The sequence below is a fragment of the Hydra vulgaris genome, chromosome 11, assembly GCF_038396675.1.
Source record: "Hydra vulgaris chromosome 11, alternate assembly HydraT2T_AEP".
Classification (NCBI taxonomy): domain Eukaryota; kingdom Metazoa; phylum Cnidaria; class Hydrozoa; order Anthoathecata; family Hydridae; genus Hydra; species Hydra vulgaris.
In genome coordinates this window covers 8,562,991-8,628,330 of record NC_088930.1, presented here as the reverse complement: position 1 = coordinate 8,628,330, position 65,340 = coordinate 8,562,991, and the positions used below count along the sequence as shown (strand labels likewise).

Genomic DNA, 65,340 nt, shown 5'->3' with positions numbered 1-65,340 from the left:
TGTATATTTCTTCAGAACTTCAGGCTGTTTTTTTAAACTTTGTATATTTCTTTCGATCTTCAGACTATTTTTTTAAATTTTGCATATTTCTTCAGAAAACAAGATTTTACTAAAGAGTTTTATTTTCAAAAATGATCCTCAAATATATTACTAGAAAAAAAGTTATCAAAACAAGTTTATCGATTTGTTTCTATTTTCTATTATTCGCATTTATATTTTAATTATTTATTTCACATTTATACTTTTATTGTTTTATTGGTATTTTTTCATCTTTTATAATTATTAAAACTGTTTTTTGCTAATTTTTATTTTTAATTCTCTTGCCAAAGTTATAACTATTTTTTTTCAGTTTACAATTTATTTTATAATTTATTTATGTTATAAATATATATTATGTATATATTTATAACATTATATATATATATATATATATATATATATATATATATATATATATATATATATATATATATATATATATATATATATATATATATACATATATATATATATATATATATATATATATATATAATATATATATATAATATAATATAATTATATATATATTATATATATATATATATATATATATATATATATATATATATATATATATATATATATACATATATATATATATATATATATATATATATATATAATATATATATATAATATAATATAATTATATATATATTATATATATATATATATATATATATATATATAATATAAAAGTGCTGCATTTTTTCAATTTAGAGAAATAACTATGTAACTGTTTAGAGACAAAGTTCTTCAAGTTTTATTCATCACAAAGTTCATTATTTGTACACAAAAATTAATAAATTAATCAAAAGTATTAAAAAAAGTGGATTTCCTACTGGACAAAACAAGTGCAACTCGACAAAATGTTGACCAAGCTGTATTTCGCTATCAATATTTCGTGGCGAATCCTTTGTTGTCGATCACAGCCTTGCATCTTCGAGGCATAGATTCGATCAGGTGATCAATGAAACTTTGTGGAATCGCTGCCCAGGCCTTTTGGATTTGTTCCAACAGTTGATCCTTATTACGAACACCTTCACGATTAATTCTGCGGTTGACAATCTCCCACAGGTTCTCGATAGGGTTGAGATCCGGAGATTGAGGCGGCCAATCCATCACCGATAGGTGGTTGTCTTGAAACCGCTGCTTGACTACTTTTGCAGTATGTTTTGGATGGTTGTATTGCTGAAAAACCCATTTTATTGGCATATTCCATTCAGCATGAGGTAACATAACATCTTTCAGGATATTTTTATACATGAAACGGGCCATTATTCCATCGTTTCGATGTATTGGACCTAGACCGTTAGCAGAAAAATACCCCCAGACCATTACATTGCCTCCACCATGCTTCACGGTCTTATGGCAGTAACGTAAATCGAGGCGTTTTCCGGCCGGTCGACGTACACGGCAAATGCCATCGCTCCCAATGATGTTGAACTTCGATCACTGAACAGGATAGTTCGCCATTTCTGCACATTCCAGTCAATATGAGATGTAGCAAACAGGAGTCTTTTCTTCTGGTTTTTTAGTGAAATCAGCGGTTTCTTTGCAGGGCGTCGAGAAAACAATCCGGCTTCAACAGCACGTCGTCTGATTGTTCAGTCCGATACAGGCAGCTCTAATTGCTTTTGTATCTCAACTGATGATATCCAGGAATCCTTCTTGATGGATCTAACGATCATAGAATCCTCTTTAGAAGTGGTGGAACGCGGTCTTCCACCTTTGTTATCTGCTGCCAACTTCCCCGTAGAACGATATTTGGAATATAGTCTTGATACGGTCCATTTTTTCACGAGATATTTATCACAAATACTTTTTTTGTGACATTCCACTTACGTAATCGCCAATAATTTTCTTTCTTAGTTCCAATCTAAAACTGTCAGGAGCCATTTTTGCACTTGAAGTCATAAAAATAATAAATATAAATAATCACGCTTCTCAAGGCTTACCGTCTTACATTTACCTTGTGATGATACAATAATGCTCTGTGGAACACAACGTCTTGGTTGGATGTGGACTGTATTGATGTAATGAAACACTTGATGTATTTACTTCTTGTATTGATGTTCTTTGAAAAAACACTTTGATAAAACTCACTTCGATAAACTGTCTTGATAATACTGACTGATTGACTTCCATATACTGACTGAATTTCATGTCGATTTACATGTCTCTTATATAGTAAAATGAACCTGTGTGAACCTGTTCTGGAAGATTCTAGATGCATCTTTTTGATGCTTCTGGAAGCTTCTGGATGTTTGTGAATGTTTCTGGATATTTCTGGATGCTACTGGATGCTTCTTCTGGAAACTTCTCGAAGCTTCTGCATGCTTTTGGAAACTTCTAGATACTTCCTTTAATTATTAAAAAACTTCCGTGACGTTGACACGGAAGTTTTTTAATAATTAAAGGAAGTATCCAGAAGTTGGACTTGTTTTGTCCGCTGCAAAATGGCACTTGTCACCGAAATTCTGCCTGTGTGCTGTCACCTGTCAGCTGATTGCTCATGTCATGGCATGCTATGACTCAAGAATCCTGAACTGTTTGCTGTGGTAGTTTAGTTCGTTTCGTTTTTAAGACATGTAAAATTAGGAACACTTTTTAGCATGGTTCGATGTTGGTTGCAAATGTTTTGTCCAATATTGTATATATATATATATATATATATATATATATATATATATATATATATATATATATATATATATATATATATATATATATATATATATATATATATATATATATATATATATATATATATATGTGAAGGGGTCAGGGGATGTCAGTTTTTCGCAAACTGAGAAAACTCAAAATCCATTTTCAAAGTCTTCCTTTTCACCCTTAATCTTACAAGAAGAAGTTTGATCTTGATTTTTATTTTTTTATTGACCTTAGAATGAATGAAAAAAATATAATGTTTTTAAATAGTTACAAAAACTGTTTGTTTGCTATTAAATTTTGCAACCTGTCTCTAAATATGACGATATGACGTTCCCTGTTTTTGATTTGCACAACACATTTCTTTAAAACTGGGGTTACCTTTGAGCGATTTAAGCGCTAATATCCTTTCACTAACCAATATTATCTTTTTTTTTTCAAGTTACTTTTTATTCCATCGATTGTAACTCCAATGGAAGTGAGACAAAGAAGACCTAGAATACGAAGTGAAGAGAAAGATTTACACTGCTATTCTTAGGCTAAAAAACATTTTTATATTTATTTTCTGAAAATTTAAATTATTTTAATTTTATTATAAATTACAAATAAAAATCCAATATATGCTCATTGGTTTATGGTGGTATATAATACCAAAACTAACTTTTTGCACTAACTTGCCAATAAATAAGTTTGTGTATACTCTGAAAATATTTTGAAAAAAAAATTACATGCTTTATGAAAATGTATAACTACTTACCAGTTGTTTGTATAACTACTTACCAGGACTTTCTGTATTCTTTCAAGTCTAGATTTGCTTATGTTAAATATAGAAAGAAACGCTTTATAACAAATTTGAATTTTTACAAGGGAGTCTCTTGCTATTAATAAATGATATTGATAAGAATAGCAGTGTAAATCTTTCTCTTCACTTCGTATTCTAGGTCTTCTTTGTCTCACTTCCATTGGAGTTACAATCGATGTCAAAAAAGCATCCTGTTGGTCTTTACATGACATTTCATTGAACTTGTCCAAAATTGTTTGTCTATCTTGCAAACTAATAACTTCAAAACACTTCAAACGAATGCAGTTACAAGACTCGCCCATTATATGACTTGAAAGTTTCAATTTTTTTTTACTATCTCGTTTTCTGCCATTTACTTGTTTTTTTCTAGGTTTTTTTGTGATTTCAGGTTGTGCGTCTGCCATTATTTTTTTGGCCGTATTTATCCTTTTCAAAACAAAAAATATCGGACATTCCTGGTTTTACGGTAGCAACAGCAATACATTCCCTGTTTTTACGTAGCAGGGGTATTCTTTAATCCCCAAATTGGCCCCTTAGTTTTTATTTTTTTGCTTCAAATTCAATATAGAATGTAGGCTATGATTTGTATAACATGTTAATAAAAAAATCTCAAAATTTTCAAAAACTGACATCCCCTGTTTTTGCCCTGACCCCTTCATATATATATATATATATATATATATATATATATATATATATATATATATATATATATATATATATATATATATATATATATATATATATATATATATATATATATATATATATATATATATATATATATATATATATATATATATATATATATATATATATATATATATATATATATAGAAGGTAACATAATGCAAAGTTACAACATCAACTGAAGATTTAACAAATACATTTTACATACATTTTTAGTAGAATTCTAGAATGTTGTTCATAGAGAGAATGAATTTTTTTAATTTAGTTTTAGGAAAAAATAGGAAGAGTAATAGAAAGATCAAAATTTGGTAATACTACTTATTTCCAAAGATAGAATGGCACAATATGCAATACAAAATTGATTGAGCTTTGTTCTACAAAAAAGTTCATTTAAAAAGCTATTATTTCTTAATATGTATTTATTTATTGGTTTTAAAGAAAAAAGGTCGTTAAAAACAGATGAAGATAAATCATTTTTCCATACAAAAGCAAAACATAAAACATTAAATATGTTAAGTTTATAAACATCTAGTACCTTCATATAATCAAAAAAAAACTTTGAATGTGAAAAGCGATCCACATAATTAACTACGCGGATTGCATGTTTCTGAAGGCGATAAATATGTTGTAATTTACTTTTCTCCGTACTTCCTAAGGCAGTGATTGCATCTATATTATGATTGCAATTTATATAATTGTTTGTAAATGAATAATAGAGTAGGGTTAAGTTTTTTTTGTTTAGATAATTTCGGGCTTTGTATGAAATGGCAATATTTTTTAAATTTTGGTGCTTACAATGTAAGATCATGCAAGCCTTACATCATGTAAGCCTTACATGATCCATATGTAAGCCTTATGTAAGATCCATATGTAAGACCCTTATGTAGGGTTGCCAGACGTCCCAGTTTTCTGGGATTGTCCCGGTTTTGAGATCATTGTCCCGTGTCCCGAAAGAGGTCTTCGGGACGCTCAATCGTCCCGGTTTTTTTGCGTTGCAATATTGCAAAAAAAATTATAATTATCTATCACACTTTTTCGAATTTTCGAAATCGAATTAGCTTTGCCTTTCTTGTTCGATGGGTTTTAATATAAAAATTTTCCTGTTGGGTAGTTTGTTATTGTTATAAATGACAGATGGTTAAGTTTTGTTTTTGTTTAATTTAATCTGTGGCCGTCGTGGGAAAATTACTTTTTTATTTACAATATTTAAAGCTATTAAAAAACTCACATATTTAAAAATATGTGAGTTTATTTTTTTATATAGTTACCAAATGCCAAAAAGAAAGTGTAAATTTCTACAAAAATATACAGAGCAATTTCCTTTTGTTAAAAAAGGCAAATTTGACACAGAAGCGTTTTGCAAGCATTGTAATTCGAATTTTAGTATCAGTCATGGTGGTTTGTCTGATATTAAAGATCATATCAATAGCCAGAAACACAAATCTGCAGTTGCATCTTCAAGCATGTGTAAAAAACCTTTGACAACATTTTTTGTAAAACGTGATAGTACCGATGAAGACAAGGTAATTGCTAACGAATTATGTTTTGCATATCATGTTGTAAAACATCACCAGTCTTTTAATTCAACGGATTGTGTTAACAAATTAATACCCAAGCTATTTAGTGATTCAAAATTAGCTGCAAAGTATTCAGCTGGTAGAACTAAAATAACAAAATTAATTACAAAAGTTCTTGCCCACCATACATTAGAAATAATTTTGAATGAATTATCAATGTGTTCATTTTATAGTAATAGTACGGATGCCAGTAACCACAAAGCGGAAAAAATGTTCCCACTAGTTGTTCAATATTTTAATAAAAATGGAATTAATGTGAAGCTTTTAAAATTGGAGAATTTAAATGGTGAAACTTCAGAAATTATTTCAAATTTTTGTATCCAAATTTTGAAGGATCACAAAGTGGATTTAAAAAAATGTGTAGCATTTTGTGATGACAATGCTAATGTCAATTTTGGTGGTGTAGCAAGATTAGGAAGAAACAATGTTTTCACAAAATTAAAGGACCAATTAGAAAATCCAGAATGGGAGAAAGTATTAGAAACCTTTAACTACCTAAAAAAAAAAATATATAATTTTAAATGATACGTTCCTATTCAGCCAAATTCAAACCGTTTCAACCATAATGTCAAAAGAAAAAAATAGAGAAGGAAATGAATGGGCGCAGAAATTAACCTCCGAAAAATGGAGTTTTATTTTGTCCAAAATGGAAGCTGAATTTGCAGAACAATGTATCGATACTTTTAAAATATGTGAATATTTATTTTGTATTCCTGGCCATAATGCGAATGTGGAGCGCATATTTTCCCTAATGGAAATTCAATGGTCGGATGAAAGAAATCGGTTACTACCGGAGACTGTAGAAGCAATATTAAAATGCGTCGTTAATTTTACATTTAATTGTTACGAAATGCATGAATACATATTAAAAAAATACAAATTTGTTAAAGGAGGCAAGATCAAGCCGTAAATATGATTAGGAGTATTTTAATAATGTATTTCCACGCTTTTGTATTAAAAATACTTAGTTCCTTTATTTTTGTGTTATTAATTTTAAGTTTTTTTAATTTTATTGACGTTTTTCAATTAATATTATATTATATAATATTAAAAACTTAATATATAATTTATATATTAAGTTTTTTTGTTACAATGAATTTTTTATGTTTTTGAATAAATTTTTATTTTCTTAAAAAAATTTTTATTGTCCCGGTTTGTCTTGGTGAAAATCTGGCAACCCTACCTTATGTATTGACTCATATGTAAGACCCATGTTAGCTTTACATGATCAATATATTTTCTCCAAGTAATATTTTCATCAAGATAAACACCAAAGACTTTTATTAACAGTATCTCTTTTTATTATAGTTTCATCAATATAAATTTGAGGCATATTATTTGGTAAAAAACGTTTTTTTCCACAGTAGTGAAAAATAATCCATTTTGTTTTGATAATCTTTAAAGTCAATTTATTAGCTTTGAACCTTTTAGAAATGTGATTGAGTTCTTTGTATGTAGTTGAAAAGAGTTTATAAATATCAAAATGGGATAAGAAAAATTAATATCATCGGCAAACATTAGGCCGGGTGAATAAAAATAAGCTATTGCTTTCACTAAGTAAGTGGTCAGCTTTACGTGAATTAAAACTTAAAGAATTTTGGTTAAGCTTTTTATTCTCGTTAAGGTAAGCAATTACTGTGTAAATTGCTTGACTTGTGAATAAAAATTTGAGCAAAACTGCTCAAGTTTTTATTTACGTAAAGATGACCAATAACTGAGTAAAAAAAATTGCTCATTTTAATTCACCCGGCCAATTGTTTTTCAATTCGGAAGCTTTGTTTAAATCGTTTACATAGATTAAAAATAGTAGTTGTCTGAAAATAAAACATCATTAGAAAAAATTTTGAAGTCTTCATTTTTCAGCCAGATTTTTAGCAATCGTGTGTTTTTATATGACGTATGCAACCAGCTAAAAGAAAATTAAAAAATATAGTATATTTTGAGATGTTGCAGTTTCAACAATGAAAAATGGCTGATTAAAATACTGATATTCCGTGTAGTGCTACATGGAAACCAATTATCCGTTTAAAAAACTTTTACCAGGTTGCATTAACCAAACTGTTGTTTTTTAAATATTACTCAATTTTATTTTAATTACTTCATTAGAATCTGAGATTTTTTGGACGATGCAAAATGCATATTTTGTATATCCGCCATTTTATGTGGTTGCGACGACGACATAACTACCAGTAATTTTACAATTCTACATTTCGTTTAGTATAGTCAATTTTATATTAGCTCGAACTTATTTTTATACAAATGATTAATTTTTAAATCACGGTTAAAATTCTATTTTAAAAATTAGCAGATCTTTTATAAGTGATGTTTCAACCAATTTATATGGAAATACTTTCTGTGGAAAAATTTATTTCATTTTCCCAGATATATATGCATTAATGGAAAGGTCCTAAAATTGATTTTTGATCGTTGAAGTTTTATTCGAAAAATTTGGAAGTAGGACTAAAATATGAGAAAATATTTAAATGTACTTATATGATTTTAAAAGCACGCATACAAGTAAGCGCAATAAAAACAACACAATATAAAAACTACTTTTAAATTTTTCATTGCACTTTATATACATAAAACTTATCTACACTAAATATAAAAATATGTACAATATTTACACTTTTAGTTTTTCCTTTTTTTTCACAGAAATCCTTTAACAAATTAACGGTAGCACCTGCTGAAGTATAAAACTGTATAATTGTAGAAAACTTAAAAAAATTCTTACTAATTTAATAAGGTTATTCTAGTTTTTGAAAAAATAACAAAAATAAACGCAAACAAACGCAAGCTGGAAGAAAATACGTCTTTTTTAAAAAAAAACAAATTAAAAAAACTAGTACAAAAACACCTATAATGAAATTCCCTGTATAAATAATATCTATTTTGACCTGTTTAAGAGCTACCTGTTAAAAATAATTGAAATTATGGCTAATAAAATGAAATGCCAATATTTTCTACTTATCAGAACAGCTGAATTTGTTTCCGCGCTCCAAGTTGCGCTTTTTATTCTAGAAGATTTAAGCACTGACAAGAAATAGTTTGATGTTATCTTTGGATTTTTTTCGTTTATATATTTGTTAAATCTTTGAGCTTCAAACGTACAGATGTGAAGCAATCGCTGCGAAACTTCAGTGGATGAAAACATAACAAGTATATCTCCTTCAACTGTGAGATGACCATGTAAGTTGCAAGCACTCTGTATTTTAAATACTTGTTAAGTTTTTGTTCATTTTAAAGCACAGCAAGAAAGCAAATAAGACTTTTAAGATAAGCAAATAAGACATTTAAAGCCATTTTAACTTTAAACATTAATTAAAATACTTTAACTTACTGCTTTAAGTAACAGCCGCAAGTTAGTAATGATTTCGACAACTGTTATAGCATTATAGCGAATATAATTCCGATGTAGAATGACTTCTGGTTGACTGTACAACAAACGTAAAAATGAACCTATGAAAGATTCAAAATCATGTTGTAACTAATTACGAAAATAAGATAAAAATCTAAAATAAATATTTAATAATTCTAAAAAATGCTACATTTTAAACTTAAATATTAAAAAAGCAAAATAACTCACCACAAAATGAGCAACAAGATCCAACAATCATAACTGTGGTACAACTTGAATGGATTTTTGGACAGATAACATTTTGGCAGCGATCTTGAGATGCTTAAATAAAATTTATTTTAGTTAAGGGGTTATTATTTTGAAAATTATTAGGAAAAAAATTTCAATTTTTTTTTCTACAAGTTTTTAATTAAAAAGCAAATAAGTATTGTTCAATTGATAAAAACTATAAATAAAGAAACCTACTAGAAGTAAGTCTCCTTAGGGTCAAAAACAAATTATTTAATCTTTTAAATATTGCAAAGAATTTTTTAACTCTGATGCATATAACTATCCTCTAATTTGTCTCTAATATACTCTAGATAGATAGAACCCAATATCTTTCAATAATTAATATAGTTTTGCCTATCCCATTAGGCATAATAATGATAACCGATTAAGCATAATGTCATTTCTAGCATATATTGCATATATAATATGTAGAGTATCTGAAGTATGTGATACAAAAAATATATATATAAATATATAAATTATAGTTTTAAAATTACCTCGAACATCAACAGGTAAACAACTTCCAAAATAATCGATAGTTGTTCCTGCTAAGTTCATTTCACATTGATTTTTATAAGTAACACCATCACGACCACAAACATATTCAATCTGAAATATATATATATATATATATATATATATATATATATATATATATATATATATATATATATATATTTTAAATTTAAATAATACTTTGAAATCTAAAAGTCAAACAGCATTGGTAAATCCTTACACTTTTTTGACATAGTTCCATTTCTTCAAAAAATGTTCCTGTAGCATTTGTAAGACAGCTATATTGAGGACAAGGAGGTCCTACAGTTAAACAAGTATTTCTTTTTACAACACAAACTAAATCTGGTGAACATGGGTTTGGATCACATGGATCATTTGCCTGACAATCACCAACATGCAAAGGATCGTTATTGCATCGACATCTGAAAGCAATTTTACAATCAAATAATAAAAAAATTGAAAAAACTCATTAAACCATGATAAATATGTAAAGAAATCTTTTCTCATTAAACTTTTAATTCAAATTTTGTAATTTTTATATTGATTATTTTAGCAGTTTTGAAATAAACTCTACTGAAAAATGACATATATAACAAGAAACTTCAAAATTATTTTCAAAGTGGTTGCATTTTTTTGCCAAGTTTTTATTATCAAGAAATGCTTTTATTTTAAATGTTACATCAAAGAAATTTTTGAAAATGAAGTAATCATTTACAGAAAATAATTTCAACATTGGCATGAAGGATTATAATAATAAATAATTATTTTCTAAAACAATCGATTGGATTAGCTAAAAATAAAAATAACTACTGTTGTTATTATTATAATCCGATCTTCATCAGATTAAATAAATTAATTAAATCTTTACCTTGCATAACAAGAATTTGGATAAGTCATTCCATTTTGAGCACAAACAGGATTATAAACCGAATCACAATCGCAAATGAATTCTTAAAAAATATACAAAGTTTGTATGTATGTATGTATCCATATATATATATATATATATATATATATATATATATATATATATATATATATATATATATATATATATATATATATATATATATATATATATATATATATATATATATATATATATATATATATATATATTATGTATATATATATATATATGTATATATATATATATATATATATATATATATATATATATATATATATATATATATATATATATATATATATATATATATATATATATATATATACACCCACCCACACTCAGACAAAAATAAAACAAAACAAGAATTACCTGACAAACCATGATGTCTTCTTGGACGTACTAAAAATGAGATAAACGGTTAATATCAATAAACGATATATTAGTTTATTACCATTGATGACACCATATTGAAATGGCTATCTGCAGGAGTTTAGTACACATATTGACGGAGGGTTTGGGCTTGTCAGGTAGTGACTATGTACGAAGATCACAAAAGATATAGATATATAATGTTAAAACAAGAGTAACTTCACTATATGAAACACTTTTGCAAATGTAATATTTAAAACCTTGCATTAAGCTTAATACAAGAGTATAAAATCACTTTTGTCTCAAGAATTCAGAAAGAAAATTATATTTTGCTTACTTTATTTTATAAAAAATTCCTAAAAAGAAGTCTTGTGTAAACATAAAACTTGTTTAATTTAACAAAACAGTTAAGTTAAGTTAAATTCAATTTAAAAAGTTAAGATTGTAAATATTAACTTACATCGCTTAGTTTTAACTAAAATGGTGGTTTCTGTTTTGTACAATGAATGGAAAGTTTTAAAGTCATTTCAGTTATTTAAAGAATAGAATGTTTACTGTTTTTACAATCTGTATGAAATTAACATAGAATGTAAAAATAGTTCGCAACACATTTTAATTTCAAATGGGTTGTGAACTATTTATATTTCACAAATGTGAGCACTTTTTTTGCATAGTTGGAGCGTATAAAAAGTTGTACCCTGTTTATTTATTTTGAAAAAAAAAACCTGAAGTTTACATCTTCCTACTTTAAGAAAAAGAATTGTCTTTTTACTGCCTTAGATGCACTGATTTACTTAAATGATTACATAAACGCTTAATGTAAGTATCTCTAACATAGATGGCAATTGCGTGACATTTCCCCCAGCATTTGTCAAAACTTAGGACTATAACAAAATTTCAATCTTTCATTAAAACTACATTTATTTATAAAGCAAATAAGGACCAGGATAACAGGTCACAGGGAGCTAGGTATATCAAATAAGTTAACTCTATCTATTAGACTTTTCTTGCAACAACTTTTCTACCATAAACTATCAATGAAAAATGATAAACGATAATTTTCATTTACTTGACTAGATAATTTATTTACTAGACGAGAAGGAAACATTGTAATAGCAGAGCAAATCAAGACTAGTTCCCTTCCTACTGAGGTACTACTTATATGTTGAGTAGACAGAGCCAGAATTTGAACCTGCAATCCCTTATTTGACATAAATCTCTTAAATTAGATATCTGTTAATAAATAAAGAGATGTAGACCAACACTCATTTTTAAAAAAATGACTTGTCCCGCCCTGGGATAGTTAAAAAATAGTTTGCAAATGTAACTTCAGGGGTTCCTCTAGGTTTAATCCTTGGCCCTATACTCTTTTTAATTTACATTAAGAATCTTCCAGATATTCTCACATCTAAGGTGGCATTGTTCACTAATAATACTACAATTTATTCTTGTCATGATAAGAAGCCAACACTTTTTGATTGCTCGGAGGGGGCATTTGAGCTTGAAAAGAATCTCACTTTTGCTACAGCATGGGACTCACAGTGGCTGGTGAACTTTAATTCAGGTAAAACTCAACTTTTTCAGTTAAATGTAATCGCAATAATTAAGATCTTCCAATATTTATGAATGGTAATGTACTTGATGAGTCATCTACCCTTCATTTTCTAGAATTAACTCTTACTTCTGATCTTTCTTGGATGCCATATATCAAATCCATAGCAAAATTAGCATCTGCTAAGGTTGCATCTCTTTATCGAACTCAACATTTTCTCTATAAATCTCAAATCTGGCCTTGTATGGAAACTGTTGCCATATTTGGGGCAGATCTTATAATGATGCCCTTTCTCTTTTAGACAAGGTACAAAAATGCATTGTAAACATAGTTGGTCCTGGTCTTGCAGCCAACCTCAAAACCATTATCACATAGTCGTAATATTGCTTCTTTTACTCTTTTCTACAAATACTATAATAGGCACTGCTTTAAAGAGCTAGTGTTTCTTGTGCCATCTATTAAAATTCATTCTTGTGTTACTTGTCATTCAATTAAGTCTCATCCTTTTTCTGTGACTGTTTCTAAATGCTCCAAAAGCTCTTACTCGTCTAGTTTTTTTCCTCGAACATCAGTACTTTGGAATTTGCTTCTTTCATCTTGCTTTCCTGATTCATAAAATTTTCAATCTTTTAAGTTTTTCAATCTTTTAAGTCTGTCAATCGTTATCTTGCTCTATACACTTCATCTTTTCACTTTCAGTAACTTCCAAATCTAATAGTGGTTGCTTGCAGCCATGTAGGAAGCGAAGTTGTTTAAAAAAAAGTCATTTTTATATAAAAATTTAGACAATTAAACAATGTGATATCACCAAAATAATACACTATTAAAAAAGTCATTATTGCTAATTGAAAGGATGGAATATTTATACACGCACATATAAAAACTACATATTTTTTATAATAAACCAATTGCAGTTTAACAACTTGTATAATTGGTACTTTGTATATGTTAAAATTTAAACACAGCACTTTAATTTTCACAGCACCTTAATTTTCGCTTTAATTTTAAAATTTAAACACAGTACTCTAATTTTCCTTAATTTTAATTCATCAAGCACTCTTTTAAAGATATATGCAAACATAAAATAACTATATATACATATATATATATGTATATATATATATATATATATATATATATATATATATATATATATACATATATATAAATATATACATATATGTAAATATTTATATATATCTATATATATATATAATATATATATATATATATATATATATATATAATATATATATATATATATACACATATATAAAAATATTGATATATATCTATATATATAGTGTATATATATATATATATATATATATATATATATATATATATATATATATATATATATATATATATATATATATATATATATATATATTTATTTATTTTTATGGTGCCACTATATGTGAATAATAACCTGGGAAAAAAAATTGAAAATAAATAATTTTAAATAATAAATAATATATATATATATATATATATATATATATATATATATATATATATATATATATACATAGACATTTTTATTGTTTATAAATTAACAATCTATCTTAATAATTTTTAACTGTAACACTAAAAAAAATACATACAATTTCCTAATAGCATAGAATCTAAACAACGACGATTTGTACAAATTACATCACCATCACTGCAGATGCAATCATTACATTCATCTGTAAACGTTTCACCGCTTACTAAAGTATAAAAAAAAACATTTTTACAAGAACTAAATAACTTACTTGGGTTGCTACAACTAAACATGATAAGACACAATAGTGAACATTAGTGACTATTAGTGGCATTAGTGAATTTAAGATCAATTTAAAACCAAGTCATATTTGTTTTGATGTTTGTTCTGATTATTTAATTAAAGTCTAGATCAAATTTTTTATGTTTTTTAAGTAACAACTTTATAAAATAATTTTATGATAGGGATTCCTAAAGATTGCAACAGATTTATGCAATAAATCCAACCTCGTATAGCAAAAATATAAAAAAGATTGGGCCATAAGTTTATAAAATGATTAACAGCTAAGACACACCATAACCTTAATTATTTAAACAACCAATTCAAGCAAATCAACCAAAAATCTTATAGGTACTCCTAATTAATGTAAGTAATGCAGATCACTATAACTACTACATAATACGTTGCAGGTATTCACTCACCTGCTATACTTCTGCAATACTGATTCACTTCTTGTGAATCAGTATAACAGAATCAGAATATTTTTTGTTGATTCACTTCTTGAATCAACAAAAAATAATGTGATATTATTTTTTTAAATGACTCCTGCAATAAAGGAACCAAATACCAAAGATGCTTCTAACTTGAAAACAATAATGGCTATCACCATACCTCTGACTTAAGCATTAACCAACAACTTTTAATTTTCTTGCTTGCAGTGCATCTTGGTGCAGTGTTTAAAGCATCTGAAAATTCATCACTATAACTGTAACTCTACTTAGTTACAGTTTGGGCAATTCAAACTATTAAATAAAACAACATTGACAGACTATTTGCCTCTAAAACTAAAAAAAAATTCCTGTGCTAAAGTAAATAAAAAAGACAACAATAAAAAAAAAAAGCAAACCTCTCCATGTTCATTAAAACAATAAAATTGCCAGATAATTACTAATTATTAGCATAAACAAAAGAAAAAAAAAAAAAATACAAGAGCAATTGGATGCTATTTCAGACAAAATATTTCATTTTTTTGTTCTTCTAATTTAATGAAACATTACATACAACACCCATATAACTACTATAAGATGGTTCAAACTGTTTTAAACAGTTTTTTGAGGTTTTACATAGGAAAGAAGCAATAAAAAAGATAAAATAAAAGCTTTTGATGTAGAAATAAGAGAATATTAATATATTTAGGTAAAGTCAATAATTAGCCAATGTCAAAAAGTAGCTAAGAAAAACCTCTACTAGGAGGCCATCTCCTCCAGAAAGTAGATCTTTAAGACAAATTAAACTTTGTATAACACACATCAATAAAATTTAGATATTAAGCTATATAATGCTTTTTAACTACACTTTGATGTCTGTTTAATTGATTATATAATTCATAAAAGTCTAATATTCACTTCAATATTTTATTACAAATTTTCAAGACACAAAAATATTTTTACAATGATAAATTTCTCAAAACCTTTGGATATTACTTACACCATGTTCTGTTATTTACTCTGCATGATCTTTTTAAGTTACATCCAAACTCCTTACAGTTGCCAAAATAAGCAAGTTTTGATGTTTTAGACAATCCAGCAAGACATTCACATACTTGATAGCATTCTTTATCATCATTTTCAACAGTTAGCTAATTAAAATTAAGCTATGTATAATTCAAAGAATATTTATAAACAGAAAAAGTACTAAAATACATTGTAATTAACTTTTTTCTTTTGAAAATACCTTAGCTAAATGGCCAACAGGAATAAGAAGTTTGCTTTCATCGCCAACTGCACAACCTGAGTAAAAAAAGCTAATAGAAGATTATTGTAGATTCCAATTATAAATTCTATGTTTTATTTAAAAATGCAGTGTTGGAAAAAATAAATAAATATAATATTTGATAAATAAAAAATAATATATATAAAAATATTATAAAAACACCTTGAACACAGGAATAGAGTTTGCAAGGAATATTGGATTGATGATCATTACATTGTTGATTGATGAGACACACCTCACCTAAGCCACAAGGATTTCCATGACAGGGCATCTCAACTAAAATTTAAATAAGCAGATAAAATGATAAAATATATGATAAAAAAATCTAAACTTAACACTTTATAAATTGGTTTATAAGAATTTTAAACATAAAATCCCCACAAAAAATCCTCACCAGGATCGCGTGCAGAAATAGATACAGGATTCTTGCTGTTCAAATTAGGGGTATCTACATACGAGTGCACAGATAAGCAGTTTGATTGATTTCCATTTGGTAACATAGCAGCACACACTTTTTGCACATCTAGATTAGGACTGCTCTGCTCAAAATTTAGACATGTGCTTAACATATCTTCACAATCAGCTCTACACAAAATAAAATTCTGAATTTTACTAATACTAATTTGTTGCAGTAAACTGACCAACTACCAAACTAAATTATAAATAAGCTGAGTAAACAAAATTAATAAATTATTTATAGTTTGGCATTTCCTTGTGTGATTGAGAACTAATTATTTATAATTTCAATCATTTCATTGTTTGAATCTACTAAAAGCAGCATATCATTTTTGGGAATCTCATTTATTTTAAAATGTTAAAATGTTTATCACTGGTATAAAGTATTTTAATATTTTAAAGTATTTAATTAATAAATATAAAAATAAAAGTTATAAATTTAAAAAATATTATATAATTAAAAAATTTTATAAAAACATAATTGCAAACATTTTTAAAAATGACTATACCTGCAAACTTGTATTTGAGAGACTTGATAATCACATGGTCTAACTGCAAGCAAGCAAGCCAATGCCTTGAAAAAAACAACGTATATATATACATATATATACATACATACATATACATATATATACATACATTTTTTTGCCAAAATAAAAGCTCATCATACCTAGATATTATCTGCCCAAACCCTTAATTATTGTAGGTATTGAAGCCCCCCACAAATAGGGTTTCAATATGATACTGTTGATGCTTTATGCAAATTAAGTATATATATATAACGTCTGTTCACAAAAAATCCGGAATGAAAAATTGTTCTTAATTGAATACAAAATTAATCAATTTTTGACAAAAATTTTAACTAAAATGAGTGACTGGACATTGTTAACTATTTTATAACCGAAAGTGGTCCTAAATCAGCGGCTTTTCGAACTTTAGTTTTGACTGAATCAATTAGGTTGAAAAAGTAGTCGGGATCAAACTCTTTCAACTTTAATCGAATTCTATTCTTAAGGTGGTCAAGATTTCTCGCAGTAAATCCATTTCCATAAACTTTTGCTTTTAAATGTGCCCGAAAATTTTCAATTGGCCTTAACTGCGGTACATTTGGGGGGTTATCTTTAGCGTCGACAAAGTTAATACCTAAAGTGTTGTAAGTTTCTAATGTGTGTTTTGCATAATGACATCTCGCTCCGTCAGGCCAAAATAAAATTTTTATGTTTTGATGCTTGGAATTTATAAATGGAAGAAGTCTTTTTGTAATACATTTTTTAGAATAAGTTTTTGCATCCAGTGCACAGTTTTTTACAGCAAAATAAGGCGATGAATGACCAAAACAACTGATTGCAATCCATACAAGAACTTTCTTGTCAAACTTTTTTTTGAAGTTGAACTTAATGTTAGGATCAGTTTGAGAACTATCCTTTGTATAGTAGCCAGAGTTTTGTGAACAATTTGCACCATTTACACAGAAATAAGATTCATCGTCCATGATGATTTCAAACTCATTTGATGGCTTGAAAAAAGTTTTTGAAAGTTTTAATAAGTTTTTCTTTTGTTTAATTTCTTGCTTTTCTGTTGTTTTTGGTGCATTTTTTCTTTTGGTATACTTTAGTCCATGCATACTTAATAATCTATTTACGTATGAAACGCTTATCTTATATTTTAGTGCCAATTTTCTTTTCGAAATCCCGATTCTCTCCTCTGCTCTTGCAATCATGGACTCTCTCTTTTCTGGTATAATTTTAAAAGGTTTTCTGCCGCAACCGATTTTTCTATTCATTGGCAAATTATTTTCAGACCTTTTAACTATGTCATAAATTGTAGATTTAGTGATTCTCATTTTCTTAAAATGATCCACTGTAAATTTCTTTCCACTGTTTATGTTTTGTTTATAAAAATTTCCAATCACATTTCTAACATCGTTCTCTTTTAGATGCTCCATGTTTGTTTGAATTAATTATTTAAACTCAATTTTGCCACAAAATGAAACTGTTGTTGTTGACCAATTAAATTTAAAAATTTCGAATCGAAAATTCGAAATTTAGAACAATTTGTGTACATTTGAAATCAGTCCGGATTTTTTGTGAACAGACGTTATATATATTTATATATATATGTATATATATATATATATATATATATATATATATATATATATATATATATATATATATACATACAACACGTAGATGCTGTCCGAAAGTTTTTTTCCATATTTTGTTGACAAAAAGTAAAAATTAAAATCCAAGACCGGAATTATTTTTTTTTATTTATTGAGAGACTGCCTGCCCCAACCAAAGCCTCAGTCGATGTAGCAACACTCCCTTGCGGGTCAGGCTAAAAGATAGTAGATGTAGCAGCACTCCCTTACGGGTCAGGCTATTTGTCAGTCGATGTAGCAGCACTCTCTTGCGAGTCAGGCTTTTTGGCAGTCGATGTAGCAGCACTCCCTTGCGAGTCAGGCTATAAGATAGTCGATGTAGCAACACTCCGCGCATGATTTACAGTAAAAAAAATAAAAATAAAAACATTTATTAAAAAAAATAAAAATAAAAACATTGTTTATATTGTTAAAAACATTCAGAATGTTTTTAAAACATTCTGGTCAATTAAATTTGCGTTTTTGTGGTTTTTTTAAAAAACGATTTATTTGTAATTAAATTAATGGTTTTTACTTTCGTCCAACACGCAAATGTTGGACGAAAGTCAAAAGTAATTAAAAGTGACGTATGTGTTGGCGTAAGAATCACTTTTTTCCTTCCGCTCTTCCCAAAGACAACAAACTATTGATCTATATATATATATATATATATATATATATATATATATATATATATATATATATATATATATATATATATATATATATATATATTTAAACAACTTTAATATTTCCAAAAAATGCATACTATGCCTACAAGAAAAATTTGAAATAATTACACATGCAAATATAGAATGCTTATTAAACAAAAGATCGGAATTAATTTCTAAATGTAGGCACGAAAATAAGTTTCTCCTAGAAAACTATAAAAATAAATGAGTTCAAATAATATTTACATTAATTACCCTTTTTAAAAAAACATTTAAAAAAATAGCATAATTAATTATTTCTAAAGAATTCTTTTTATAATAGTGTCAGCAAATTCCACAAATGTGTGAAAATTTACAATAGTTAAGACATTTGCAACTTCCTGTAATTTAATTTTTGGTATAAATTGAAGTTTTATTAATTTGATCATCCATTTCTGATGAATCTTTGTTGATGAAACACAGTGTTAAATGGAAATAATTTTTGTTAAGTGATTTTCTACTAATATATATATATATATATATATATATATATATATATATATATATATATATATATATATATATATATATATATATATATATATATAAATATATATATATATGTATATATATATATATGTATATATATATATATATACCTATCTAATTTTTTTTTTCAACAAATTGTTTCTCCAGTAAGTTCATCAGGATGCTTTCTGATGCCTTAAACTAAGAGCCTTTACTAATTTATATATGTATATATACATATATATATATATATACATATATATATATATATATATATATATATATATATATATATATATATATATATATATATATATATGTATATGTATATGTATATGTATATGTATATATATATATATATATATATATATATATATGTATGTATATGTATATGTATATGTATATGTATATGTATATATATATATATATATATATATATATATATATATATATATATATATGTATATGTATATGTATATATATATATATATATATATATATATATATATATATGTATGTATATGTATATGTATATGTATATATATATATATATATATATATATATATATATATATATATATATATATATATATATATATATATATATATATATATATATATAATATATGTATATGTATATGTATATGTATATGTATATATATATATATATATATATATATATATATATATATATATATATATATATATATATATATATATATATATATATAAATTAGTAAAGGCACTTAGTTTAAGGCATCAGAAAGCTTCCTGATGAACCTACTAGAGAAACAATTTGTTGAAAAGAAATTAGATAAGTGTTTTTACTAATTTATTATTGCTCTGTTCTTTAAAAACATTAAGCACTCCATTTGCAGAATACACTAACACAATTTCTTTCTGTTTATCCTGTCTTTCCTCTCCTTTCTCTCTCTCTCTCTCTCTCTCTCTCTCTCTCTCTCTCTCTCTCTCTCTCTCTCTCTCTCTCTCTCTCTCTCTCTCTCTCTCTCTCCAGGCCTGTGGAGTCGGAGTTGGAGTCGCGACATTTTTTTTGCAACTCTGACTCCAATAGTAAAACTTCTCGGTATTGCACATACAGGTACAAAATATTCAATTAACCTTATTTTCATATTAAACCTTCAAAGAATTTTTCATAAATTTGGCAAAAAAATTTTTTTGGAATTTTTGTGTAATATATTTTAAAGACTTCAATCAATGAAAAAAAGCGTTAACTCTGACTCCAATCAATGAAATTTTCAGAGTTGCACTCTGAAAATTTCATTGATTGGAGTCGGAGTTGGGACTTTTTTTACGACTCCACACCTCTGGTTACAACTGGTTTAGCCATAGGCCCAACAGAGTATATGTACATATATGGTTTTGGTTTGCATAGTTGTGTAAAAACAACAAAATTTAATTAGTTTTTCCAAATATTTTAATGATTTTTACATTATCTATACTTGACTTAGTCAACTTTTAACACAAAGAGTTGCTTTTTTTACCATAAAGAGGATACATAAGTGTTAAATATAGGGTATACACACATAAAGTTTATACATTAAATTTTTTGATAACTAATGTGGATATTAATATATATCAATTACTTTATGTATATCTTTTACTGTGTACTAAAGAGAACATGAAACATCAGCCTTATGATACTAAAACAGGTTTCAAGAATATGTCTAACAAAGAATTGGGCAAGCAGTATCTACCTATAAATGGCAACCTATGGGTATATTAGTATGATTTCCTCAGTGACATTTTATACAGTCCTAAGCTAATGGTACAGGTGGAATGAATTATAGTTATATTTATTATTAGAATTAAGGTCAGGTGGAATAGATTAAAAAACCTTTTTATATTTTGCATTAGGTTTATATTCAAAAAGTGAATACTATCTGATCTAGAATACAAATTGAATTGAATACAGTATACAGAATATAGAATAGAATAATAGAGTTAAACGTTGAATATTGACAATAAACATACTTGTTTAATAAACTTTATAAAATATTTTTTTGATAAACCCTTAAACTTTGTTCAAAATGTTCATCAACTACTAAAACTACTTAATATTTATCTGGACTTGGTTCTAGACATAGCTCTCCCAAAACTGTGTAAACCCTACTCCAAATTTTCACACAGATAATGTTTATTGTATATATATACACACGATTATTATTGTATGAATTACACACAAACAATGTTTATTGTATAAATAATGTTTATTGTATAAATAATGTTTATTGTATAAATATAAAAATACCTTAAAAAGTTCTGGCTGACAAGTATTTATATCTTTAAAAACAAGGCTATAATCAAATATATAGACCACACCAACTGACCAGAAAGTTAGTAACTTTCTAGCTGAGCTATCTCCATAGCTGTTACACCGGCGAAAAAGATCCAGTTGTCTAAAATATGAAATTGATATCAAATTATAAAAATTAAAAAGATTTGTGAAAGGAAAAAAAATAGTACCAACACATTAAGATAAATAAAACATAATAAGATATAACAAAACTAAACAAAATATAACAAGATAAAAAAGAATCCAAACAAACCTGTTGTTCATGTTAGTGCAAAACTGCATTTCAGGTTTGCAACCTAACTCACATGATTCTAATACTACAGAAAAAATGCAATTAAAAATTTAAAATGCAAATAATAATTCTAGAAATTATATACAGAACGTTAGCTTTAAATGATTTTACTTAATCCTACATTTAAATAATAAATCAAAACCACTTACCATCAGACATACATTTTGAGAGTTCAGCCTATAACATAAAAGCCGATAAATGCAAATATTGTCATTTGATTACCAAAATAAAACAAAGCAATTTTGAATTTAAAAAACTGAAAAAAAGCACAAATTAAGAAAAAGAAAATCTGGCAAATTAAACTTTGCATACAAAAAAATATATATAGCAGAAACCTACTAAATGGTTTATTAGAAAAAAATAATTTATTACTTCTTTAGGATTCTGGATACATTCAAGATACATAGTATCCCACAGTCCCATTAATGCTGGACTGTTGATAGCCTGTAATACAACTCAATTTGAATTAGAAATTAATCAAGCTATTTTAAATAATTTATTTAAAAACAAATATATATTTTTAAAATTAATATAATTTTGTTAGTTTGTACCTTTTCACACCAGTTTCTACATCTTAAACTCTTTCCTCTGGAGCAACAAGGCTTTTGAAACTGAACAAGACCTGCAGAGATACTTTTAGTATTAAAAAACAAATCTTACTTTATAATTATATCTTGTTAATATAAAAATAATTCATACAAAATCTTATTGAGGTCCAAGTTACCTCTATTTGGCATAACGTCATCATTTTCTAAAATTTCCAAATCGTTGTTTTGATTTAACGTTGGAGCTATACAAAAATATCAAAATAAAAGTGATTACAAATGGATTTTAAAGTAATTTTATTTTTATTATATTTATTTGTATGTATTTATTTTTAATCTAAAATTAAAAAAAAAAATTCAGATCGGTAAAACTTACTAGAAATTGGTAAACTTTGAATAACACAACCATAAAAAGGCGACTAAATAAATTTTAAACTTTTAAATTAGTGTCTGAAACCTATCAAGATTGCAAGAAAAATTAATTAAAATTAATTGATCTTCATAATAATTTGAATTAAAAAATTATTACTGATATTATATAATAATATTGCCAATAAATTAATTTTATATTATATACCAATTAATAATTAATTTTATATAATATATCAATTAATAATTATTTATATTATATATTAATATTGCATATTAAATACTAAAATAAAGATTTATAATAATAAAATAAATAACATGATATTATTGAAAAGTTATTATTAAACTTACTTCTACATTAAATGGACCACAATGGGTAGACAAGGTACCAAACATAACATTAATATCATAATATTGACCAACTGCCTAAACATTTAACAAATTATTATAAATTTATTATTATTATAGCAGATTTATTCCACCCTTTTAAATACTAGTATCGTTATTGACTTATACTAAAGTCACTAAAAGTCAACCAGTCGAAAGTCGAAATTAGTCAATTTTGAAAAAATAAATAGTCAATTTAATTGACTAAGGAATTCCTACTAATCAACTAAAATTTGATTTAGTCAATTAATAATCTTAACATCCTTATATCATTTCATTAGATTTAACTTTTTCAATTTTCAATTTTTGTTTGTTTATTTCAGAACAATATCATTATAACTATTTTTACAACTAGTTTTTTGTTTACTTTCTTAAAGTTTTATCTTATTTATAGCATCATAGCAATGTTAAACTAAATTAAACTATAGGTTATATGTTTCATTAATTTATTGTTTGTTTGTTTATTGTATGCTGCTGATTTTCATAAATACTTTTACAACTATTCTTTGCTAACTCAGGGTCCCAGGGCAAAATTTAACTGTGAAGCTTGATAATCTAAATCTCATCTATACAATTACATTTTAAATGTAATTGTATAGACTTTTTGATATTTAGCAAGAACTTAGGGGAGTCCCTAACTCATTTGGGCCTGGGGGGAAATTATCCTGTTGCTGAAGCAGCCCTTCTTTCATATTGTTTTGTTTCATTATTATTTAAATATAATATTAAAAAAAAGCTTATAAAAATTACTTTATAATTTTTATTAGAATATATTTCAGAAAAAAAAATTGATTCCTATATTTTGACTTAATCACCTTTTAGTCAATTTAGTTAATTTCAATAATGTATTAATTTTAATTGACTTTTGAAAATATAAAGTCAATTTAGCCAACAATGGAAATATTTCCACTGTTGACTAAATTTGTATCAACACTATTAAATACCCATGTTTTGTATAAAATTATAACAATTATAACTTGTCTTTCATCAACAAAGACTCATCAGAAAATCAGATTTTCTGATGAATCTTTGTTGATGAAACACAGTGTAAAATGAAAAAAAAATTTTGTTAAGTGATTTTCTACTAATATATAATTGCTCTGTTCTTTTAAGAACATTGAGCACTTTATTGTGTAGAATACATTTAATATATATATATTATATATATACATATATATATATATATTATATATACATATACATATATATAATATATATATATATATGTATATATATGTATATATATATATATATATATATATATATATATATATATATATATATATATATATATATATAATATTGTTTAAACTTACCTTAAAATTTAAATGTTTTCTAAAGTTTTTGAGTGCGAAAAAAAATAAAGTACCAGAAAGTAAAATTGTGCGGCGCAATGGTATCTTTTTTGTATGGTTAAATCATATATTTATATATGATATATATATATATATATATATATATATATATATATATATATATATATATATATATATATATATATATATATATATATATATATATATATATATATATATATATATATATATATATATATATATATATATATATATATATTTAAACAACTTTATTTTTAAAGTATTCTACACAATAGAGTGCTCAATGTTCTTAAAAGAACAGAGCAATTATATATTAGTAGAAAATCACTTAACAAAAATTTTTTCCATTTATATATATATATATATATATATATATATATATATATATATATATATATATATATATATATATATATATATATATATATATATATATATATATATATATATATATATATATAATATATATAATATATATAATAGGTGTATGCATATGAAACCGCTGTTTAAAATAAGACAAGTTAATTTTCTTTTTAAGACAAAATTAATGTATGGATGATTATGTGTGTGAAACTACGTTCAATTTGCTTTAAATATCATAGTTTTTAATTTGATTTTATTCATATCTAGATAATTTTATACATCTTTCAAAATGAACAACTTTGTGCCTTCAAATATGCATTTGCGGGAAGTATTACTTCACTATTTTATTTTAAAGAAAACTGCTGCAGAAAGTCATCGTTTGCTTGTAGAAGCTTATTCTGACCATGCTTTATCTGAAACAACTTGCAGAGATTGGTTTAGAAGATTTAAAAGTGGCGATTTCGATCTTGACAACAAGGAACGTGGTAAACCTCCAAAAAAATTTGAAGATTCAGAATTGCAAAGTTTATTGGACGAAGACGATGCTCAATCCCAAGAACAATTAGCAGAAGAGTTGAATGTTGATCAGGCAACAATTTCAAGACGTTTACAAGCTCTCGGTAAAATAAGAAAGGAAGGAAAATGGGTTCCACATGAACTGAAAGAACGTGATATTGAAAGGCGTTTAGTGACATGCGAAATGTTATTGAATCGTTTTGAAAGAAAGTCTTTTTTGCATCGAATAGTGACTGGAGATGAAAAATGGATTTATTTTGACAATCCAGTCCGCACAACACATTATGTTGACCCAGGCGCACCTGTAAAATCAACACCAAAGAGGAATATTCATGGAAATAAGGCTTTGCTGTCTATTTGGTGGGATCAGATTGGTGTGGTATACTATGAGTTGCTAAAACCTAAAGAAACAATTGATGGGCCACTTTACAGACTCCAATTATTCCGTTTAAGAAAAGCATTAGAAGAAAAACGACCCGAATATGCTGAGAGACACGACAAAATAATTCTCCAACATGACAATGCTCGTCCTCATGTTTGTAAAGTTGTTCAAACAGCGTTGAAAACTATCGGATGGGAAGTCTTATGCCACCCGCCGTATTCACCAGACCTTGCTCCATCAGATTACTATTTATTCCGATCAATGTCACATGGCTTGGCAGATCAGCACTTCTCGAATTATGAAGAGGTCAAAAAATGGCTCGATGATTGGATAGCTTCTAAATCTGAGAAATTCTATTGGGATGGAATTCATAAGTTACCAAAAAATTGGCAAAAAGTAGTAGAAAATAATGGAAATTACATTCAAAGAAATATAAATAAAACATCTCCAAAACAAACGTTCTAATTCAAAGAAAAAACAGCGGTTTTCATATGCATACACCTATTATATATATATATATATATATATATATATATATATATATATATATATATATATATATATTACATACATATATATATATATATATATATATATATATATATATATATATATATATATACATATATATATATACATACATGCATACATATATATATATGTATATATATATATATATATATATATATATATACATATATATATATATATACATATATATATATACATATATATATATATACATATATATATATATATATATATATATACATATATATATATATACATATATATATATATATATACATATATATATATATATATACATATATATATATATATATATATATATATATATATATATATATATATATGTATATATATATATACACACACACACACATATATATGTATATATATGTATATATATATATATATGTATATATATATATATATATATATGTATATATATATATATATATATATATATATATATATAATATATATATATATATATATATATATATATATATATATATATATATACAGTCTTGGCCATAAGTTTGGAACCGATGAATTTTTTTCTCATAGGAACGTTTTCTATGACGCGTACAGCATTTAACTGCTGCAGCATCGTGTTTATGCAGCATCAGTCGCATAGTTAAATGCCTTCGCGACTTCTTAATCGTTGCAAAACGTGAATCGTGTAACTTTACACCGCAGCAGAGCATCGTGAACAATATGACCCTCATTAAGCTGCATTATACACTGTTCAATGCCTAAACTATCGTTCCCTTGAACTAATGTTTACCTGAACTAATATTCGGTTGAACTAATGTTGAAATATACTTACTTATATTAACAAACTATACATTATATTTTAATCAATTAATTAGCTGATTTACATATATATTAACTGCATATCAGTGCGAAAGGTAAGGCTTAACTTCTTATAAGTATAAAATTAATTAATTTATCCTTTTATTGTTATATAAGAAGTAAAAATATGCAAATAAATCGCTTTATTTGTATAAATGTTTGCAAATTATCATTCAATAATATATACTATTCATAAAAATAGATCTATTAATTTATAATTATTTATATTATTAGCAGTAAGTATTCTACATTAACATGTACAGTGCGTAAAATGACTAGAAGTATTGAATTGTCGAAGGAGAAAAGGGCACAGATGATGATCCTACACCAGCAGAATTATTCTCACAGTAAAATAGCTGGTATACTGCACATATCTAAGTCTGCTGTCACCAAAGGCATTGCAAGAGCAAAGCAGTTGGGCACTCTGGAATCCAGAAAGAGGTCTGGACGACCTCGCATAACTTCTGCCACAACGGATCGGGTGATACATCGGCTTGCTGCTGCAAATCCAACATGGTCATCTCTCCAGATAGCAGTAAATTCATCACTTCCTGCCAGTACAAGAACAATCAGAAGACGCCTTTTGAAGGAATTCAAGCTGCCATCATGTCGTCCAGCAAAGAAAGCCATGTTAAGTAAAAAGAATATCCGTGACCGCTTGACATTCTGTCGCAAGTACAAAGACTGGACTGCACAAGACTGGAAAAAAACTATGTTTTCAGATGAGTCAACTTTTTCTCAGTTTGCCTCATATATCAGACATGTCAGGAGACCTGCAAAACAAAGATACAACATCAGGTATGTTGTTCCCACTGTGAAGCAGGCGCCTACCGTTATGGTGTGGGCAAGTTTCTTGGCATCAGGTCGAGGTGGCATATGGTTCATGCCAAAGAATACAACCATCAATGCTCAAGTTTACCTTGGGATATTAAAGGAAAAGTTGAACACTCACATGAACATTCTGAAATGTAAGGTATTTCAGCATGATGGTGCACCCTGCCACAGAGCAGCAGTTGTAACCAACTGGCTAAGACAGAAACATATCGAAGTCTTGGGTCCATGGCCTGGCTCAAGTCCTGACCTAAACCCAATAGAAAACATGTGGACAATGATTAAGCAAAAGGTTGCTGCCACAAATCCAACGTCAGAGAAGTCTCTGATTGATGCCATCAAGCGTGTATGGACAACTGCCATAACCCCAGAATACTGCGCGAAATTGTCCGATTCAATGCCAGCGAGAATAGCAGCAGTACTGGGTGCCAAAGGACATTATTCAAAATACTGATACCATTTTTTACATGACAGAATATTTACTTGTATATAATATTTAAAATAAAAATGATTTCAAAAGTTTTTGTTGATATTTTGGGTATAAAAAGTGTAATTATATCAAAAAACCTAATCGGTTCCAAACTTATGGCCAAGACTGTATATATATATATATATATGTATATATATATATAAAAAGTGCACAAAGATATATATACATATATATAAACTTTTAAAGCAACAAATACTTTTTTGCATCCCTGAACGCATTCCTTTTTCTCGCCTAAACTGCAGCATGTTTCCAAATCTTTAAAATAAATTAATTTAAAATTTTCAGCAATTTTACTAGTCTTTATAAAATTTTTAAGCAACCAAAATAAACACCAAATAAACTATAATTAATTTATGGTAAAAAAATATAAAAATGAATATTTCAAATTTTTTTGTGACATATATGAACATTAAAATTTAAAATAAATAGTATATGACTGTTAAATGGATTAAGCTTTAAACATAATATATTAAACCAAATATAATTATAACAATCAATAATCAAATTTAACTTAAGACTATAATAAATAAAATGCATTAATAGGATTCTGATTTTCTTAAGTTGGATTGCATTATATTATATAATAATCCATTGTAGCATACAAATTAAAACAAAATGATAAAAAAATTATTCAATTTATAACTATTACTTTTTGCTAAAAGTTATTTAACATAATATTTTATCTTAAAAAGTTAACATACCTCCAATAGAACTTTTGTACTCTAAATTATAAGTATAAACATATGTAAGGGGGATATTAGTTTTTATTTTTATAACATTTTTCATTAAATATTTTTATATATTTTTTTAAAATTAAGAAAAAAAATTAAGAAAAAAATTATAACATAAAAGCAAAAAAAAAAAATTATGGGATTACATAAACACAAATGCAAATTTAATATATTTAATACTAATAATCAAAATAGAGTTAAAAAATGGATTTATTAAATTTAATAAATGATGCATTAGGAATATTAGAATGCCCAACATACTTTTTTACATAGGAAAGTGCAGTAAAATTAATAAAGTGCGGTAAAATTAATAAAGTACGGTAAAACTAATAAAATGCAGTAAAATTAATAAAGTGCAGTAAAATTAATAAAGTAAAATCTACAATCTGCTTAAATTCTTTTTTTTTCTTTTTTTTCTTCAATGAACTGTTTGTTATGATAAGATGCACTACATTTTATTTTTTTTATTTAAAAAAAGAATGGTTATAAAGAAATTTAAGTACCTGAATGTTCAAATGCACATGTGAATTCTTTCGATTTGATACCACATTTGTGACCCATTTCATTATGCAGTGATACAATATCAGATCTTGGGTTGCTAAAGTGCTATGAATAAAAAAAAGTTTCCCAATAAATAATAACGTATAAACTAATTAATAATGGATCATAATTAATAATAAACTAATTATAATATATAAATAAACTGCTATTTTTAATTACTTTATTGACTAAAATAAATATTACACAATCACAAGAAATATTTTATTAAAAAGTGAAACATATTTAAAAACATTAGTTAACAAATTTAATAAATCTTTTTAACTCTTAAGATCATTAAAATACCTGAATACAAATTTGTTTGCATTCTTCATTCAATGATGACATACAACAATTTTCTGCAGCTGAACAAATTTACAATACAAAATGATTAAGACATACTATTATTCTTATTTAATAATTTCTCAAGTATATAAATACCTTTTATTCTGTAAATACACTGCGCTAAACGAGGCTATAAAAACAAATTTTAATCATTTAATTCAATTTATAGTTTTTGATTTTTCTGTCTTACAAAGAAGTATACTAATTAGATATAAAAAATAAATTTTCAAATTAAATTAGGATTTTAACAGTCATTATTAAATATAGTATATTTTCCATCATACAATGATATATAAACTATATTTAAAAACTATATAATTTTGTACTATGTACTATGTAATTATAAGTAACTATGTAATTATAAGTAACGTAATAGGTGTTAATTTATTAAAAAAATTTCTACTGAAATTTTAAAACTTACAAAAATCTATTTTCAATATGAACTAAATTTAATTAAAAACACAAATAAGCAACATCTTGCCTGTGCACTTTAGCTTCCTTACAAAATTCTCATTAATTAATATATACGATGCAAGGCAAGGCCTAAACAGTATTTTGTCATCAAATATGTTCTTTTGTTACATTTTCATTTCCTTTTTTATTTATAATAAACACTCAACTACAGCACCACTCCTATATATTTGAAAATATGAGCTGTTAAATTCTGTTTATTTGATTAGTTGTTTGATAAAGCTAACCCTAACTTCTGAAAACTTATAGCGTTCACTGTTGCTAATGTAAAACAATGTAAATTTACAATTATATTGCAGCTCTCTTGGAATGTAGTTGACAAGAAACAGTATACGCCCTTGAATTTTAATGGGTTAATTGTCACTGAGTAACACTTTTTTCAGCTTAAAATATTTTTTTGTTTTACTATTGATAAGCAATGTACCAATATTAGCTTTTTAATTGTAAATGTAAAAATAACATTTATAGCAACAAAAAAAAAAAACATTGATTAATTTCTTAGCTCAACACAAAATAATACAAAAAACTGAGCAAATATCATAAACAAACTAAAAGATAATATATAATAATAATAATAATAATAATAATAATAATAATAATAGTAACAATAACAATAATAATAAGTAATATATACAGTATAATAAAAATATATAATATAAATGCTATGATAATATATTAATATAAATACTATATTAAGATGAAAAACTCTTACCTCTCTGATAGCACCACAATTTTCATTTTCCAATCTTTTTCTATTTTTTGTTGAAAGAGTGCGGCATTGAATTTCACATGCTGGATGAACTGCTTCATTACAGCAAACATCATGAGCAACATCTTGCCTGTGCACTTTAGCTTCCTTACGAAATTCTGCAATATGAAAATAAGTTTTTTTATTAAGTTAAATTAATCTGTTTAAGTTAAACAACAAATACTTTAGCTTGATTAACCCTGCTAAAAAGTCACTTTTAAAAAAACATTTGATAAACTACTTTCACCTAGCCAGCTTAGAAAGTAATGTAAACAGTTAGAGTAAATTATGAAACTTTGCACTGTAAAGATATTATATATTAACAATCGCCAAAATAAAAAAAACTATACTATATCTTAAAGTATAACAATTTACTAAATGTATAAGATGTACATTTAAACAACATACTATAAATAGTTATTATATCTTTTGTGCTTTCATAGTCATGGAGTAAGATAGCCTATGTTTTATTTCATTTCTAAACTCTTTTTTTTTTAAACAATATAACATTTGCGAATTAGCAGTTTAAACCATGTCTTTTTTTTAATACTTGTTTAAGACTTATTTTACCATGCTTAGCGCAAGACTCTATTTAAAAAAAAAAAACTCTGTTGATTTTTATTTACAGTTTGTTCTAATATATTAAAGAAATGCTTGGAGTGCAAACTTTTGTTATTATACCTTAGTGTTTTTTAATGGCATTACTTTGGTAAAATTTGTTTTCATTAAGTTTAAAATGCCATTAAAAATTGCTTTGAAATTTTCACTATTCTTTAGACTTAAACCACTTGTATTTCTCATTTCTTATCATTGAGTTTAACAGCAAAAGGTTGATAATATCAACAGCCAATATTATAAAGATTATAATGCTGATTGTTGTATTATCTTTTTTGTTTATTCTTTAATCTTAATTTTATTTAACAACTTCTTTTTTATTTGCTTCTTTATTTTACTTTTTTAGATACAATTTTTTTTTTTGTTGTTATAAAAAAAACAAAAAAACTTGAGACTCTTTTAGTATTTTTAGTGAATAAAAGATTGGCATAACTTTTTAAAAGGTTATAATTGTTTTAAAAACTTAATAATACGTGTTCTGAATATATGAATAAATTCATTTTAGCAATAACGGTGTTTAAAGCAGGGTCAGATTAATGCAGCATTTTGTCGAAGCCTAGTTTTCGCATCAATTTCTAACGCAAATACATGTCAATTTTAACGCCCTTGTTTTAAAACGCCAATTTTAACGCCCTTACCAAAGCTTAGCAAATCTTATATTACTAAAGCTAGATTTTTAAACAAACCTGAAAATGTTTTCCCTCGGAGAGCCTTTAATTATACCAAAAATTAAAATACACTCAAATCGCGGCACAAAAGTGCAAATGGATTTCTTTTTGCTCTTTTTTCAGCGTCGCGTAACAATCAATAGACGATCTTATCTAACTAGTTAGACCCCTAATATTGTTTGCTATATTATTATTGATATTGCTATGCTTTACATAGCATTCAGATAATTGAACAAAAGTAATTAAACGATAACAGTCCTAAAAAACTTTCCTTTAATTAAGAAAAATTACCTATTCAGTAGAGAATGTTTCATTACTAAAGATTACTAAAGATCGTAAATATTAACGATTTAAAAATGATATCTTTCTGAAAAGTTTACTTTCCGGGTTCTGCTATCTATATGCGGGCAGTATATAACGGTTTGCAAGGTTTTCAATATTAAAACGAGGCGGAAAACCGTACCAAAACCTTTAAGATCTGCAGGAGTGATAATAAACCGTAGGAAAAGTTATGTGGACTTGACCTAATTCGAAATAATAAATGATTATTTGTCCAGAATTCATATGGATGCAAAGGTTTAATAAACATCGTTTATTTTCGATTTATAATTTCTTATAAGTTTTAAGTAAAAAATCGTTTTGAAAACTTGAATCACGTATTTTCAACTCAAAACAAACAAAATTATAAATAAAAGTATTCTTAAAGATTAGATCAATACCATACAGAATATTTAGTTCATAGAAACCCAGTGGGCACAGGACAAAAAACGTTTAAAAGACGAATTTTTAAGGTCCCGCGCCCACTGATTTTATTTCCCTATACCTTTTAAGAAAAAAAAATGTGATTAAAGGTTAAACGTAAAAAAAAGGTATCTAAAAAAAAAAAAAAAGAAAAGAAAAGGTCTATGTAATATGTAATATAGAGAATATGTAATATAGAGAAGTTTTTATATATAAGACGGCCCTGCATTTGTCTCCCCCGGGCACCTAAATGCCAGTCCGACCCTGTCCGTGCCCATTTGGAAAGCTTTATAGAAAGTTAATACGTTTATTACTTTAAAATACTAACAAAAAGAAAAAAAAAAAATTCTTATAAAAAAACTTAATTTATGTAATAATTACTTTAAATTGAAATTTTTTTAAAATCTTTTTAATAATAAAACCTAGATTATTTCCCAGTGGGCACGGGACGTAAAAAATGCATCTTTTATGCCTTTTGGACGTCTTTTGAACGTTCAAAAGACGTCTTTTTTACATCCCGTGCTCACTAGGTTATGTGTTGTTTTTAATAACGATATCAACCGCAATTTTGTTTAACTCAATATTGCGAATATTCACGTTTTGGATTTTTTTTTTTTTTTTTTTGTACTTTAGAAGTTAGATTAGAGTACATTTCGTTAATATTCAGACATTTTTATGCGATTCTTAATCAGGATAACTCTCTATCATAATCAACAATTAAAAAAAAAGTGAGAGGATTGGGACTAACTCTAAACAGTCTACTTTTAAATAAAAAGTTAACAAAAATTTTTTCTAATTTTATTTCTAATCATAATTTATGTTTTTGTTTTTAAAAATAATAAAAAATATAGAATTTAAATATTAAATTAGTTTTCTTTTCTACAATTTATAATAAAATCAAACTTTACGGAAATAAAATCAAATTTTACGGTAATAAAATCAAGCCTTACGGTAATAAAACCAAAATTCACAGTAATTCGGTTTTATAAGGTTAGCCAAATTTAGTTAAAAATTGAACGTCGAATTTCAATTGAAATTTTATTGAACATTTACATGTTTTTCAAAAAATGTAATGGTATTTAAAAGTAAAGACTGTATGAATTTTACAATCTACTCACCTAAAAAAGTTGTGAACTTTAAAGAAAATTTTGAAATAAAGTATGAAGAACTAGTACAAATAACATTAAAATAATTTACATATTAAATACTTACGTTTCCAAAAATCAGTAAGAACGAATTCTTTCCAAAACTTATCCTATAAAAAAATGTTTAGATAGTTATAGATGTCAAGGCTAGTGAAAATATTGCAAAAATGTTATTTTACTTACTATATTAGTTTATTATGTTAATACGAAATATAAATTATGTAGCGTAGTAAATAGTAACTTCCCACATGCAAGTTCAATCATTTAAGGATTGCAGCTGCTTTTTCTTTAGGGGAATAAACAACTGAGTTTTATAATACTACTATTTCGAACTAAATTTAAATTCTGTAACAGATTTCATCTAATAATATTTTAATGTTTAAAAGTTATGGCCATGTAAATTTTATAATCTCCTTGTAATAAGGTGTTTGAAAGCATTACATAACTTTTTAAAACTAAATTACTATTATTATTATAATTATTTAGGTAATGGATATTTACTAATACACAGAATAAATATTTCACTTTTATAATTAAATTAAAGCCAAAAACAATAAAAAAATAATAATAATAAAAAAAAATGCGTACCTCAGAACGGGTGCACGAGTTTGCTAACTTTTGCAAACGACGTCTGAAATAAGCTGGTTTTTTAGTTGAAAAAATTGCAACCTATAAAATATTCCGTACAGTTTACTGTGTATAAAATGCATAATGTATCTATTTTTTATTAAGTTACTCTAAAGTTTTAAAAAGCAAATAGTAGAGTTTATCTTAATTTAAATAATTCAAAGTAAATGTTAAACATTTGTTGTCAACAATGTACAGATTATTTCAGCTGTATTTATTAAACCGATGTTGGTAAAACATAATTAAAAACGTAAACCGATTTACACTTTACATAAACGTAAACCGATTTACACTAGCGATTTTCAAATGATATTGTAACTGAAAACATAAATTTAACAAATTTCTATCAGTTTAAAAAATAATTAAAATGAACAAAAAACTCATATATTAAAAAAATACCTCTCGGCAATTCAACTTGCAAAGCGAAGAATGACTTTTATTGCAACATTCTTTTAGGCCTAAAAAATTCAAAGTGTAGAAAGTTTACTTTTATTTTTAAAACATAGTTATCATAAGTTAGTATTATAATTAAAAAAGAAATACCATTATCATACTAAAATATATATATATATATATATATATATATATATATATATATATATATATATATATATATATATATATATATATATATATATATATAATAATGAAAATTATAATTACTTAATTTCAGTAGATTTTTTAAAATGTTTTACTTAAAAAACATGCATTACCTCGAGTATTTATCATAACATTTCCAACCGAACAACTAACAAATACGCATAACAATAAAGCGGTTTTATTCATGGTCGTCGTAATTTACAAGATTATTTCTATAATAGTCGACAACAGCATGCGGCGAAAAATGTTGCAAAATGTTTTACTCTTGCAAATGTTTTTTTTTTTTTTTCAGTGTTGCGTTGACATTGACGATGTCCCGCTGTGAATCGACCAAGTAGATATTAAGCTGAAGAACCTTTAATAAAAGATAAACAACAATATCTACGCAACGTCAATCAAGATTTATACGTAGCTTTAAGGGGGTTGTCATTTATAAGTCTTGTTTAATTTACGTTTAAGACAAACCTTCTGGCTTTAGATTTTAAAGTTACATATTTATTTAATGTGTTCGTTTAAAAAGATAGAATAAAAGGTAAAATTAACGATAAGCAAATCTATTCTCTTTTTTTTTTTTTTTTTTTAAAATGATTTGTTGATATTTATAGAAATTTAAATAAATAAAATGGCCAGTGTGTTTAAGATCTTTCTAAAACAATTCAACACGTTTTATTGTATAGTTGTTTTACAATTATTTTATGGCTACACCCCTTTACGAAATTTCACCGTTCTGCTATTGTTTCTTCAATTGTTTGTTTTATTCTTCTTAGTTTTTTTTTCAACTTTCTTTTTAATTGGAAATGTTTTAACTTTTATTTTTTAGAATTGCTCATGGTTTCTTGTAGTCAATGAAAATTCCACTGTGCAAATCCAAAACAAATTGAAATTAAGTCATATAAAAAAATAATTATTTAATACATAACAATAAATATAAATTACATGACGTACTTATTCTTTTGGTTAAAAAAGAAAACAATATAAAGTACTTCTGTTTTTTTGTTTAGTTTCCACTTAAACACAAACGCGCGCGCACACACGCGTAACTAGCAAAAACCGGTGTTATAATTTACTTTATTGAGTGTGTTAGCGACTGTTAGTAATCTTTAATTTCAACACACAAACACGCAAACTAGATGTTTATAGGGTCATAAATATAAATTTTTTTAAGCCCTATATTTCTACGAAGAAGTGCGTATTTTATTTAATAAAATTTTTTTTAAAGTTGTAAAGTTTAAAACTCTTTGACATTATTGAAACTTTTAAGTACATACATGCATACATTTACTTATGTAAATACATACACACACAAATATACATACATACATACACAAAAACTTGAAAATCATTTGCTTTGGGGGAGAGGGGTGTTCCAATCTCCCCCCTCCCCAAAGAAGGTGATGTTACAGTCAGTTTTTTTGAAGAAAATAGTCGGGTAGTCAGGTATTTAACACAATTCAGTCGCGTGAATTTTAGTTTTGGGGACCTTTTTTTTTAAGAAACCAGTTGGGTACATTTTAGAGAATCGCCCCCCATCCCCCATATTATTCGTAGGATCGCCTCTGCATAGATACATACATACATACATACATACATACATACATACATACATACATACATACATACATACATACATACATACATACATACATTCATACGAATATGCCTATATATACATTAAAAACAAAAAAAATATTACATACATATAAAAAAATAAACATATCTGCCTATATATACACAAACTAGGTTTAACTTTGTATATAAAATTTTCAAAATTGCTAATAAAAAGCTTGTCGAAGGTTATTTACCGAATTCATAAAAACTGTAATGACACACTATTAAATCTCTATTTAAAAAATAAAACAATATTTAAAAACTAAAATGACAGCTTTTTTCTTTTACTACAAGTTTTAATTTATTGAAAACAAATATTTATTCATTTATTTATTTTCATAAGAGTCAATATTTTTTTGTCACAGATATAGTTTACTCTTAAAAGGAAAGCAGATAAGTTAGTCGTACTGAAAGTACCCACGCCTATGTATTTTAAATAGAGAAATAGAATACTAGAAGTTAAAATATCCCATAAAATTAGTTTGAAAGTATATAATCTGCATTGCTTTAATTTGAGTTGCGTAATTTTAGTTTAACTTTATTTAACGCTATAGACTAATATATATATAGAAACTATTATATCTGGTTTTAATAAATATTTTAGTTTAAAGAGAGGATAACCAAGGCGTTAGTTTTTTTATTTTGTAACAATAGACTAATCAACTTTGTTTTCTTTCTACTTCTGGATAATTTATCAAGACAAAACAGAACAAATTTAAAAAGTTTGCTATGCTCTTTAAACATTTGTAACTTATTAAAGCCATAATAAATGTTTTTTCTTTAAATTTTCAACATATTTTAAATTAAAGATGTCAAAATGCATTGTCTTTTAATATTATTTCAAACGTCTATTTATTCTATAACTTCAAAACCAGGAATATCGGTTATAATAAATTTTAATATAAATTATAGTACAATAATATTCAACTTTTATTACCACATTAGTTTTGCGCAAAAGGTTTAATCAATTTTATTGCTGATGAAACTAATTTAATCGGCTTTGCACGAATGCAAGTTGTAACAGTAAGTTTAATTAAAAAAAAAAAAAATCTTTTTTCCATGCTTTTTTTTTATAAAAAAAATAATTACATAAAATTAAAAACTTTTAGTTTTAAGTCGTAAAAATAGAAAAAGTTAAGCTTTTGGCGCCGACTTGCTTAATAAATAATATTGTGGTCATTTTAAGCATAGTTAGTTGAATGCAATTATTATCTCTACCATCAGTGCTCTTTGTCAGCTTTGATTACTTAAACGGCCTATTATAATGAGGATGTGTTGATGAAAATGAGGATGGCTCTAAATGGTAACCGCGACATAAAAGTTTTAAAATTCATAATAACGTATTTAAAAACCTTATAACGTATGGTTACATAAATGAGGTAAATACACTCAGATATGTCTACGTTTCGCAAATTTATTATGTTCTACAAATTTACTAAAAAAATTTGAAGGAAACTAAAATTGCACCATCGATTAAATTAGAGCAATTTGTTTATAAGATTAATTTGATTTTGATCATAGATATAGTTGTGTCGTCAAAACAAATGCGTCATAAACTTGATGCTACACGCTAATTTTTCTTATTAAAAATCTTTAATGTTGTCTAAATACCAAACAAAATTACGTTTTTTTTAAACTTAGCGGCGGATAGTTCGGAATCCTAATTACTGACCAATAAAAACTACTAATTAATAACTACTGACTAATAAAAAAGTTATTAGATGCAAGTTTGTATAAATAATAAATCCATTTTCAATGATATTAACTACTGCCTACAAATTATTTATTAAAAAGAAAACATTTATCTCGTAATTCAAGAAATGTGACAATTCTAAAAAAATCCACTAAAATTTCGGAAAATATTTTTATAAATTAATTTTATTAAGTAATCAAAAAAAAAAAAATACTTGAAAAATTTAGTCGAGCACAAACAAGAGACTTGCAGCTTGTTTCGGCTTTAAAAAGTTTGAAAACTGTAATAAAACTCGAATTAGTGCAAGGAAGTAAAACAATTATTCCCAATTGTATCATTATATAATATAAACGTCCTTTGAAACAACAAGAATGGGCGCACTGCCTCTACTTTAATACATTCTATTCAACATGTGTATAAAATACACCCTCAAGTGTAATCTTGATCTACTAAGTCTCTAAAATATATGCTCGCATGCATTAAAAATCTATAGTTATTGTATTAACATTAACAGTGACGGATCCAGGGGGGGGGGAAGGGATGAAGGTTATGCACCCCCCCTCCCCACCAGAAAATACATATCCTGAAATAATCAAAATATTGAAACTATTGAAATAATCTGCGCTCTTGATCTTAAATTCTTCCATGAGAAATGCCTAATGTTTCATTCATTTTTTTTACTTTGATTTAACCATACAAAAAATATACCATTGCGCCGATCAATTTTACTTTCTGGTACTTTATTTTTTTTCGCACTCAAAAACTTTAGAAAACATTTAAATTTTAAGGTAAGTTTAAACAATATTATATATATATATATATATATATATATATATATATATATATATATATATATATATATATATATATATATATATATATATATATATATATATATATATATATAATTATTAACAGAATTTTTAAACTTTAAGAAAGCTAATGATCTTAGTGGTAAAGGGTTAGGTGAACTAATTATTCAAACTCTGAAAGGACATAGTCTTGACCTTACTTACTTAGTAGGTCAAGGTTATGATGGCGCATCAGCTATGTCTGGCTGTTATAATGGTATCAACATCCCCCCCCCCCCCCCACCACCACCACCAAAATGGTATCAACATCCCCCCCATCCCTTTTGGTACCAACATCACCCCCCCCCCCCCTTTGCTTTTATATTGCTATTTGCTGTTAACAGAAAACTGGCATAGCTTTAAAAAGGGTTAGTTTCCTAAAATTAGACGGTTTCATTGCCTTGACTTAACTATTGTCAGAAACGGTGAAGGGTTTGTTTGGTGTTCTAAATAAGTATTTTCAAAGAGAAAAACTGGAAAAAACTCTGAAAACTTTTTCACATTATATAAACTTCCTCATAGCGCAGAAGACCGCGTTCTTCAAGACTCCTCTTTTTAATATTATATTGATATTAAATGCAGATGTTTTGTGCAAAAAATAGTGATTGGAGGATTGCACATTCATACATTTCAAATGACATCCTCATTTGAAATGTGAAGAGTTGTTGAGTCTTAAATACCAAAAAAAAATTAGCATGGCTCTTTTATTTATTGATTGACATTTATACCTATTGATTGATTTCTGATTTTATCCAACAATCTTATAACTAAAGTTATAGCCATGTAAAATTTCAAATTCACTAAATTGAGTTGAGGTTAGATTTATGTTTTACACATTATCATTTAATGCATATAAATCATTCTTATAAATCATACATTCAATACATCACGTATTGTACATTATTTATTTACTTCTGATTTTGATTGTTAGTAGTAAGAGTGTTGGTAAAAAGTAGTAATGCTAATCGACATTGCCTCTGTTATCCAAGTGATCAAGTTAAGTAGTTGTTATTATCTCTTACAAAATGTAAAGCATCACTTGATACTATACTGTTTCAATTTTGCAGTACGCAGAAGTCAAACCAAGTAACTAGATCACGTTTTTTACCTTTATCACAACATCACAACAATATATTGCAAAATACACGAGCAATATCATTTTATTGTTGGTTGTATGAGTTATTGGTTTAGTCTGCTATGCACGGTACACTATTTTATCCGCTATGCTCGGTACACTATTTTATCCGCTATGCTTGGTACACTATTTTTTCCGCTATGCACGGTACATTATTTTGGTTGTTAATAAAGACGCTGTCCTGTTATGATTAATTAGTTTTCTCAAATAAAAATATGAATTCGGATGAAGTGTCAAAATCGACTTTTTAAAGTAAAAAGTAAAATCGTATTTTTTTTATTTTTTCAAACACATTTCTTATTTTATTTTTTTAAAACCTGATGTCTTACAAAGTCCCCGTTTTTCCGACATGTTCTCAGTATCTTTAACAAATTCAAACTTTTACAATATTTGCATCAATTTTTCTTAGGAACGTGAAATCCAAAATTCTGTGAAAAGTAATAGTAGTTCAGGAATTTTTTAGCTCAAAACTATCGACTATCAGCGTTTTCAAAACTATCGACTATCAGCGTTTTCAAAACTATCGACTATCAGCGTTTTCAAAACTATCGACTATCAGCGTTTTCAAAACTATCGACTACCAGCGTTTTCAAAACTATCGACTATCAGCGTTTTCAAAACTATCGACTATCAGCGTTTTCAAAACTATCGACTATCAGCGTTTTCAAAACTATCGACTATCAGCGTTTTCAAAACTATCGACTATCAGCGTTTTCAAAACTATCGACTATCAGCGTTTTCAAAACTATCGACTATCAGCGTTTTCAAAACTATCGACTATCAGCGTTTTCAAAACTATCGACTATCAGCGTTTTCAAAACTATCGACTATCAGCGTTTTCAAAACTATCGACTATCAGCGTTTTCAAAACTATCGACTATCAGCGTTTTCAAAACTATCGACTATCAGCGTTTTCAAAACTATCGACTATCAGCGTTTGAAAAGATTATGCATCTTAGATACATTAAGATGATTGGGATTGACATATTATAAATCTAAATCAGCATTACCGTGTCAATTTAGTGCTTTTTTGGTTGCTAAGGTGCTCAAAGAAGGCCTAATGGACTTATCACAAAGCACCGCAGAAGAGCACATATATAGGAAGTTATTCTTCTATTCTATCTCGAGTTTCTATTCTATTAGTTTTTTCATTTGCAGTATGACTGTCTCTTTATTTAGTAGTCAAAGGAGAGAAATTAAATAATACAAAAAGAAACATTCATCTCATCTTCTAATATTTTCCCAACAAATTAATATATACAATTTGCCAGACAGTTTTTTTTAGATTTAAATGGGTTTCAATACCAGCTTTTTACTTCAACTTGTGTATTTTTTTACCGACTTGTTATACCTTTTTTCTTTCATTTCATTTTAGGTTTAGAAGTTTCCTTTAGAGTTCTTAAGTTTTCTTAAGCGTTTGTTAGTGCCTAGAAAAAAAATACAATAAAAAAAAAAACGAGTGGCTTTAACTAACAATATACGGTTAGTTATTTAATTTTTTATATTTCATATGTTGATGTTAATTATTGAACTATAATGGTTAAGAAAGTTTACGTTAAGTTAGACTACGTTAATATACGATAGTAGATTAACGGCCTATTATTAGCAATGTCCAAAGTAAGAAGATGTAAAAACAAATAAAAAATATAAAAAAGAAGGAATTTTTAACTAATTTGCAAGACCAAAAAAAAATTAAACAATAAACATCAAACAAGATACCCTTGTTATAAACTTTATTTATTATTTTGTTAATAGCTGACGAGTGTTTTATGACACTTTTTCTTATTTTTAAATTAATAACTTTCTAGGGCTATTGTTTTCAAACGGTACTATGTCTCAGGTTAAGATATTTATTTTTACTAAATACTTTTTTAAGTTAAAGGCCTAACTATTCATAATGTTTATTAGTTTCCTTAAAAGCTTTTTTTGACATTTTAAAATAGTTAAAATTAAGTTAAGTGTATTTATAGTATGTACAGTATAGTTTCTTCAAATCGAATTTTATAAGGAAAAATGAAAGTTTGAGTCAAAGAGATTTTTAAATTAAAAAAAGAAAATTAAAGAAAGTTCTTACAGTGACATTTCACGGTGGCTTAGCATTTCATCGACTAAAGAAGATTCGAATTAGAGAGATAGTACCGTATAATCATATTCAGTACACTTTGCAAATACAACTACAAATTTAAATAATGTATAATAACATTTTTTTTATGGATATAAAAAAGAGGTATAATAGATAGTATTTTGGATAGAATAACTTTAAATAGTACTATTATTATTATTATTTAAATAGTACTATTATTGAAAAAAATGGAAAACTCTTTGCAGGCAAATTATTTTGCAAATTAATCTATTTTAAAAAAATGGAAACTTTGTTTAAATACCAATATTGGAGTTAAACTATCAATATTGTAGTTACATACGTTCTTAATAAAACTGATGAAGAAAAATACCTTGAAGTTTTCATTAAATTCTAATGGCAAATAAAAGAGTCACATATCTAGTTTATGAAATAAAGTATATTCATCAATTAGTATGGTGCCTTGAACTTTCACTTATCTCGATGATCAATTGGTTCAACAACTATTTACGGTATTTACTTACCCTTCCCTTAAGTACAACGAATGTTTGTGGTCACCCAGGATGGCCAGAGAATTTTAAATTTCAATTTACCCTAACTTTTCACTGCCTTTCCTTGACTAAAATAAAGTTTCCTTGACTTACTAATGTTAGTTTAACAAATGTAGCATGCTACATTTGTTATTTGCCTTTTTATTGCTATAGCAATAAAAAGGCAAAAATAAAATTTACACAACTTTACCCATACAATTGAAGTTGCCTAGTAAACTGTTTACTTTAAATTAATAAAGACTTTTAAACAAAAAAATAAAATAAGAAGTAAAAAAATAAAATTATCTTCAATAAGCATAAAAATATATATATATTTTGTTACTGAATTTGTCAATACTCATTGAATTTTCTATTACTTTTGCAAAATTTAATATATTCTCTGACTTTTTCCTGAGTTCTTAACATAGTTCAATATTTCCCTGACCAGGTTTTCCAGGTTGCTTGCCGCTCTGTTTCCGTATTATGTTGAAGAAGATAAAACTTGAACAAGTATAGAGTCTACTATACCCAAAGAAAACGTTGTACTGTCATAAATGCTAGTTTCTTATATGACGACGAATGCAAATCAACAACACAAAATTGCTACAGTTGCAAAAAAACGTCGAACACCCCACACCAAATTTTATGTAACCATGTAGCACAAAATCATTGTCAAGTTCTACATCTATATGTTTATATATTATTACATACTATATGCATGATAATAAACATATTACATGTATGACCTGTATAAAAAGTACGGCCTGTTAATTCTTTATTATTAACCCACCTTCAAAGACTTCAGTCAGAACATACACAACAGACAGAAAATGCTTGTAAATAAAATCCATAATTTAAAAAAGATTTTTAAATTTAAATTTAAAAAGATTTTTAAATTTAAATTTAAAAGTCATTGTTTATAACAACCTTTATTCTACTACAGAATACAAGTATTTGAGAAACTCTAACTAATACTTGAAACAGTTATTTGGAATAAGCCAAAACTTTCAATATAATATTATCAACGTTTAGATAATATTATTGCTCTTTACAATTTAAATTTAAAAAAGGAATCAACTGCATTACTCATCAAAAAACCATTTAAAAAAAATCTTTAATGTTTTAGAAAAAAATCTTTAATGTTTCAGAAACTGGTGTTGGTTTATCTTATGAAAAATTTATTTTCAGACTTGGTGTAGTAGACAACTATCGTAGGTTCATTTACCTCAGCAACTTGAATGATATTCAAGTTCATAATTAATCAGAGATTAACATCGTAGTTTATTTTACCTATGCTCCCCAAATTATAGATTATTGCTAACATATTCAATTTCTAATAAAAGTTCCTTTTACTACACTTTAAATAAGCTTTTTTGTTTTGTTCTACATGCAAAAATACCGATTGAGTGTTGTCATGATATCATGAAAACACTCATTTGGTGTTTTTGGTATTTTTTGGTAATCCAACTGGAAATTTCTTTATCTAACTTGTTTGATCTCATATCATTGATAAGAGATCAAACATGATAAAAAAATTAAACTTGATGACGTGAAAGTTGGCAATGAAAAACAAATGGCACGTGCACTTTTTAGGCGGAAGTGTTAAAATGTGTTAACGTAGAAAACAAAACGCATTTTAAATATAAGCACGCGACTCTAACAAAACTGTGTAAATAGAAAATTTGAAATATGCAAATTCCTTCTTTAACGTAATGTGTATAGTTAAAAATTAACTGTGCCATTACTTTATAAGATTATAACCTCATGCAAGTTGCAAAAGTCGCGGTGTTGCAAAGTATATTTATAAAATATTTGAATTTAAAGCAAAAAAAAAGTTAGGCAAATCAAAACAAACTTAATTATACATTGTGTATTTGAGTTTTTAAAAAAAAAAAAAAAAAAAAAATTAAGTTGTCTAATGAAACCGCTGATTGTGTTCTATATAATAAAATAAAAAGAGTTTAAAAAGTTTGAATAAAATTTTTTTCAAGGAGTGCCTTGACAATTTAACGGGTACTTAATATTTTGAAAAAAAAATTCTTCAGAAAGTAGGTCAAGTGTGTATATATATATATATATATATATATATATATATATATATATATATATATATATATATATATATATATACATATATATATATATATATATATATATATATATATATATATATATATATATATATATATATATATATATATATATATATATATATAAACGAAATTATTGGAACTGTGAAGAGGTGTATTTGCAAATACACGATAAAATCAAGCCGAAGATGAAACATGTATACTGACCAAAAAATGGCGGAATCAAACGTAAAAATGCGAGATAAATGTTTTTGCATTTTTTTTACACTGATGTAATAACTACACTGTCGTATTAGTCGTGTTTTGCAGGCGTGGTTGCAACTCATCTAAAATTTCATGGTGTTTGCCACCAGTTCTTCTTCACGAATATGTTTTTTTTATTCAACAATCCGAATAAAACACTAATAAAGAAAATTATTGGCTGTAGAAGAAAATCTTTTTCGGTTGTTTAATTTGTTATAACTCGGTATAATTTGATATTATTGGTATTGTGGTTTATCCTCCTCCAGCTAATTGCCATACAGAGGTCACATTACCAAGGCCCGCAAAGACTGGTTCAGCTCCAAAAGGAGCGTCATAACCCACTCTATGGACCGAGATTAAAGTGAGTTTGGGAAGGACGAAGATATGTTAGAGTGAAAGCGTGTTGGAAAGATAGCATAGAGAAAGCGGACAGGATTGGACACGATGTTAAAAGGTGCAATACGTACTGTTAGTAAGATCACCTAACTAATGTACGTCGACAAAAACTTGATTAGAGTTCACTTGATATAAACTCTTCATCAAGTAACTTTTTCAATTTGATATAATTTGTTTAGTTTAGTATAATTTATGGATGGGCCGATTCGATCAAAATTATCTTTGATGGTGCGAAGAATAGTACTTGTGGCGCTAATTACCCAACCTGCGGAACCTTTTAGGCGTTGCAAACATTATACTTATACTTACACCTATTGCTTACTGCAAACTTATATGAACATATACTTACACGTTGTCAATTTGATTGTTACACCTATTATATTTTTATTTTATTCGTTTATTTTAAACAAAGACTTAAAATTGAAATTAATTTCGCGGAATTTTTATCTAGATTATTTAGATCTAATCAGGTCTGTGGAGTCAGAGTCGTGGAGTCGGAGTTGCGACATTTTTAACGGAGTCGCTAAACAGAATCGTGACTTCGACTCCAATTGTAAAACCTTTTGGTATTGCACATGCATGTACAAAATATCAACCTTCAAAGAATTTTTCATATAAATCGCAAAAAAAAAATTTTTTAATTATTGCGTAATATTTTTTAAAAAATTTAAAGAATTTTTCAAAAATTATGCTTTGGAGTCGGATTCGTACTCTGAAAATTTCAACGATTGGAGTTGGAGTCGGAGTTGGGACTTTTTTTTTACAACTCCACACCCATGGATCTACTAGATATAAATTATAACAAACTCATATATATACATATATATGAGTTTGTTATAATTTATATATATATATATATATATATATATATATATAAATTATAACAAACTCATATATATATATATATATTTTTTATATATATATATATATATATATATATATATATATATATATATATATATATATATATATATATATATATATATATATATATATATATAAAATAAATACCATATTTCGTTAGTACTTTTTTTTTAAATAGTTTTTATACATAGATGTAGGCTAAATTTTTAGTTTTTATATTAGCTAATTTCTATTCTTTCTTTTCTATTTTCTCTACTCCTCTTTTTCATCATTCTCTCGTTGTTGTTTTTTTTTTAAATGGGAGTTAATAGGTCTACTTGATTATTAACTAGTATCATTGGCTGGTTTTTAAAAGCCTCCATACAAACATTTTCTAATCTAGATCTAGCTGAATCTTGTTCTAATTGATTATAATTTGCCAAATTAAATTAATTAACGAATATTTTTTTCTTTTCACAATGTTTCATTTTGATTAACTTTTTTTTAGTTCTATTTTCCCATATTAACGATAGGATTTTGAATTTTTGCTTTCAGAAAACGAACAGCTACATGGGCTAAAGCAAATCTAAAAAAACAATGCTTGCTTATACAGATTGCGTTTGCGGTCTAAATGAGTGTGCAAGATTGTATGGAATTTCTTTACTTTTAATGCCATTTGCTGAATATAAACAAGTTTGAAATAGATAAAACTTAAATGAGGGGGAGGTCAACAAGTCTTTAACATAGATTCGAAAAAGCAGAGCTATATTGAAGTCACTTTTAAGCAAGTCTCGAGTCTTAAGTTACTCAGTAATATGTCAAGTAATATTACGAACAAAAATTCCAATGCCAGTGGTGGCTATATTCAAGCAGTCAAATTGTAATTATAAAATGCAGCATGGGCAGGATATTAATTATAAGTTTTACTTATATTAAAGTTTTACTTTATTATATTTAAGTAATACTCCAAAGCTGTAAAAGTAAAATGAACCTTCTGTAATAAACAAGAATTAAAAAGAATTCATAATCTACAATACAGTGAAATGAAACTTTATCAGTTGTTTTACTGAAGTTCTCATATTTTCATTCATTTTAAACAAAGATTACTAATGCTAATTTTCATTAACATAATTATCTGTGTTACATTTTAAAAACACTATCTGACAAACAGAATGTAAACTTGCACGCTTAGGGCTCATAACCAGGCCACCCTGACTGAATACCTCTTTCCACTAGAGCACTGCTTGCAGGTACCACAAAAGCTCACAAGCAATGACTTTGGAGAATATATATATATATATATATATATATATATATATATATATATATATATATATATATATATATATATATATATATATATAAATTCTCTCTATAAATCACACACACATATTATATTTTTTTGTTTTGAGATTATTGTTTTGCTTGTTTTATGTTTGTTATATATTTGAGTGTTGTTACAGCGAGTGAGGTGTGCAATCTTATAATATTACAAAGCCTATAGAGTGCATTATGAACCAATATTAGGTACGGACGCTAAATAATAAATAGAAAGGGTTTTGGGAAACCACACTAAAAAAACTGCCAACACACAATCAAATTTGTAAATACTAAAAACATTGGGCAAAGTTGCTTTGTCAAAATAAGCAATTCTGAAGTTAAGTTGCAAGTCTAAGGACAAAACCCGAGTAGAGTCTCAAGTCGAGTCATGGGTACGATTTAAGTCGCACTCGATTCTAAGGCAATCAACTTGAGTCGCCAACTCTGAGAAATAGATCTGGTCAAGCACATTCTGCTGCCTGAAGAAAGTTTGATATCAGCAGGAGCCAACGACTTGCCACATAGTTTTAATAAAGCTAAAAGTATTTCTGGCAAATATTGGAACAACTCTTTTATAAAAAGGAATTGGTACACAAGAGTAATCGGTTTTTCAGCTGTGATGCTTTTGGAGATCATGAATTCGCAACATTGGCCATCCATGATAAAAAACTTTTCAAGGTTCCTATTTTAAACTGTACCACATGTCCTGTTAATCTGGATACATTGCAAGCCTTTTAACTTGAAACATCACCAAATATTCAACTTAAGATAATGCAGACTATTCATATTAATTTACTGCTAACCTTTCAAGCTGAGACATCTGCTGCACTACCTGAGACACCAAGTTCCACTAAAACATTTCAAAGCATTAAATCGACACTTGATGGTCGATGCTTTTTTAGAAGAGTTTCAATAAATTATAAGGAATCACTAAAAAAGGATGTCAGGGATGAAATTGAAGTAACCAAGTACTTCAAAAAAATGATCCTAGAGAAGTCTTGACAATGAAAAACTTTACCAAGGAACTATCAACCCCTCCTCCCTAATAAATGAATTTTTCTATCATTAGTCAGCAAATTGGGACTTTTTGTATCCTAAGTCCGCTAATTGAAAGCTTTTTTTAAATTCAGTCGGCAAAATGGAACTTAAATAATTTATCTGTAGTCGGTAAAATGAATAATTAGAGGACTATATTTTAATTTTTTTTCTTCTTGTCGCTAAAAACCGAAAACGGAAATCTCCCCACTTAACAACAACTCACGCCGGCCCTCGTCAAAGACGTGTTTAACGCAACAACCATGCCTGGGGAGCTTGAAGTTATTGTTACTTATTGTTATTAATTTATTTTTAACTAGTAAACTTATTCAAAGACTAAGATTATTCACAACTCCAAACACATTGCGGAACTAAAGTATGGTTTGGACGAATTTTCATCCTCATTAGCAGATATACTTATGTTAACAGGGTTACTGCTTACTTCTAAGGTAGCTGCTTTCTTCTAAGACAGCAGCATGTGATAGCAGCCCCGAAGAATCACCTGCGCACCCCTGTGAAACACATTTGAAATTTTTTTTTTCTATAGGGGGTATTATTTAGTATTCTACCGGGATCAACTCGGGTACCCGGTTTGGTTTCGGTTTTCCTGCATTTTTTTCCCGGTCTGAGACGGCACACGACACAATTATATATTCCGAGTATCTGGCAAGCCAACTTGAATAATCTTAATCAAGTAACTGACGCGTTTATATTTTAGATGCCCGGGAAAACCACCGGAATAGAGAGATAACAAGTACCAGGCTCTGCCGGTGTACCAAACCGGTAGCCGGCAGTTTTTCCCAGTTGTCTAGAATATAAAAGTATTGATTATTTTGCCGGTTTTTACCGTACTCTGAATCTCTGAATATATAGGTGTGCATATATTTATATATATATATATATATATATATATATATATATATATATATATATATATATATATATATATATATATATATATATATATGCGTATATATATATATGCGTATATATATATATGCGTATATATATATATATATATATATATATATATATATATATATATATATATATATATATATATATATATATATATATATATTATATTAGTGTTGCTTTGTCTATTAAATATTTCGACTGTCGACGAAATCGACTAATATATTTTCTAAAGTTGACTAAAATCGACTAATACATTTTTGAAATCGAAAAAGTTGACTAAAAGTCTATTTAGTCGAAGTATCGAAATAATTTATGTTTTTGAAACAAATTAATGAAAACAATATAGTAATTTATGTTTGCTTTCTTATTATCATATCATTTAAATAATGTTAGATTTTATTATCATATCAAATAAATAATAATGGAAGAGAGAAGGGCCGCTCCGACAACGAGATAAATATATTCCCAGACCTCAATGATTTAAGGACCTTTATACTTAAATACTGTATATCAAAACAGTCATTACAATCATATTTACAATGTGATTGTGCAAATTAATGACATTTAGATTTTGGAGCTTCATAACTAATAATTTTAGCCTAATGCCCAGAACCAGCTTGGAGCTGCCTAAAAGAAAGTATAGCTTTCAGGGCAGCTAAAATCACAAGCAACGAGTAAACAAAAGGAAGAAATTAATTAAATACATAATCGAAAGTTTAATTAGGTATAAATAATGCTAACATGCTATGAATTAAACTTTAAGAGAGTAAACAAAAATATAGGTAATTGTTATAATTGTACTTACACTGTTATTAAATGAACAAACAAAAAAACTTTTTTGTTTATTAAACAATTATAACTTTAAAATTAAAAACTGTTTTGTTATAAAACCAGTTTCATTTGAATTTATAAAATACTTAATATTTATGAAAATTGAATTTATGAAATGTATTAATACCCGTGAATGTACCTTTCTGACACAAAATAGATGTTATGTAAGTTTTAACGATTTTACTTAAAATACAGATTAAAATAATTTTATATCACTAAATTCATACCTTGAAGAATAAAGCTTTTCATTTTTTAACATCTTCCGGGATAAGGTTTTCATTTATTCAACTCGTTTATTCATACCCGAGTTGAAAACAAGTGATAAAAACGATGCTATTTAAAAAGCTGAACTATCGTTGTTAAAATTTTAAAAAATTTAAGAATAATTTGACAATGCTTATGTATAATAATAATATGTATAAAAAGAAAAAACTCTGGTATCAGTGAATTTATGTAAACAAAAACGTTATTGAAAGAACAGCTGAATTACGAAAAAAAAAACTGTTTACAGTTGCTAAAGACTTTAGATCAAAAGGTAAATATTCGGTATATAACAGTATATAGTTAACAACGCGCGATTTTTAAAAAAAGCTATTTTATTTATGGTTTTATTAAACTTTTATCAAACTGGATTTGAATAGTTCTAACAAAAATAATTGAACATTTTTATTTTTTAAAGCTGATGAACTTTTTACTTAATAACAAAACAAATTTCTATTTCATTGTTCACTGAAGTTTAAACAAAATTTGCGCACAAAAGTTGACAATTTACATATTTTTTTGAACATAATTGTAACTTATGGAACTTGATTTCAATTTTACTTTAAACGGAAAATAGCATGCGCGTTAACATAAAATTATTATTATTATTATATATATATATATATATATATATATATATATATATATATATATATATAAATATATATATATATATATATATATATATATATATATATATATATATATATATATATATATATATATATATATATATATATATATATATTAAATTTACAACACGAAATTATTACGACACCAAACTGCTGGCCCGCTTAGTCAACCCGTTAGCTTTACAAAACCTACAAAGTGGTGTCAACAACTTATCGAATCGTGTAAAAATTGTAAAATAAAACTTAATATTAATAAATGTAAAATTGATATATGTCAGGAAAACTGGGTGTGCAGCAGAGATGTAGGTCTCGAGACCAAAGTCTTGGTCTCGAGACTCATATCTACCTGTCTTGGTCTTGGTATTGGTCTTGAAGCCTAAAGGCGCAATTATAAAAATGATTAATAATGTATTATTAAGTGCAAAACTAATAGAAATTATTTTACTATTAATTTTGATAACAATTTTATCCCAAAATGTAATACTACTTTTAGATAGTATTGTTAAAAATTTAAAAAAAAAAAAATTTATTTTACAGAAATAAATTTTTTTTCCCATAGAAAATGCTATGAGCCAACTTACCCCGTGAAAATTTTGTCAACTTACCCCGAAAGCCTTTTTTTCAATAAACAGTATATAGATCCTAAAAAAAGGCAACTTTGAAAAAAAATCTGACTGGATATAGTAGACCAATTGTAACTGGAACTTTTATAATTTTTTTGTCCAAAAAGCGCATAAAGCTTCATATCTCCCATGCGCATGCACGAATCCTGACAATACTATAATAAATGATGAAATGGTCAATTAGGAAGGTTCTGTGTAATTTTTGTCACTTTCTGATTAAAGGCTCAGAAGATAAACGCAGTTCATCAACTTACCCCAACGGCCAACTAGCCCTGGTCTCCTCTATGCAGAAATATGTATGGAGAAACTACAATACTTTATGAATATAATACTAAGTTATACAGAGGAGCAATTTATATAACTAATATTTTCTAATATTTTAAATCTTATACTTGCTCTTAAGCCAATTAATGTTAATTAATGTTAATTACACAAAAATATTTTGTTCTTATCTTAATAGCTGTTTACATTTTTTAAAATTCCCACATAACACACATTCCAAAATAACACACGTACATAACACACGTACCTAACACACATACCTAACCACACATACGTAGGTAAAACATAAGAACAATGTTATGAGTTGCGCTTCCAATTGATCGCGAACGGTATTTTTACATCATTTTGGTTACAAATACGATGTCACAAACGACAAAAAGTTATTACGTTGTATTTTACGTTGAATCAACTTTGTATTTTTAGTTAACACAGTGTTCTATTTTACGTTAATTTAACGTTTTATTTTAAGATGGCTCATCATCGGGTATAATGATGGATTAACGTTGGGTTTAGGTTGTAAATGCAATCAATTTTTCCGATGATCTGTGCAAATTGTTTTTAGTTGCCTCGGTACCCAACGACGTCGCTAAGAACATAAAAACAACGTTGCCATAACGTTGTATTTTAAGTTAGTGAAGTATATTGTTTTACGATGATACAATGTGGTATTTATAATCTTGATGTATTAAACTACAAGTTTTGCTCCTGGATTAATATTTCAAGATTTACAGAAGGTTTTATTAAAGTTATATAGTTTCACGCTTGCCAAGTTCCGATACCGATAGTGAGGTCTTTAAAATTGAAATAACAAATCAACAGTTAATAAATGTACGTTATCCACCTGTTTACAGGCCGCCTTAAGATGATATAATTTTTTTTTTCAAATCATCTATAACAAATTTTTCTAAAAAAAAAAAAAGCACAAAATATTGTTTTGTATTAAAGACAAACAAAAACTGTCTACAGTACAATGAAGATGCTACTACCAAAGTTTCTTTATTGATATGTTTCAACTTTACATCTTCTCTATAATATACAAACCCACCCGGGTAATATCAACATCAATCACTGCAATAAACAACATATTGACTCATTTTATGATTCTTCATTAAAAGCAGGACGGATTTATAAAAAAAAATTAAAAAATAAAATTCAAAGAAAAATTCCTACTCAAAGCAAATTATAAGCGTTAAAAAAGATCTAATTGGGAACTAACCTAAAAAGAACTTAAAAAAGCTCTAAATTACTTAATAGTAAGTAAAACTCCTGTTACAGTTGATATCTGTAGTAGGGGAATAGTGAATGTCTTTAAAATGATTAATAATTCTATATTTAAAATCTTCAAGTCTTCGATTAAAAGAAGTTGTATCGGACAAGTTAAAATTAGCTAAAGTAGTATCAATACGTAAAACAGGTGAATCATAATTAACAATTGACCTATTTTGGTTCTCAGTACCTTCTATAAGCTTTTCGAACAAGTAATCTATAACAGTTTGTAGGAATACTTAACCCAAAATAAAATCCTTATTTTAAAACAATTTGTTTTCAAAAAAATTGTTTAACTGAACACGCAATTCTGGATCTAGTTAGTAGTATGTGATTCTTTTGATAAAACACAATTTACTCTGGCATCTTTATAGACCTGTCAAAAGCGTTTGTCACTGTAAATTATAATATCTTACTTAAAATAATAAAAAGCTATGGGATAAAAAAACATAACACTTGACTGGTTCAAAAACTACCTAAGCAGCAGGCAAGATTGTGTTATTTCAAACAACTATAAACACTCAATGTTGCTAAGAATAGAGTGCGACACCACTCAAGGTTCCAGACTCTTTTTTCTATATACTAACAGCCTTACAAAAACTTCGAAAAAACATAATGTTATAACGTTTGCCAATGATACAAACCTACTTTATTTTTCGAACTTAATCAAGAACCTTTACGAATGTATGAACAAAGAGCTTGGAAAATTAAACATATAGTCAAAACTAAATAAGTTTTCACTAAATACAGAAAAAAAAACATTTGATTCATTCCAAAAAAAAAAAATTGGTATACCAACTATATTTTCGTTTCTGAAAATAGATAAGGGGCTATCCATTAATTAGGCCAACAATTTTCTAGCAATTTTTACCTCCCCCATCCCCTTGTCAACAATATATATATTATATGTCAACAGTAAAGTTACGTCAACAATTAATTATACCCACTCTTCCCTCCTTAAAAATAATAAATAATCTAAATAGTAGTAAAAGTAGTAGTTTACAAAAAAAAGTGATTAAAAGTAGAACGTTTAGAAAAAAAATCTAATCAACTTTTAACTTATAAACATTTTTTAAATATGAATAACCATTTAAAATTACTAAAGCTTGCTCTGAAAAAAAGTGAATAGAAGTTAAAGGGATTGCTATATGCAACAATATTGGTTTAAACTAGAGATGGGAATCGAACCTTTTTTTAAAGTTTAGGTCCGGTTTGGTTAAATCTAATGTTCGAATTCGATTCCGTTTGGTCTTAAGTTCGAGTTCGGTAACAACTAAAGTTATTTATTATTAGTTTTATTAGTTACATTCACAATTATAAAACAAAAATAAATGAAAGTAATATTAATTAGTTAAAGCATTGTAAATTTTTTTAAATAATTCTAATGCTTTAATACTTTGGGTTTAAATCCTACAATCACGCATTTTGGCCTGAAAACACTCTTCCACTACCAGTACTTGTAGCAGTCAAATTAATTATCTTGTTTTATTAATGTCAGCCTTAAACAATGGAGTGGCAGCTGTTTTAAAGTCTGCCAACAAATCATACAATTCAGGGTCAGCTTTACTCTTTTTTGAAGGAGGCAGTTAATATGAATGATTGCATTCGCTAAAGCTGTCTATATCTGTACTGCCTGAATCCTTGCACATTACCTGAGATGTTAAAAAAGAAATAATTTTGTCTACAATACTACACATTTCTAAATAAACGAAATTACAACCTTCTGCATTGACAAAAGATAAGTTTTTGTAAATAGGAACAAGTGTTGATAGCTTGTTCAAAGGAAGAATTATATGTTTTCATTCAAGCTGGACAGAAAAGCTATCCAGCTTGAATGAAAACATATAATTACGCATACTGTCACTGTCTAAAAATTTCTTTTACAGACTGACCTTAAGCAAAATAGCATTGGCCATACATCAGGGGATGACGGAAGATTTTTATGAGACAATAGCAGAGTAGTCTTGTGAAAGGGATGCAAAAACTTTACGACGTCACACAACAATTTTTCATTAACATTGTTCAGCTGCTCAAGTTTGCCAAACTAATTTGAATCAGCAAGAATGGAGTTGACATCATCTAAATGGCGTGACAATGATTGCAAGGGAAAAAATTAACTGTTCCAACGAGTCGAAACATCCTGTTTGAGAGTGTGATGTTGCTCCTGGTTTTTCCGACTATGTTTTAAGTAGCCCACTACTTTTCCTTAAAGTCTTGATTATTTCGTAAACTAAATTAGCACCATGGGATTTCAAAGCCTAAGTTCAGATTATGACCTGCACAGCTAAGTCTAACATCGCTGCGATAAGCTTCATATTACTCCCATTATCAGTCACAAATACCAAGTTATCAATTCTTATATTCTTAGGGAAAAGTTTTTTAAATACTTCAGTTTTCTTTGCTTTTTCGCCAATGCCAGTCTAAGACTCACCAACCTCAAATAATCCAACACACTAACTTATAATGCAATAACTGCTGTTAATGTACTATAAAAGCCTAGTAAGAGTATTTAAGAATGTCATTGGCCCAGTGATCAGTTGTTACTGCGACATGGGGAACCCCAGCAAGTTCGTCTTTGAGCTTTCAAACAGATTTCTAACACATAAAACTTTGGCAGTAGTATCTTAGACAGCGTTGTTTGATCACACATAATATCCTCATGTTGCGCTATCCATACTTTGATCCAATTTCAATCATTTTTTGAGCAAAGTGATAGAATCCATTATCCTAAACACACAAGAATGATTGAATGTACTGAACTACACGTTGAGCATTTTCACGTACATGAGCAATCATGTACTAAGCAATCGTGTACAGAGCTACACGTTGAGCACTTTCACGTACATGAGCAATCATGTACTAAGCAATCATGTACAGAGCTACACGTTGAGCACTTTCACGTACATGAGCAATCATGGACTGAGCAATCATATACTGAGCTACACGTTGAGGACTTTCACGTATATGTTTAGGAGCCTGAAAGTAAAAAACAATAAACAATAGACATTAAATACATAGCAATATATAATGGCTTTTTTTGTACGACCAAAAACGTTATAATACTAAAATGTTGTTAACAACTCGTTACAAACATATTTCGCTAGCAAAGGCAGCAAGTAACAAGTGAAAAGTTAATACAGTAAATTGAAAAAAAACATGCTAACTGTATTTACTAATCGTTGTCTTTTTAGGCAAAAAGCTTGTTATTTTTAATTGTCCAGGTTCTGTATTGATCTTATTGGTGTGTGATGTATTATGTCTTTGTAGAGTTGTAGTATGAACAATTGGCATTCACAACCATAATCCACACTGTTTACAAACAGCAAATTCCTTGACAACCTGATGATCACAACATGATCACTTACAAACAAAATTTAAATAAAATATTTAGTAACTAAGATCAACTGACTCTATTTAACATTAATTAGTTATTCAATTTTTAAACCTGAATGCTGCTCAGACAGGTATTGTGTGAAATATGCAATGCCTGAGAGATGCAGGTGATTATGGATTACTTGAAATATTAATAAAACTAAACTATTATGTATGCAGTCAAGCAGTTAAACCTCATTCCCAAATTCAACGCAACAGAAGCGTGTCCAGCATTAACTATTTGTCCATGACGCAGGTACTAAGCAAGCTAATCCGTCTGTTATCAATTTCTCCTACACATTTTTATTCTATTTACGGGTTAATTTACTGTTACTCATTATTACTAAATTACTATATAACTACTGTAATCATTAGTTACTAAGATATAATAAAAAATCAAAACTAAAAACGCCCCAATAATGCAAATATTTATAAACAACATTCCCGTTTTGGTGGTTATGTATTGCATTATGTTATTTTATGTATTAAGTTATGTGTTGTAGACTTATGTTATGTATTATATTATTTTTTGTCGACTTATGTTATGTATTAAATTATGTATTATGTTATGTATTGTACACTTATGTTACGTATTATGTTATGTATCATATTATGTATTGTAGACTTATTTTATTTATTAGGCTATGATAGTTATGCTATATTATATATCATAATTATACATATTATATATATATATATATATATATATATATATATATATATATATATATATATATATATATATATATATATATATACATATATATATATATATATATATATATATATATATATATATATATATATATATATATATATATATATATATATATATATATATATACATACTCCTAGTCGGCGCTTACGGTGTTCTTACATGTTCTTTTTATTCCCGTTTTGTTGTTTCTTTTTCCTTTTTCTATACTTTTTTTATCATAAATACCATTATTTATTAATTTTTATCATATTTCAATTTTTATTTATACATATTTAAATTTATTTTTTCATTATAAAAATATGTTTTTTATGTTTATTTTTGTTACTTTTATTTATTTATTATATATTATATTTCATTTCGATTTTCATCTATTAACAAAAACGGTTAATGACAGTAATATAACCATATTTAAACCTTGCTTAATACGGCAAAAATTGTAACGGCACCGCCCCCCCCCCACGTGACATCTACTCGCGCCGGCCCTGTGTGTATATATATATATATATATATATATATATATATATATATATATATATATATGTATATATACAGAAGTAGTAGTAGTAGTAGTAGTAGTAGTAGTAGTAGTAGTAGTAGTAGTAGTAGTAGTAGTAGTAGTAGTAGTAGTAGTAGTAGTAGTAGTAGTAGTAGTAGTAGTAATAGTAGTAGTATGAAAATCTGCAGCACATCTTAACAAGGGTTAAATAGTGCGGAGCACGTCAATAGTATATGACGCCCTGTGGCAGTTTTGCTGATTAGTTGTCCATATTGGCAAGCAAAATCTTGAACGATTTTACATCTTTGGTATTTTTCATCTGCTCGGGAAGGTCATTCCATTTAGAGAATTTTTATTGCATGCGGTATTCGTGTCTTTCTATGTTGATTTTATTCAAGAAGATTCATATCTTTTTTGAGATGAGGATTCTATGCTTGTACTGCAATACGTGCGTAGCAAGTATTTAATTTTTTCCAGAGATTAACATCACGACTGACAAGAGCACGTTTCAATTGACCATTATTTTACAAGCTGATGAGGCAGCTTTACATACTTGTGCTGAAGATTTAAGATCGTATGATACTAAAACACCACGACCTTGTTTGCAGGTAAGTTTTGCAAGATTAAATCTCATATTAGTATTGTAATCGGTAAGTATTTTGACATTGATTTGTTTTTATCAACATGCATAATAGGTTGGGCCAAAAAAATTTTTTCTTCTGATTTTTGATTCACTGTACCGCGGAAAATATGCCTCAAGGGTATCTAAGGAAAATGTTTTACGTCTCGAACTAGCGCATTGTGCTTGAATATTTGAATAAATACTCGCTTTTTATCATTTTCGTAATAAAGTTCGCATTAGAGTATTCCCAAAATGCAAAATTGGTGTGTTTCTCGCCACAACAACTTGTTGTGATATAATTTTGTTTTCATTACTTGATAATATTTCCCAATCTGTCATGGCTGTTTTTAAAAAAATTACTCGTAGCGAATTTAACTGCCCAATTTTGGTCATCCAGTAGAATTATCTGTAAACTTCCAACTTATGAAGAAGTTCTCAAGTGTTGTTTTAATGAAAATTACAAACTATCCTTGAAATCAAACAAGCCAGTTAAGAGAAATTACCAGTGATAAAATTTGTCAGTGTCAATTGTGAAACTCCAGAAATTGACCGCAAAATTTTTAAGCAAAGATCAGCAGTTCTTGTTAGATTTAAGTTCTACTATTAAATCAGGCAGTTATTCGGAAGATTTATCTGTTCGTGAACCTGGAACAATTTCACAACTGCAAACAGAGTTGACGGTTGTATTTGAGCCTTGAAACCCCAACAGAGGAGCACAAAATTTTTTCTTTTGCACAGTTTCTTTTCTTTTAAAATCATATATCCTTGTATGGTTTCATATTAAAAAAAGTAAATACTTCACATAGAGCAGAATATGTACTTGTAATGATAAAATCGTCAAGATTCCTGCCCAATGATTTGGTAAAAGTAATAGACTCAGTAATTGAGAGAAACGCTTTTTTTTTGCACATTCAGAAAACTTGCTTTTAGCAATGGTAATAGACAAATGGGTTCATATTAAGGAATTAGGTTTTAGTATAAGTATAAAGGCAAAAAGCCTGGCTTCTCAAAGAAAGTTTATCAGGAGTTTTCAACCACCCAAAATTAATTTCCTTGCTACCGTCTATACAGAGATGATTAACTAGAAAACTACTACGCTTTGCCGCTACCTTTGCTGCGAAGAGTCTCAGATAAAGATGTTTGGTTAAATATCCTATCAGGTGAAACAGCGGCTGAGTGGAACTTTGAAAAGTTTCCACGTCACACCCAAGCAGTAGAACGATGCGTAAAGCTTGTAACAGAGACTTCACAAAGAGTAGCTGGCTTCAATTCCAGAGATGGCATTATAAGAACTACACATAATTTGATATCCTAAATGCCTAATTTTTCAAGCAAACCACATTTAAACTACCGACAGAAGTTAGCGAAAAGTAAAAGAATATATTTCTTCAAAAAAGAAAAGATTTCTTATTTACCATTCCAATACTTTTTTCTACTTAAATTATCTCTAAATATTTGTTAAAGAATTTATTTAATTTCATTTCATTTGTTAGAAAATTATAAAAAGGGAAAATTTCTTCGATTATTCAAGCGCGATGCGCTAGCTCCAGACGGGATTTTTTTGCATCATCCTTAGTCCCTAAAGACAAGTTTTTTTTGGTATTGCGAGTCAAAAATCAGAAAAAAAAATTTTTTCGGCACACCCTAATGCATAACTTTACATTTATCTATATTAAGACAATTTAGCCATGTATTAGTCCAGTTAATAACATTGTCTAGATCAGATTGGAGTATAATACTGCTCTTGATATCTTCTAAATTTATATTTGAAAGTAATTTTGTGTTGTTAGCATACATTTTAGGTAAAACGGAGAGATCGTCAGGATTGTCATTGATAATAACGAATAATACTGAACCGAGAACTGTTGTTGGCTCAAGACCATTCATTAGGAATAGTTCTAGAATCAAGTGATAGTTGAAACAGATAGCATAGTGGTAAGGATCAAGCCAAACACACTCTTTTAATACACGTGGATGAGCTTTATCTGTTGCAATTGATTTGCTGGTGTCTAAACTATGTAAAATATTTTCAACGGCACCGGTGCAATTGTGAGATCTGAGAGAACAACATTGATGCAAAAGTTAAAACTTGGAAGTGGAATATTTTGCTTTTCTTAAATAAATACTGAACTAAATTGCTTGTTAATTATGTTCGCTATTTCAGTTTTATTAGTAATATTTTGTTTTTTAGCATTATCGAATGTCGTTGAGCTCAACAACATTAGATAATGATACTAATAAAACTGCAATAGCGAACATAATTAAACTCTGGCACCGTTATATTTCATCAGGTAGAAAATGCTAATCGCCTTTCAGAGACTATACCACTACAAAGAGAGCCCTTGAAATACAAACAAGGGTATGTATTTGAACATTTGAACATTCACTTGCTACTAACAATAACAATCCAAAACGTCTGTATGTATACTTCAACAGAAAAAAAAAACTGTCAAAAATGACATCTAGATGTCATCTTGGATTGTTATTGTTAGTAGCAAGTGAATGTTCAAATACATATCCTTGTTTGTATTTCAAGGGCTCTCTTTGTAGAGATATAGTCTCTGTAAAGTGATTGGCATTTTCTAACTGATGAAATATAATGGTGTCAGGGCTTGTTTTTATACTTAGTTTGGATGGATTCAGACATATGGGTATATTTACCTCGATCATAGTTAAATTTATATCTGGATATTTTGTATAATCGAACATTTGCTAGGTTATAGTACCAAAAAATGACTGTGTATCCTTGCTTTGTTTAGCCAAGTGGAGCAGAGTTGGTTATATCACTGATTTTCTCAGAAGTTTTGGATATTATATAATCTAAAGTGTTATTAATTGAGGTATTAGCGTTTAGAAAAATTGGAAAAGTAATTGCTTGTAAAAGTGCTACATCATTAAGCACGCCAATAATTTTTTTATTTAGGCTAGTTTCGCTACCATTTATCCATACACATTAGCCATTGAACCATTTGCTACAAAGGAAATTGAAGTCTCCAGCAATGAGAAGACCTTGATGCTTTTTATTTTCAACTACGGTGTTTGCAGCTGTAATTGATTTTAGTATTTCATTATCAATTGCAAAAAAATAGGGATGTTGTTGTAGTTTTTTTGGTGTTCTGTAGATGTAGCCAATAATGATTGATTCATTGTTGAAGTCAACAGAGCACCAGATCTGTTCAGAAGCAGTAATTTTTAGATTAATATTAAGAGGTATGCTTTTAACTTGAGATAAAGTAAGATTTTTAGTGACAAAGGTTGCTACTCTACCTCCAATATACTGAGAATTTCTATTTGAATTATATAGATGATATCTGTCGAGATTGCAAATAGAATCATCACGAAACCATGTTTCAGTTATAAATAGGATATGCGGCTTTTCAATTTCAACGCGTAATTGTAGTTCAGAGAGCTTGACTCTGTTTAAGGAGGTGGGGCTGGTATACATGCATTTAAGTTGCTTACAAAATAAACTGATATCATTTAGTTGAGACTGTAATTGCTGTTGGTTTGGAGAACTAAATGTGAGCATTTGAAGTTGAGGCTTTTTCTGATCCATTTTTGATTATTTCCTTTGCTTCTTTATTGGCAAAGGGTTGTTTACTGTGACCGATATTATTACATGTGATGATATAATATCATTACATGTGATTTCATTTTCTAATTGAGCAACTAGACTAGCTGGATATATTTTAGATATGTTTTACGAAGAGTCAGTTTTATGAAGAATTGATGATCTTGATTTTTGTTTAATGACTTCATTATTAGTTCTACTTGAGCAGTATCATTATCTACAATTTCAATGGTATTTATTTTCTTTGATTCTGGAACCCCAACTAATATAAAATTTTGTGCTTTGCTTTTGTATAATTTGCCATCTATTTTAACTGATAAAGCAATCTACTTTGATTAATACAGCATTTGCATTAAAAGACTGGCGGTTTTACTACTTTTACTTGGTTGTGATGGTAAAGTATTGATGCAGATAACTTTGTAATAATTGATGCAGTATTGATGCAGATGGCTTTAAGCTTTTTATTCTCTTCTTCAAGTGATTTTACCTTTTCAATAAGGTTGCTGATAACATTGTAAACTTCACCGACCCAGGTATGGGTGCATTTTGTAGTATCTGATGATTGTCCATTACACAATGGCTAATTCACAAGTCTTTTTATCGCTCTTTGACAAACATTTTTATCAAATAAGTAATGTTGTAAATAATAAAATGGATAGGTAGTAATATAAACTAGCTATCCATTTTATTAACATTATTAATTTTACTATATATATATATATGTATATATATATATATATATATATATATATATAAATATATATATATATATATATATATATATATATATATATATATATATATATATATATATATATATATATATATATATATATATATATATATATATATATATATATATGTATATATATATATATATATATATTTATATATTACAATTTTACATAATTACACATATGTACATAGCTATGTTTTGTATTATGTTATGTATTGTAGTGAAAACTGCAAAACTTTCACTACTATTAATCTCTTTTCGGTTTGGTTAGGGTAGTTCAGTTCAGTTCAGTTCGTTCAGTTCGGTTTGTTTGCAACAATTTCAAAGTTCGGGTTTGGTTCGGTAACAAGTAAAGTTCGGGATCGGTTTTTTTTTATTTTAATTTTTTAAAATTATTTTAGGTGCCCCAAGTTCACATCTCTTTCCTTACCAACGTTATTAAACTTGCCCAGAGGTGGTGTTGAACCACAGATCTCTAGTTTCTGAGCCACCACTCTTCAGTTCGGTTCGGGTTTGGTTCGTTCCCCATCTTTGGTTTAATTTTCTTCCAATGCAGGGTAAGTTAGAAGGTAAAAAAATTATATTCACGCAATCTATCGAAGAATTGCAAGTCGATACTATGTAAATAATAAAATTAAAAAAAAGAATAAAGAGAAACATTAAAACTTTGATGGAGCAGAATATTCCTCTATGTTTTCCAAAATTACTATGATAAAGAAATTGTAACTATTGAAATTTTTGAC

At 27.1% G+C, this 65,340-nt stretch overlaps 1 protein-coding gene across 2 annotated transcripts; it reads right to left on the bottom strand.

Moving 5' to 3' along the window:
* Positions 1-8,324: 8,324 nt before the first annotated feature.
* On the bottom strand, positions 8,325-52,508 carry LOC101239227 (reversion-inducing cysteine-rich protein with Kazal motifs). Of its 2 annotated transcripts, none has more exons than XM_065810001.1 (32): positions 52,246-52,508; positions 36,559-36,800; positions 36,245-36,303; positions 35,807-35,887; positions 35,286-35,328; positions 32,014-32,168; positions 30,927-30,960; positions 30,792-30,850; positions 30,452-30,554; positions 29,919-29,939; positions 29,414-29,472; positions 23,883-23,957; positions 23,539-23,581; positions 23,342-23,407; positions 23,169-23,239; positions 22,990-23,061; positions 22,767-22,794; positions 22,579-22,642; positions 22,281-22,428; positions 17,200-17,264; positions 16,629-16,819; positions 16,397-16,510; positions 16,196-16,251; positions 15,950-16,100; positions 14,364-14,468; positions 11,205-11,234; positions 10,794-10,875; positions 10,146-10,347; positions 9,907-10,018; positions 9,368-9,460; positions 9,122-9,240; positions 8,325-8,986 (listed from the first exon to the last, which is right to left on the bottom strand). In XM_065810001.1, exons 2-32 carry the CDS (start codon positions 36,629-36,631, stop codon positions 8,690-8,692), a joined length of 2,871 nt encoding a protein of 956 aa, XP_065666073.1. In that variant the 5' UTR covers positions 36,632-36,800; positions 52,246-52,508; the 3' UTR covers positions 8,325-8,689. The 2 variants fall into 2 exon arrangements, with proteins under 2 accessions (XP_065666073.1, XP_065666074.1); XM_065810002.1 differs by lacking the exon at positions 52,246-52,508 and adding an exon at positions 39,961-40,218.
* Positions 52,509-65,340: the final 12,832 nt, after the last annotated feature.

What these genes read in the sequence shown, in the direction of transcription:
- LOC101239227 (XM_065810001.1), bottom strand. Translation starts at nt 36,631, where the DNA reads ATGAATAAAACCGCTTTATTGTTATGCGTATTTGTTAGTTGTTCGGTT. An exon ending in TCTCAAATACAAGTTTGCAG is followed by an intron (nt 16,820 to 17,199) that starts GTATAGTCATTT and finishes TATTTTGTGTAG; the next exon opens with AGCTGATTGTGAAGATATGT. An exon ending in AGTAAATAACAGAACATGGT is followed by an intron (nt 14,469 to 15,949) that starts GTAAGTAATATC and finishes TTTATACTTTAG; the next exon opens with TAAGCGGTGAAACGTTTACA.